The 60,948-nt window shown below is 44.7% G+C and overlaps 2 protein-coding genes across 2 annotated transcripts; one reads left to right on the plus strand and one right to left on the minus strand.

The window, feature by feature from the left end:
* The first annotated feature begins 27,279 nt into the window (after positions 1–27,279).
* Positions 27,280–29,022, plus strand: LOC120446799 (serine protease inhibitor 42Dd). Its single transcript, XM_039627956.2, has 4 exons — positions 27,280–27,411; positions 27,484–28,385; positions 28,440–28,584; positions 28,644–29,022. Exons 1-4 carry the CDS (start codon positions 27,396–27,398, stop codon positions 28,766–28,768), a joined length of 1,188 nt encoding a protein of 395 aa, XP_039483890.1. The 5' UTR covers positions 27,280–27,395; the 3' UTR covers positions 28,769–29,022.
* Positions 29,023–59,716: 30,694 nt separating this feature from the next.
* Positions 59,717–60,274, minus strand: LOC120446351 (general odorant-binding protein 56a). The gene is made up of 2 exons (XM_039627277.1): positions 60,221–60,274; positions 59,717–60,160 (listed from the first exon to the last, which is right to left on the minus strand). Exons 1-2 carry the CDS (start codon positions 60,272–60,274, stop codon positions 59,717–59,719), a joined length of 498 nt encoding a protein of 165 aa, XP_039483211.1.
* Positions 60,275–60,948: the final 674 nt, after the last annotated feature.

Consider the following 60,948-nt stretch of genomic DNA (forward strand, 5'->3'; position numbering starts at 1 on the left):
CGCCAGCCACCCGGGGAGTGAACAAATGCAATTTCTTTCGTTTTAGACGCCACAAAATTGCCACCAAATCAATATTATTAGACACGACAAGCAAAAGCAGCGGAAAACGTGTGGGAAAAACTGTGAAAAGTGTGTGGGAAACTGAAAAGACAAATTCCGGCGATGGGATGACAAGCTCGAGAAACATGTGATGTTCACATACGCAAATGGGGGCGTACATGGCTGCAGTGGGCGGCAGGCTTCCAAGGAGGCGTGCCCTTTCCAACTGTAGCAACACGAAAATTATGATTACAAGCAAAGACTGTCATTTGCCATAATATTTGCAGCATACCGATTATGGAGCGCTTTAGCCACGACTCCCACCGAAAATGGATAATAATAAAGAGCTGGGCGATGGCTGGTTTGGGTGGTTTGGTGTTTCGTCCTTTGAATGTCTGGCCCCCAAGATAACACACATCCAGCGAGTGCCAATGACAATGACATCAACTGCAGACAAGCCCACAGAATGGCACACAGAATGGCCAAGAGGGGGTGGTGGGTGGCGATGGGAATATGGGAATAGGGTGGCTCCCAAATAGGGCGAATAAAACGGGGCTCGAACTACAGAGATCCACGGACCGATAGGGCCAGGCTAACAAGCCAGCCCAGCCCAAATGCAAACCACGGCAGTCGAGGGCGTTGTTAGCCTTCCAAAGCACTTGGATCCCAAAGTCTGGCGAAATCTGCTGGCTGCTCAGAGCTCATATTCTTTTGTCTTAAGTATAAGCATTTATTTAAAGACAAAATTACTATGATGCATTTGTTTTAGTATTATATTAAATTACAAATATAATGCCTAGACTATTAGATACTACCGGGTAGTACTACCGGTACATATCCCTGCATAATACATAATTTTTAAACGTACATAACTAATTTCTTCAACTTGGAGGAACCTAATTCCTTGTCCAGCCTCTGCCGCTAAAAATCAGTTTATCTATGACCAACTTTTGGCGTCTTTAAGCCAAACTCGCTTTTTATAAGTCCTCTTCAGGCATTCCGATGGGGGATTAGCGGCTCTCGCAGCGGAGGCATCTGCCGATTGCCACAAAAGTTGCCACCCACGGCTGCAGTTGCAGTAGCCGACTGGCTGGCTAAACAGCTTAGAGGTGCTAATCCAGAGGCGCGGCAAAATCGCAAAATCAGATTGCCAAGTTGGCCTGAAAGGGGCGCAAAGAGGGGTGTGGCTGGGTGGTCCTTTGTGTGATGTCATGCAAATGTGGCACGTTTAAATGCTTCGGCTTGGCAGCTGCCCCAAACCAAAGGGACTCCTCTGGTATCGCTTACCAGACTTGTCTGATTTCGATGCCGAAATTGCCTGCTCACTGCCAATGGCATCAGGCAGTGCACTGCAATGTGAAACTTTTGGAAGTGGACTAAATGGAATTACTAAGTCAGCTTGTACTTGAAGCATAAATCTATAGAGTTTCGGAAGGAGTCTGAAAGTGTGTTCAGTTATAAAGAAAGTAATAGTGAAAGTTAAGTATCATCGAAGCACTCTTTCAGTCAGCTTGCGGAAATAAATAGCTCAACCAGTTTGGCCAATCAAAAACAAATGAGCTCTTAACCTTTTTTCGGCAAGTCCATGGGGAGAAGCAATATTTCTCTCGGTGTAGAACAGCGACAACGACCGCAGGTGCAAGCGCAGCCATCTCCATCTCCATTTCCTTCCGCTACCGCCATCTCGCTCTTTTTGCCACGGTATAGAATAACTTCCCCTTCACACTCACTTTTCTCCTTTTTTTGGCAACTGGCGGCAAGTGCACTTGAAGTGTATCGAATTTGTATGGATTTCGCTTGCAGCCAATAATTTGACACTTGCACTGCGCGCAAGTGGAACGAAAGGCGAAAGGCGAAAGAGACGGCAGGAGAGTGGCAGAAAGAGACAGGGCGATAAGACAGAGGGACTCTTAAACCAAAAAGAGCGGATTCTTGAATAAAAGTTGGCATCGCCAGCACGCGAGGGCGCCATAAACAAGGAAGCTCGCTCGAGATTGTGTTACTCAGTGTGTTTGTGTGGGCATAAATGCATGTTGAGTAAGCAACAATAACACCCGCACACACACACATATACGTGTGTGTGCGCACTGCGCACCAACACAAGCGAACGCAAACGCAATTGTCATCACCATAAAAATAACATAAAACTTTTTTACGACTCCTGTGGCCTGCGTAAGTCTCTTACAGCAGGATTCCCCAGGCGAAGTGGGGATAGTGATACTCATGCGGGCTCTAAGGATTGTGGCCCGGCATGTCCTTGTGGCACCACTTCAAAAAGGGTCTGGCTAACCAGCCTTAACCCACCGAAAGCCCCAATTCGACATCGCTTATGTCACGACAGCCAGCTCATTAAAGTTGTAGCCGCTTCTTTTGTGCGAACGTGTGCTCGTCCACTTCCACTCCCATTTCCACTCGCAATCCCAATCCCACTCCAATTTCCATCCGAACCTCCAACTGCCACTCGAAGCTCCCCACTCCGCTTTAAATGCACCCAGCACCACCGCCACCACCACCATCGACCAGCAATTTATCTCAGTGCACCCACCCACTCATAATTCTCCGTCTAAATGCCTGTTTGGCGAAGCGTAATTGATAATGCATTCAATTGGCCAGCCAATTTGCTAAAGTGCCTAAGTGAAGTCGCCCCCGCCAGAAGTTAACAGTGGGTGGAAGCTCGAACTCCCCGATAGTTTTTACCTTTCCTTAAATACTCATGGAATGGTGTCTTATGCGAAGATGGGTCAGCCAATAAAACATATTATGGGTAATATTGTGAAGCTGGGGTTGAATTTGTTGTGCGAAATTCACTTCTTCAGGGTTTTTTATTGATCTGAGATACTTATGCGTTAAATAAAAGTGTTGTATTCAAAGATGTCGTTTGCAGTTAATCCCCGTGCAGAATAGAGCCAACATATACGAAACCTTTATTGAAAGCAGTTGCGTAGTGGCCTCAAATTCCCGCAGGTCCTTGTGGTTTCAGGACACTGTGCGATACTGCAGGCTCCTGAGCTCCGCAGTTTCTGTTATTGGCCGTTGTCAGTGCACAGATTTAAAATCAACAACGGGCGAGCGACAAGCAACAGCGACAGCAACAACAACAATGTCTGACCGAACTCAGGCGTACACTCATTTGCACTAAAAGCGGCATAAATATAAACAGGCAGAAGGCGCAGACCGAAAATGCAAAAAATAGAAGCGGAAAAGCGGAGGAAAAGGGGGAAAATGGTGAAAAACAGGGACGAAGACTCCGCTCAAAGAGCAAGTGCAATGAGGAGCAAAGTGGGGACAAAGGTAGACTGCGTATCGAGAGGAGGCTGCAAATGAATGGCAGTGCAGCCAAACGTGTGCCCGAGCTAACGTTAATTTAAATGTTAATGCACAGCCATCAGCTCGTTGCCAGACCTCCACTACCCGATACCCGATACCCGATACCCCTTACCCATACCCGATACCCCTTACCCCAAATCCATTCCCTATACTTCCAACCCGTCGGCTGTTTGCCCGCCGCTTCCGCTCTTAAATGCTGTTGACAACATTGTTGTTTGCTCTCTTCTTCTGCCAAATGACCACTGCCAACGGCCGCCATTTGGTCAATGCGCTTGTTAGCACCGCCGATGTGCCACTTCCGGTTCGATCATCTGGCTCTGATTGCACATGGTACGCTCCAAAACTCGGAAAACATTCTGAGAGGCTTTGAAAGGACGAGAACGTTCAGGATAATCTATTTCTGGGCACTGGCACTATTTCCAGGAACTGATATTGCTCAGCGTGAAAGTTATTGAAATGGGTGTAGTGCTGGTATCGAATATGCCGACTATAAACCTAAAAACTTAATTTAATGCAGACAGAACGATCAGGATATTGTATATAGCTTACTCTTACTATCTCTTTTCTATACACATAACTACGCTAATATTTCAACCTATATCACAACGTCACAATCATGGCATCACTCATATTAGATGAGCCAATTTCCATGTCATGCTCCACATTAGCCCCAAAGAAGCTCCTCCTTTCCAGTGCACGGCTACGTGAATCACTTAGTTTAGTGTTAATTAAATCGCTTTTTATTCCACAACCGCCTACAATTAGCCTTCATTTAAATAATGCTCGGGTGGCCAGGTGATGAGCTATAAGGGACGTTGCCAGGACAATTAGCCGGAAGCATGACTCTTCCACTTTTCCAAACCGCGGGTTTAATGAGCCGTACGGGTTCCCCAGTCGGTGACGTTTTCGGTTCGAAATAAAAAAGGAAGCGCGGACCAACCCAAAAAAAGGATAACATATCCAAGTATACCAAGTATAGCTCCTCACCCCCACTCTCACCCACTTGCCAGTGTAATAGGGGTCACAGCTCTGTGGACACGGCGGACATTAATTTCGCTCCAAAGTGGAAATACACACGCATCGAGGTTAGCTTTCCGTGAAAATGTCACACATGCGGATACGTGGATATGAGACGGGTATAATTTTTCATGCATATTTCAGGAGGCGTGTGCCTAATTAATTGCAAACATCTATGCGATGACATTGGCATAAATTGTCTTTTAATTTGCGCTCGGGACGGGACCCCTGCACTTGATTGATGCCTTCGCATGGGTGCGGTGTGACCCACTTAACTGCCTGACTGCCTGACTGCCTGATTCATCTCGATTCGCCCGATACTGGCATTTACAGAACGCTGCCGTTGACATTTGATGTCGGTCAGGATGGCAAACAACAGGAACCCGACCACTCGCATGTCCTTGAGCCCGACGGCTACATAATCGTGCCAAGTGTGCGAATTCGTTGGCTGAAAATCCCCCGGAACGCCAGAGCAGGGATTTTAGCCACCGTTATGCATGTGGAATTAGCGTCTGCGGCTTCGCCTGCATAGTCGATGAACCGCCAGCAATTCGCACGCTTCCAAATGTTAATTTCGCCCGCACCGATATACACAGTATGTACACAGGTACTCACATTGCCATTCCCATTCGCAGTCCCATTTCCATTCCCATCCCCCAACTTCACCATCCGCTGGTTAGCTGACTAATTGACCCAGACACGGCCCGTGAATGCCCATCGTGCTCCAGTAATCACGCATTCCACGTCCATTTCAGATTCAGAGGGCAGAAATAGGTCCGCGTCAGCGAACCTGCAAACCAGTGCCTATGGTCAGGGTCATCAATTGGGCATGCCGACCCACACTGCCGTGATTTTCATGGCTTCGCGGCATTCACGGGCACTGAATCAAGTGCAGTCGGTGAATAATTATGCCTGCACTCAGCTGGAGTTCAAGGGTAAATGACAGTTGTCGCCATCGGGATCACTCACGTGTAATTTTAACTTTATGGTTACCTTCGGTTCCAAAAAATGAATCAATCCTCTTTATAGATTAGTAAAATATGTAATATTAAACACGGTATTAAATAACTACACAAATGTAGTGAACAACATCTAACGGATGCCTATACGTTGAAGCTGATTACTTAGTATGCAATGAAACCCAACGCGTGTAAGTCGCAGTCCGCGGAATCCAGCTCATCAAGGACTGAAGACAGAAATTAACTTCTCAGCTTCGTATTTCATAAGCCAGCCACAATGCACGCCAACCGCTTGGTAAACCACTTGCCTCACAATGCCTCACAATGGCTTACAATTAACCCAGACGGTCAGTCTGCGTCCTTCTCCGGGGTTGGTTTCGCCTTAACTTTATTGTTCCGATAGGAGAATATAGTGGCGAGGGAGAGAGATGGAGGGAGGGGCTGGGGGAATGGCGGCAAACTTCCTTATAAGACATTTACCGACCGCACCTTAACCAAGCAGGATCAACATGGCATCCATGTATTATTTAAGCGCTGCGCATCCTTTTGCCGTGCCCTGCATAAAATTTCCTCCAGCGGAAGTTTGTCTGCAGGACGCAGATCCTGGCTTCCCAGTGTTGCCAACCTTCTCCACCATCGCAGCCTTCCCACTGCTCCTTGGCGTGCTTTATGTGTTTCCGCTCGCATTTCTTTTGCCATTTAAGTACACACCTAGTTTGGATTTTCCTCCTCCCGGCCGCTGTCGTTCCTTTGTTCTTTTCGCTTCGACTGCCGGACGCTTGTTTATGTCTCTTCTTACGTCTTTGGTTGCCCAGCCCCCCCCCGCTCCCATTTCATTCCCCCATTTTTTGTCTGTTTCCCTTTTCGTTTTTTATTTTGTTTATGGCTTGTTTTGAACCTTGTTTGAACTGGTTTAAAATTTCTTGGCACAGCGTTCTCCAAAACGCTCCTTTTTGGCAGGCTCAACCGCAATGGACTGATGGCGAGGAGGGGCGGTGGCAGAGCTGAGCTCATAACTTTGTTACACACAATTAACAATTTGATGCCTTGCCAAAAAGCCTACGGCACCGAACAAAAAATATATACTTTTCATACTTATTTGAAGTGCTTTAAGTACACATATTTTTCCAAAACCTAACTTACAATTCATTGGAATCACTCAACTTGATTTCATTTATTTGCCCTAAATATCCCCAATTCTTTGATTGCATGGTCACACTGTGCCGTTTCTGGTTGCATGGGCACACTAGAACCTCTTTGCGCTTATTCATTTTTTTTAATTCAAAGGATTAAATGTTTCTTTCTGTGTATGCACCAGCTCGTCCCCTCCTTTTCCACGCTACCTTTGACTGGAGTTGGGCAAACAAACCCAGAACTGGCAGTTACATTGTTCCTGCGGTTGCCAAACACCGACGACACACGAGCCTTTAAGTGGGCGTCTCTAATTGAAAAGCGCAGCCAAAAATAAAACACACGCATTCCCCATGTGGCCAACTGGGTGAGTGTGTGAGTCCCGGGCTCTCCTGCGCCGGAAGACTCCTTCTTACCTCCGACTTCCTTTCGGGGACAGGTGCGCCTCGAGTGCACTGCAATTGCTACGTAAATTTTATGCGCTGCTGAAACTTTGCTGGCAACGGGGTTGTAAAGCCGAGCTGAGATGACGCCCTTGCCCGAGCTTAGCCCGCAAAACTTTAAGGTCAACTTGTTACTTAAAGTTGCCTCCCGTGGCGTACAACTACCTAGAGATGGGATAACAGTGTGTTACATGTTTATCTTGCTCCTTATGTTATTTAAGTGGGACCAGCCTTTGATTTATTGCATCATAAACGAAAGTATTGTGCGGTGTGACCATGCATCTGTAAATTTGCGTAAAAATTAGGTAATTATCCAAGGTACGTTCTGCTTCCTTTGATAGTAGTCGTGTTTAAGAGTTGTTAATAACATTTTAAATACGAAACTTTTTATGAATTTCAATATTTTGTCTTGACCATCGCTAGGCAGGCAAATGCAGCAGATGCTTTAGCATGGTAACTCGGAGTGGGTACTGCTGGAAAATTAGCCAAATGGCCACTAAGTGTTCGCTCTGCGCCTAAGCGGCATAAAAATGTGCAACTTTCCATGCAGATGCGCCCGTCGCACTCTCATTTCTTTTTCTTCTGCGACAGATGGCGGTGGAGGAATGCAGCTTGACCTTCACCTGGAAAGCCAGTGGACAAGGAAAGCTGGCTGGTGGAAGGGCAGGGGCAGGGGCAGGAATGACGATGTGAAGATGGCTTTGCAAGCGATTTGAAAAATTTATTCGAAAATATTTTTGCCAGTCAACGATGTAACGACAGAACTTCAGCTTTGGGTCCTGCCCTGCCCTGCCATTCAGGCAACCAGCCATCCTTCCTGTCGTCCTGCATGAGAAATAGCTATGCTCACTAACAGGATATGCTGCCAAAAACATTTTTAATAATTTAGCACACATATTTTCACATCTTTGGTGAAATTCACTTTGAAGACCTTGCGCAAAGTATGCGCCTGATGTTGTCGAAAGGGGGTGTGGCTGGTTGGGGCCGCACCATACATACACATATAGAATATATGGGATATATATGTATGTATATAAGGAGCAGCAGGACCAGCTGTCGATGCGCCGGCATCGCTTGGGAGCCGTGTCGACATCAACGTTAGTGTTGAGTAATGCGAAACCAATTTTCGAGGCAGCATTATTTAAAATCCCAAACATGAGACAGCTTTGATGTCAAAAGTCGTGAGGTTGCAGCAGCAGCAGCAGCAGCAGCAACAGCATCAGCCGACTTATGAAATATGAGCCCGAGCATCGTTGGAATCGCTGGCGGTAAAGACTCTCAAGGTACACACACAAATTAGTGGCCGGCGCAGCGGGGCGGGAACGGGATGGAAGGTTGGGTTTGGCTCGGTTTGGTTGGGATGGTTGGTTGGGCTTGGGTTGGGTTGAGTTGAGTTCAGGTTGGCAAAAACTGTTTAACTATGCCTTTGATGTTCTCCAAATGCCGCCGGCGAACTCCGCACAAGTCCCTTGTATTGCAAAACTCCAAGTTGAACTCATTATGCTTAGTGCAGCTGTGCCTTGCTGTCGCTTTAATCCAATTCGCAGCGCTGCGCAGCGCGCACAGCCGCATCGCCTTATTATGTGCTCCACGTGGCGGATGAGCAATATGCGCCGGCATTGGCCGCAGCGTCAACATTTGCCAGCACATACGAGCACCGCCAAATTGATTTCGTCCTGTCGGAGTCAGAGCAGTTATGCACGAAAAGAAATGCATTTCGAATGATGCCAGAGTTCTTTGTTTCATTCAACCATTTTTGGAAATTATTCATCTTCAACGAACTGTAAGGTAATGGTTAAAACATTGAGTGTAGTAAAACATATAAACATATAAAAAACTTTATTTTTTTTAAAAAGGTTTTAGCCTCATTTTAAAATTAGTCACTTACATACATTTAAATTGTATACTTTGTTTTGTACAGTGCAAGGCTGAAAGTCTCTGAAAGTAACCGATTTCCAAACGAGTCTTGAGCTGGACAGCAGATTACCGCGTATCCCTTTCGATGTAGGGTATTCAGGATGTGTATTGCAGGGCATTCAGCAACTCACCCACGCTCCACCCTCAGCAAGTTGGTTAGTTGCATTGACTAGTTCGTTGGCAGCGCAAACATAAACACGCCTTTACGTCATGCGTCGTTTGAAAATTGAATTTTAATACACAAAAGCAGTCGCTGCTGCTTGTAGGGACCGTGAGTTGAAAGTTGGGATGTCGGTGGTGGTGGTGGTAGCTTTTGTCGAGGGATTGTCCTTGTGGGCCCTCGTACATGGAAATTACGCCTAGACAATTGGGCTGGCCTTTCTTTGGCTCAGACTCGGCCTCATTTGGCTTAGTGCATTACCTCAGTTTCGGGCCTGGGCAGGACCTTTTATGAGCCGCCATTAACGAAAAGGAAGTGCACTCGATCCGGGCAGAATATTTGATATTTCCCTGGCAGTTGTCGAAGTAATTTTGCTGATTCGGTTTGCCTGCAGAGTTCTGCCTATTCGATTACCTCCACCTCCTCAGCTGACTCTTGATTCAAATTATGGCCGTGTGTCTTTGGACGTAATGACATTCCGGACCCAAAGTTGTCGACGCAGACAACTTCATGGCTTGCTCATTGATTTCCTAAATAAATTTGCCAACTGCAGCTGACTTTCTATCTCATTTGGCCCGTGTGTTATTTATTTACCAAAAAGTGCATTTGCCATTTTGGCCCTTTCAAAATCAACCGAGTGCTGAGCGAGCGAAGGACTCGAAGGCGAAATGCTTTGGCAGCGGGTAGCAAAAATCTTGAAATTAAATTTTCAAGCAACTTTCACTCGAGCGCAATGCAAACTAAATAATTCATGGCAGCAGCGGGGCAAAGTGGGTTGTGCGGGACCTGGGGGGATGGGGGGCTTGGAAATGGGAAATGGGGCTGCAGGGGAGCAGCTGGCCCCAAGGTGCGCATGTGTGTGTATGTGTAAGGGCATACATTTAAATAAACAGCAGTCGCCGTCGCAGCGAGTTAACTTTTTGCCAAGGACCTTTGCAGACAGACCGCTGTGGGCGGGCTGATACCGTGGCCTTAAAGCACTCAATCACTAAGAGAAATAGTCCCACCTGCAACGATCCAGTTCAAACTTATTATTTTCTAGAAATTTAAATTATTGAAAAGGCATATCAAATCTAGTATTTGGAAATTCACTTGTCAATAGCTTTCCAAGGGATAAAAATCCATTAAATTGATAAGCAATCAATAAGTACATGTATGCATAGTTTGTTTTCAGTGCAGCCACTGACTGCGTGCTGGTATTGGTGGGGGAACCCTTTCTGTGCCGAGTGCTTTTGTGTCCTAGCTGCCATCGTATCGTCATGCCAAAATAGGCAAGTTCACTCAGGCAGAGCAATTGCACAAATGGCCAATTCTGCTCGTAAGTAGACTTTCCTACGTTTCGTCAGGGGTGCGCATTCACATTCACATTCACATTCGCATTCGCTCCGATTCGTTTCTTTTCGTTTCAGTTTAGTTTCGGTCCTGCTCAACTCAGCTTAGTTCAGTTCAGTTTAGTTCAGTTCACTTTGGCTCAGAGCGCCCGAACTCTGGCTAAAACAGTGCAATTCTGTAAACATCTAAGTGGGCGGGCTGTGTGTACGTGTGCGGGTGTGCGAGTGTGCGGGTGTGCGAGTGTGCGAGTTTGAGCTGGTGTGTAACGAAGCATAGATAAAATAAACAAAACACAAATAAATATGTACGCTGCATGGCCAAAGTTTAAAGTGCCAAGAAAAAATCAAAATAGAAACTTTTTCCTTCGCCATGCTGATTGCATTTAACTTCGTACTGGTCATTTCAATGTGTGATGTGTGTGTGCCTTGTGGGGCGAGTGGGGAATGGAAATGGAACGGAAATTGGTACGAAATGGAATGGAACGGAAGCTTGCTAAGCAGCACGCAATCTTACGTATTGCCGGGGATGCTGGGATGCTGCATTTCCGCAAATGTACTTCAGCCATTGACCTGAATAAGTGATATTGAGCATCAATTGCCAACATGTCTCGCATTTCCCAATTCTTCTCACACTATTAATTACATATAAGTACTATTCTGTTTACACTAAAACGTTCAAGCTGGCAATTAACATAATCTACTCGTGTTTCTCTCCATTTGGGTAACTGATGGATGTGCTTGTTTAAGGCCAGAGCCTTGTTGACTCGTAATCGCTTGGAATCTTGTCAAGAATCGTTCAGTTAAAAGGAAGCGAAATCGATATCCAATTTAAAAGTGCATATTTAATTAAAGAAAAAACCCGTTAAATACTCTCTAACTAGTTTTTATTTTTTTGTAGAAAATCATTGATATTAATATAAATAATGGATGAAGAAATAAATAATATATATTACTGTTTTTTTCAGATTTTAATTTATTATAACAGCTTTTTGAACAATTTTTTCTTTTCTTTGAGACGTTTAATCAGGTATTAAATTAAATTCATTTAAATAAAAAGTGGGAGTCCAATTATTTCCATTTTTGTTCCTTTTTTAATTTTTATGCGCTTTTTGCTCGATCTGTTTGGATACAAATAGTATTAATGCTGGAAGGTAAGTAAGTTTGCAGCCCTGGAAGTACTCGCATTACCTACACTTAGCAAACCGACTTACAAATTTTCAGGGTTAAAAAGGGATATTTGCCTACTTCTTGGCCCAGAATGAGGTCAAGCGATTGTTGCCATAACGCTGATTGTATTTTTATGCACTGCCATCGATGCAGTAAATTCAATTTAACGAAGTCGCCGCCCAACGTAATTAAATCCACGTCTACTTTCGTCCAGCTGGATGTGGATGTTGTTGCTGGCTCATTCGATTAACTTCAGCCGGGACTTGGCCATATGGGGAGTGGGACCGGAGCTGGACAGGAGCTGGACCGGAGGAGGAGCAATGGCAGCGGAAAACCAGTAACTGGCAACTGAAAACCGGCAAGTTGAAACTGAGAAACCGAGACGAGGACGAGGACGAGGACGAGACGGAGCGTATTTGCTCGTGACACTTAAACACATGCGGACCAAACTGCTTTATGCTTAATTAAGTATTATCCCTGTTGCACATGGAGAGCGATGGAATGGGTTTATGGGACGCAGGCGGATCGGGAAGATGCAGCATGTCTGCAAACAGCAGCTCTGTTTGCTTAATAGCATGGTCAGTAAATTTAATTAACTTCCCTTAAGGATACATGAAACATATAATAAAAGCAGTGCAGCACCAGTAGCAACTCAAAAGGACAAAACAAAGGCGACTCGCAAAAAACAACGGAAATATCAGGCTAAACTGCAGCAAGCCGAATCTTATATGTCCCTATTACTGGTAACAGAAAGACTGACTAGCATTAAGATCACAAATAATTAGTAAATAATTTAAATCACTTATAACAGTGTGCAAAAGCATGCAACAATATGTTTAGAACTAGGAGGTTTAATGGCATAATTGTTCAAGAAAGTGATATTTTCATTGCCAACTTTCGGCCACCTTTACCATACTACTTATAATTCTTATATATTTTATATATATGTAGACTACAAGATATAGAGTTAAAGCTAACATACCCTCGGCAAGAGTATCAAAAAAAGAACGGAAAAGAAACAGAGGCGAAGGAGACAAGCTCCAATGGCAGCCTGTCCCCATCTTTGGCTCAAGTTGCATTGGGATTACACACACACACATTCGGAGATATATATATATAAATACATTTATATACAGAGAAGGCTGAGATGGAGAGCGTGGGAGAAGGGGAGAAGAGGAGAAGGGGAAGCACAAGACTTGACTGGCTCCTGGCTGATTGTTGGCTTGCCGTTGTCCTTTGAGATGTTGTGCAAACAAGCAGCTTAATGTCAGTCGACACAAGACAAACACAAGCACAGAGCAACACACATGCACACACAGGAAGAGAGAGAGAGAGAGAGAGAGAGAGAGAGAAAGAACAGCACGCACACACGGACAAGGGAACACAGACATTAACTTCTTTTTGATGAGCATATGTTGCACAGACGAACAAGGAACAACGAACCCAAAAAGCTGACTGCCGGGAATAAAACACGCCCGCAGCTATCATTGCCGCAAATTATAGTGCGCTGGCCTCCACGTTTATTGGCAGCAGATGTGGCTAAAACCGCCTCTTAGCCCCACTTAACCGACGATCCCCGTAGCCCAGCATCCCAGACGGAATGCATTCCGGCTCAAAAACTGATTCACATTCCGACTTCGATTCATAATTCATAGGCATCTACTTTGCATGCCCCACGGCGGTGACGCGTCACGTTCTCCTGGTTAGGCACTCGCTTCCTCGGCTCCAGAATCAGTTATATATATCTATATATATGCCTGGATATGGAATAGCTACATACATATATGTGCTGCATTGTCTTGTCTGGCCACGTTTGGGCCATAACAAATGATGCTCTCGACGGCGGCACGGCCAAAAGTTCGCTCAAGGTGAATTGAATGTTGAATTGTGGCTGCTCCCTGGACTTTGGACTCTAGATTTTGATTCGGGATCCGCGGATGCCGGCTGCTGGCTGCTGGCTGCTGGCTGCCACTTGAATGGATGATTATCCTCCCAGCAGACAAATGTTCAAACGTAAAATGCAGATCCATTCAACCGAAAGTTCAGTTTAAGCACAGCTCGGCTTGCGGAGCTTGAAAAATTGTTTTAGATTTATTGGTGACACACATTTTTAATGATCTATAGAACAAAAGAACCACTTAACATTAACTAAGTTAGTCAATAGAATTTGCTTTGCGTTACCAGTTAATTTTTTGTTTGAAATCGAGATTCTTTATCATGCAACTCAATCTGCGAGAACAGTTTCACAAATACATTGTAATCATAAGAAACTTTCATTTGCAGCTGACACTTGGCACCCACTTCTTCGACTTCTTCTGCTGACCAGTTCATATACTTCACATCACTCATACGCAGCGTGGTCCGTTTGAAGGCCTTTATTTGTGGCCGAGTGGAGGAGTCGGAAATCACGGCGCAACTCTGATGAGGCGTGCAATCAAAGTCAAGCAGCTGTATCCCCAGACACACCCTCTTGCGGTAGGGCTGCCATGGGTTAAGGGCCCGGGACTGGGTGCCTCAAAAAAGGTGCCATTAATATGGCCGTTAACATTGCGGTTAGTGGCGTTGCCTTCGCACTTGCCGCATCGCCTGCGGGCAGCGGCGTCTCATATTGCCACTTGCCACTTACCCCGTGTGTGTGTGTGTGTGGTTGTGTCTGCGTGTGTGTGTGGCAGCTGCATTTAACACTGCCATCGACAGCGTTTCCGGACGTCCAACCAGAAGGACGGGCGGATGGACGGACAGACTGTCACCGGCAGTCGGCTAATGCCGGGTACCGCGCAAAAGTTTAAGTTGACTGCCGCCAGTAAAAGCCATTTAAAATTACGTGCCTGGATTTCTCGGCCTGGCTGCCTAGATGCCTGGCTGCCTGGCTGCCTGGCTGGTTATTGAGAGCTTGAGGACGTGGACAGAGGGCCACCAGGCGACCAGGTTTGTCACTTGAAATGTTGCAGTTTCCCCAGCTGCACCCTCGTATGTTGCACATAATTTTCACATAAACGAGAGAGGGCCTAATATAAAAAATTCCCTCAAATCGTGACCGGCAAACGCAAGTGACTCCAAGGTAGACACATTGACTTAAAGATCCTTCGCGTGGTCGAAACCCAACCCAAAACCATCCGAAAATGCAATCGTCCCGGGGGGCAAAAGACTCTCCGCCCCATTCTCGTGGTCGTTGAGCGCCCCCGATGTAATAAATAAATCAACTGCAAAAAATGTTGCGCCCGCATCGACATTTTAAGTGTTGCCCATTGACTTTTGATTGCTTTTGGCCGGGGCCAAAGGCTCCGGGGATTCCCGCTGGCCGATGGCAACATTTTGTTGCACACAACGCAGCCAAAGCAGAGCTCAAAAAATGGAATGGCAAATTTAATGAGCTAGCCAAAGTCCCGAGTGGAACAGAATGTTTGCGGAGTCAACTTTTGTTTTCCTCATCTATTTTTGTTCTTTTTTTTTTGTTTTATTTTCCTTTGGTCAGGTTTTTTTTCTTCAGCTTGGCTCGTTCTTTCGTTTGCTCGAAACTATTTTCAGCAAATTTGTCAAATTAAATTGCATGTACAAGAGGCCGCCATCGCATCCCTTGAAGGGCCCAAGTTCGGCTGCTTGAGAGGATTGAATTAAAAAGTTGGTGTGGTTGGCGGTGGCAGCTCTGGAGCTCCAAGTAAAATGCCGCAAATTAATGTGCATAGTTTTTGTTTCGGTGCTCGGTGCTCGGTGCTGCGTACTCGGCTGCGGCCTGGCATTTAATTAAAATTGTTTACTAAATATGCTTAAATTTGTGCTCTGCCAGGCCGATCCCGATCCCGATCCCAATCACTATCCCATTCCCACACCCATTCTGCATTCCATTTTGCGAATCAGGTCAATGCACAATTTAATTTACGCGCCTGTGTGCAAAATCAGTCTCGGCGAACTCGGCTTTGTTACCGGAGTGACAAATGTTAATTAAGGCATCTCGCGCCTCGACCTTTTCCTTCACCCCCACATATCCATCCCCACTTCCCCCCGCTTTGTCCGCGGTTCGGATTCCGGCTTTGATGGGTTTTAATAAGGTCCAGAACGTTAGTTGTCCGCCCTTTGCCGGCCTGTTGAGTGCTCGCGAATGCATAAAAGTCAAGTCAGAGCTAAGCAAAATGCATTACAATGATAATGCTGTACTGCTTACGGGCCGACTTTATGCGCTTACACAGGGAGAAATGATTGTGGCAATTGGAGTAACTCTCGGGATCCCACAGGCAAATGAGAACTGCTCATGCTATCTAAAAAAAATTCTATTATCTATGATTGCTTCTATTACCTGCACTAACTTCCTTAGCCGTCTGTAGTGAAGTTGTAGTATATTCATTAAAATGTACCCCTGAAATGTACCCATATTTTTCTATCTGTGCTTCGGTGATGTTGCTGCTGTTACTGTTGCTCTTGCCGCGCTACATAATTCAGCAGGACATGAACTGACAATAAAATTTAGTGCTGAGCTCGCATAATAAAGTCGGCCGTGGATGAGAGAAGTGGCAAGGAGCTTGTCCAGCTCGGGATTTCTGTGTTGCTGTTGCTGCTGCTGCTGCTGCTGCTGCTTCTGCTGCTGCTGTTGCTGTTGCCGTTTCTGCCCCTGTTGCGCCCCGGCAGCAACTAAAAAGGGCTAAGAACTAAAAGCAAAGTCATGCGGCCAGCAGCAGTAATGAAAAAGATGAAGAAGAAGCTGCCAGGCTGTAAAACTGTAAGTTGGCATTAAGTTGCAAGCATAATGAAATTATTTCTCAGGCCGCCCCGACGACAACAGGATGATGGCAACGCATCGCTGCCACTTGCTGTTGCTGCTGCTGATGTTGCTGCTGCTGCTGCTGCTGCCACGGTTCCTCAGCTGGCGAGGCGTCGGCACATAAATACTTCATGCTTAATTGTCCTTTTGGGTGTAATTTCAAACGCTGCCACGCACACAGCAGGCAACACACGAGATGACAGCTCTTAAAGCCGAGCTAAAAGCCAACCCTCTGCCCCATTCTACACCCCTTAACTGCCGCTTCTTTCGCTTTGTTGCCTCTGCGTCATTCTTTGCGCTGTAATTTTAGCGCTTGACACAAAAGTTGCAATTTTCGCCGGCTACGAGCTGCAGAGCGAGTGAGTGAGAGGGGTTTTCGCGGGGAAAAACTTGCTGATTGAAGTAGAAGGAGAACTCAACCGGAGAACTCTACTGACCAGAAGAGAGGAATGAAAGCTAGATTTAAGGCAACTCCCAACTTTTGCTCGTTAGCGTTGCCTTAACCCAAAAGCAAACTGGCTGCAAAGGCAACTGCAACACTTGCTGCAATCGCAGCGGTGGTCACACTCATGGGGCGCCGGCCCTTAGCAATTCGCTCAACCGTGCTCTGGCCACACTCGAGCCTCATTCAAACATTTTACATTTGCACAACCATCCTGCGGTCTTCCAGATGGAAGGCCTTCGTTTGTCAATGGCATGAATACACCGAGGTCCTGAAAGAGCGGCCAGCAGACTTTTGTGAGTGTTTATTGAGAGCTCAATGAGTTCCGGGAAAAGTTAATGAAGAAAAATTGCAATAATCGGGCTGGCCAGCAGCTGAATGAAATGAATGGACTTAACACAGTAAATGCAGAAGGTAAATAAAAACCCAAAGCATCTTCATCTCAAATTTCAGTTATATTGAGGAAATATTGAACATATTATATCTTAAGTAGACGATATTAAGTGTGGATCTAGCACAGCAAATATTTTTAAAATTAATTCCGTTTATTCATGCCAAAAATGGTTGAATAAGCAAGAGATTATTGCATCGCAGAGATTCAACTTTCTAGTGCTATTTCCTAGGTATAAATTCATAAACTGATTGCTTGACTAAACGGAAGTTATAAATTAAATCGGTTTTTTCATTGGCCAGTTAAAACAGCATGGCAGACACTTTGTTTAGAGTTTGGAAGCATTTCCAGCTGTGTTAATAAATTTCAATAAATGTTTTCAATGCCGTTCGGTGCGCTTTGCCTGAATGTTATGATGCTTGCACGCGTGAAACGTCAACAATCAACGCACAACCGAATAAGTGAATGCACTCGTGCAGCTGCTGCAGCTCACATGCCGAATTTTGGCCAGAACCAAAGCAGGGCCGAAATCAGAAAGCCCTAAACCCAAAACCGAAATCGAAATCGAAATCGAAACAACAGCCAGAAACTCGCGGGGGCGAAACGATTCTGGCAACGCAATCCTCACGAACAATCCTCACAGACAGAGAATACTCGTACTCATCCATTTTTAAATTTTATGGCACAAACAGCAGCGCCAAAATCGCACATCCAGATGCTTGGGGGCGTGGCACTTATCCGCACAATTCTCTTTGGGAAATTAAACGCTACGTGATTGAAAGTTTGCTCACCCAAATGGCACATGACCAGCTTCATTTTGGGCTTCGGTTTCAGCTTTATCTTCGGTTTTCAGCTTCAACTTTGCCTGCAGTTTGTTGGCCTCATCACCGGAGTGGGCGTGGCACGCAAGTGGGCGTGTGCGTGTGGCGATTTAGTGTTCCGTGGGGAAGGCGCGTTTAATTAACCAGCTTAAAGCAATTCCATTCATTCCGAAATTCAACTCAGGTGCACAGCTGCTCTTCCCCCTGCACAAAGTGACTCTTACTTTTCACCCCCTCATCGATGCCCATAGCAATGCTTCCTTCATTACTAATTACTACTAATTACTTCTAAATGCGCATAAAATTATAACAAAAGCCTGGTGAATGGCAGCTTCCGTTTCAGTTCATACCCCATTTTTCTCGCAGTGTTCCCACTCCGCCCATGATTTGTGACTCATGAGTGCTGGACATTAGCTGCATTTGCATGACACACAGGTCGCCCGCCACGCCCCTTTCTGCCTGCATAATTGGCGCCAATCAAATGCACTAACACGAAGGGAACGGAGCAGATAACAAGGAAAGAGACAGCTAGACGGGGAGCGAAAGAGAGAGGGCACGAGGCTTTCTGGGCTTCCTTGGCTTCGTGCAACTTCCGCTGCCTTCTGGTAAGTTGCCTGTTTTCTACTTTCCGTTTTTATCCGCTGACCAAAATAGAAATGAAATAAGTATCTGCATGGCCAGCCGGTCATTAGCGGCGACATTTCAGCCACGCCCCCTGAACCTGCGCCCCCTAGTTTTTTTCCTATAGCCAGCTTACTCATTTCCGCCCGTGGCGAAAGTTTTATGAGATTCATAACTTTGCCTTGGCTTCGGTTTATTCCCCCGTAGAATTTTGTACTTCCTTTTTTTGCATTTTGTGCAGCTCGTCGTGCCACGTCTCGTCTCATTTTTATTGCTTTCTTAATTATGGAGTCACTTTACATTGACACGCTCCGGAGTTTCTGCCACTGACCCGTGCGCACTCCATGAAAACGATTCAAAATAAATAGCAAATAATTCGGCGCAAGCCGCTTAAAAGTTGGCAAACTATGGCTGGCTGGCCAGCTACGAAAGTTTAACTTTGTCATAACCTCTTTTTGTGCGAAATACTTCAGCAGCGCCTCCCGTCCCTTTATGGTTAATTAGCAGCAGCTCAAATTTCCCTTTAAATATTTACGGAAAAGCGAACGGACGGTTGACAAGTTCGTCCTCTTTATTGTGTTTATTTTTTCCACATCAATATTGTTGGGCAGCTAAAACCAATAACATGGGAGTTATTTAGCAAGTTCTATCTGAATTTTAAACAACTGAATGGTTTGGTGTTCTTAAAGTTTTTGGTGTTATAATATTAAACTCAGACAAACAAAATGTTGCTGAAATCATGTCCTTGTGACACATTGTAGAACATCTCACGGTTAGCTTTGAATTAAGATGCCTTTTAGCGTATATATATTTTAAAACCTCGTTTAAGCATTGCAACAAACATAAATAAGACACTTGCCACTAAGAAAGCATAAGAGCTCCTCATCACAAGCTTTATTACCTGTAATTACTCACTCTTAATCAGTTGCGCTCGAGGACAAGGATTTTGAAAAAAAAGAAAACAAAGTAAAGAAATTAAGCGCAATAGTAGGGAAGGAAAGCGGGTGAAAAACTTGCTGTAATTTCTATGCTAATTGCTGGCAGTCACCTTGCTGCTTGGGTTCATCAACAGCAATTAAATAAACACAAAAATCCCCCGTGCAGCGTGAGGAGCGTTAAGTATACGCCGCGTTGGCCGCAAGTGGCGGTGGTTTTGGCTGAAAGCGCGAAAACTTGCAGCCTGCCAGCAGCTCAGCAGCTCAGCAGCTCAGCACGATTCGGTGTCTCTCGCCGCCTGTCGGCAAAAACAGGCCACAATGGACCATTAACTGGTTGACAACAACATCGAAAGCCCTCTTCCCCACAACCCAGGCCCTCCAGGCGGGAATCCCAGGTTTTAGGGCTGGGTGGGAAATGGGAATCTGACGGAATCCAGCATCAAGTCAAACGACACTTCCGCCCTGCAACAAGCACCCGCTCTCCCCTCTGCCCCGCATTTCTGCACTTGGTGTCGCGTCCAGCATTTACAGTTAACCACATTTCCGGATTTTGCATCCTGGTGACTTCCGTCCTGGCATTTTGCGCACAGCATGCAGCTGGCAGAGTCTAAACAAACCGAACGAAAAGGTGCCACAGAAAAGAAGTTCCACTTGTCATATGCACTGCTCGAGTCTCGAGTTTTGTTTAAATAATTGAAGCAAAACACTAGCGGATCGCTCATACGCCGCATGGCCTCCGTCAATTTGGGACTGGGCAAGAAGTCAGCTTACTAATGAATAAATCAGCATGCACTGTACACGGCAAGAGAACAAAGCAAAGGATACAGTTCCTGTCGGCACTAATGAAGTCCTGCAGAGAGAAAAATGAGTTTCCAAGCTGACCATCTCTTAGCTGAACTTCTCCTTATTAAGAATGGCCCCATCCTAACATTATTGCCAAAACTACATTGGGCATCCGAAAGCAGCAAATTATGAAAAGGATCTCCAAAAAAATGATTAAAAATCTAAGCTTTAGTGAATACTCGACGCCTTCTGTATAATGAACTTGTTTAAAGGCTTTGAAGGCGCCTCTAGCCAAATTGGATTATTTTTTCCTCTGTACAGCTGTGCGCACGTGCGTTGTCATTTGGTTTGAAGCTGCAAACACACAAAACACGAAATCCTTTGCCTTTTCGGACAAATCAATTAGTTGGCAAATGGCCAAGGAGACGGGCGGACTGGGTGGGCTCTTAATTATGCGCCAATGTTGCCATTGCAGTTGCCATGACAATCCAAACTTATTTAATGGCCACCGAGCGGATCACACACATACACACACACACATACAGCGCCAGTCAAGTGCGGGGTTAAAAACTTTGCCCGTTGGAAGATTTAAAAAAGGGAACAAGATTCTCTATGCACATAAACAGTTTACAGTTGAAAAGTTAAAAGCATGCCAACACCTGCTTGGCACACACACGCACACGCACACGCACGGAGATTTTCTCGGCAAAATTTGTGGCATTCACCTGATTTGCCCTCACTCGGAAAATACACACACACACACACTCATCCTTCAGAGACACTCGAAATTTTGACAGTTAACAAATTTCGGTGCAAAAGTTTGGCACATGTTTGCCATTGACAGAGAATTATGCAGGGCCCGAAAGCAGGACATGTTTTCCCGGGAAAAGGGAAAACCAGCCGAGGAATGGGCCACAAAATTAAGTGAAGCATTCGTGCGTGCCCGACAAAGGTGAGAAACGGCAAACTGTAAACTGCAAACTGCAAACTGAAAACTGCAAACAACTTCATTCTGCAACCAGATTTCCATTTTTTGTCTCCGGCTGCTGAAACTGCTGTTGACATTCCGGCTGCTAAGTAAATTAATTAAAAGCATTTTACCACTGCCAGCCAAGCCGACGGCTCTTACCGGCAATCGGATTGGCCGCAGGAACTCAATGTCAGTACTTCTCCGGCACTTTGGTCAAGGCAACTGCATTAATAACTGCAATCGATCGCATCACAAGTTGGTTTTTGGCCATATGACTTCTTTGCAAAAATGTACATCGTAGGCTTTGGAGATTGTCATACAAGCCAAAATCAAGACGCCTGGTTAATCAAATGCGGCTAATGTTTGATTTTGAGACTAAGCCACGCTTCGTTGTTGATATTTTTAGGATTTAATAACATTTTTATCTTCTAAAGACTTAAATATGGTTCTACGTCAATAAGGTAATATTCTTGTCTCGGGAACTGTAAAAGCTAGAACGTTGAGACATCTGTAAAATATAAAGATATTATTATTATATTATTAAAGTACACTTTAAATGTGAATGACAAACAACAGAGCTTGTGTTTCCCCAAGCCTTTAAATTCCTCCTGAATAATCGTTCTCCTTGCCACATGCTCTGATCACATCTTTAAGAATCCTTGAGACAATCCGGCTAGGATTTACGGTTCCAGCCCCGTCAGTTGCTTCTGGGACGCAGCTGCTGAGGACGTGGTTGTCGGCGGATAGTTATTGAACCGGTATATATAGCCGGAGAGTATGGAAAGAGGGGGTATCTTGGGGTGGCCTGTTTCGAGGTTGCTTTTGGCCGCACAACTGTGGCCATGTCGCAAATCGTCCTGCGTTGTCACTGGCCAAGGCGCAGAAAGCGCCCAAATCGGTTGTGTCTTTTCATTTCTTGGGGCTGCGGGGCATTTAAAATCGTCCTGCGGCACACACATGCATAACAAGGGAAAACTACGGGGGAGTCTAAGTCCTGGAGGGAAGGAAATTAAGTGCTGACCATTTTTCGACATGGCATCCCCACGCCGCCGATCCTTCGCCCCCTGCTTCCTCATGCATTCATTTCACTTTGCACTATTTTCGGATTAAGTCCTGCGCCTGTCATGTTGATTTGTACGCCTTTGTGTGTGTGTGTGTGTTTGTGTTTGTGTTTGTGTGAGTGTGAGTGTCCGTAAGGATGAGTGAGTGCGTCTGTGAGTGGGCGTGTGGGTGTGAGTGTTCGGGCCACGTCTGCGGTTGCAGCGCTTTTGGCATTTTGCGTTGGTGTCGCAAAAGTTGAATGATGGCGTTTGCCTTAACTCAACCTTTCTCCCTCCTTCCCCTCCGTTTCCCCCTTCCCCGCTTTGTGTGTGTGCGTGCGTTTGAGACCCAAATATTGTTAATCCCATTGATTTGTGTTAATGATTGTCATTGACACTGTTGACAGAACTGTTTGTGGAACCCATGTCCATGGGCCTCCTCTCTCCGCCCCTCACCTCACCGCCGTTTCGCCCACCCATTCGGGAGCCGTTTCCGGATCCGGTCACTGCGGTCACTGGTCTTTGGCCTTTGGTCAACGGTTCCCGTCCCGCCCCTGGTCGCTGGGAGCCGAATTTTATGAAAGACCACAGCAGCTGCCAGCTGAGGTGCTAAATTCAGTTTGGGCTTTGTTTAAATTTCCTGCTGGCCACAAAAGCTGGACCCTCGCATTTCCGCCACAGTGCAGAAAATTATAGGTGTCGTTTTGAAAATAGCTGACCACAAAGCAAACGGGACTTAACCGCTAATAATAATAATAATTTTAATTGTATCACTTTGCTCGTGTTTGGTTTGAATAATTATTAAAAACAAAGCATACTTTTTATTTAACTTAAGCAATAAATGAAACAGTTACTCTATTGGTATTTCCGTCACAAAAAATCCGTAATTGATTGGGGTATGGAAAAGCATTGGAACTCAACCACATCACGCTGAAGGTGATTTTTTCTCTCTGCCAGGAGCCGGGAGCCAAGGACAATTCTCGCCGACTCACTTGAGCAGCTGCAACTTGGAAATCTCAAGTGGACGAAGTCCGGTCCCCCACCTTCCCCTGCAGCTCTACGTACTATATAGCACACATAGCTGAAACGGGTCTGTTTGCTTTGCTGCTTGGCTTGTATTGATATTTCACGAGAAATCAACACAACATACCAATAGTCAAGCACAGGCTTCTTCGCCACCTTTTTCCCCGGCCCACTCACCTTTGAGAGATTTCCAACTTTGTCACCATTTGCAGCGGAAATGAAAAATCAAATCGAAGAAAGGCACAGGAAATGTAGCTCTTCGCTTTTCACTTCAACAATGTCCGTGTGTGTGTGTGTGTGTGTGTGTATTTGTGAGTGTGTGTGCTTGTGCTGTTTAAATTTAGCCAATGTCTATAGAAGTGACTGCTGGAGAGCCTCTCCACTGTCTATTACAAAACTCTCTCCGTGCGGATCTGTAAATGTATTTGTAAATGTCCTTGCCGCTCCACGTGGCACCTCATATGTGCTGGGTTGCACTAACACACATGTCAGTGTGTCGCTCGTAATACCTATAGCTATAGCTATAGCTAGGTAGATCCCACTCCAAGTCGGAGTCAAGCTTTGACATCAAATTGTGTTTTCAATGTTTTGCCAACGTGCCATTCGATACTCTTTTAAGACGTCGGTAAGATTTTAAAAATGCAAGCACCTATATACTTAGAGCTTTATTGTTTTTTCATCAAATTCTCTATTAAAGGACAAACCTTAAGGAGTAAGCGAGTTTAAATAAACGATATCGAATTAAACAAAGTCGTCGTTATTAAAATCAAAATGCAAAGGCATTTCTCTTGAGCCTCAGCTCTGAGCTTTAGATCATTATCCCTGAAATGCGTAGCTAAAATCTCAGTCTTTTAGTAAAATTCTTCCGCCTAACAATAGCTCCTTAGGATTGAACTCGATTTTGTTTCGTTTTCTGAAGAGTAACCGAACTTCGATTGCGCCAAGTCAGCGTCATTCACTTGTTTTATCTGGGCATTTGTCTGCGCTTGAGACGTTTTTATCGTCTTGGCCATAAGCCTAAACAAATACAAACAATTTTGCCTCAACAGAAATAAAAAAGGGAACTCACGAGAGGAGCGGAAACACTAGTAGAGCCAACAAGAGCAAAGCAATGCTGAAAAACAAATTGTGAAAATGTCGAAAAAATATAAACAAAAATCAGCAGTCCAATGGGGAAAAAACCACGGGAATAGAATGAGCAAACTCTGTGAAAATAGAGGAAAATCAATTGAATTCAGCTCAGACAGCTCCGAACCCAAACCAAAAACCAATCGCAAGCCCCACACACAACCCCAGTAGGAAAAGGCACAAAACTGTTGCTCTTGATTTATAGAAATCATATACCACAAATCAGACAATTCACGCACAAACCGTACAACTAATTAAATGATGAAGGCCTGGGACAATAGCTCAGAGACTTAAACTCACCTCAACGACTGAGCTCAACAAATAGAATTCCCAGAAGTTTGATTGCACAATGAATGATTTAATTAATAAATAAATAGATGTGTGCACAGGTGTCTCAGTATCGGTGTTCGAAGCGAAATTTCAATTGCAGCACAAGTGTGGCACAACAATTAATTATTGAGCCCAATGTGCGTCTTGTTCTCAAACCTTCCTCTCCCTCCACTGGTGCAACTGTGCAACTGTGCAACGGTGCGTATGCGTGACAACGTGTTGCAACACATTTGTCGATTGCCGATTGTCGATGGCAGTTTGCATTTGGCAGATGCAGTTTGCTGTTGAAGCTTACAGCTTTCGACCCACTCTGCCGTTTACTCGGTTGTTTACTGTTTTCCAGATTCCGCCTGATGTTTGATTTCAACTGCAAAATGGACCACAAATCAAATCGACAAAGCTGCAAAGTCACACATCGGATTGCCAGATCGATTGAGAATTGGGCAAATAGAATACGGTAGTCGCCGGCAAAGTGAATGAGACCCAGTTTCTGTATCAGTTACATTTGCCTTGCAACATTGACTTGGCCATCAAATCGAATTACCATATTGCCATATGCTAAAAACCGGGCTTAAAAAGGTTAATTCCCAACATAGTCGAGCCAATCAACTCTCCATTGTCGGTTTTCGCTGCTGCTGCTGCTCAATATTCTAGCGAACATTTCGTATTTATTGCGGTCCGCTCTAAGGAACTCGAAAGAGGTTTTTGGGACGGGTCGAGTGGGATTTTCTGAGCCGCAAACTAGTTGGCTGAGTACTTCTCGATGCGCGGCAACCGCAACACAGCACATAGAAACTTTCGCAATCGAAAATGATAGCCTGAAGGGGGCAGCCGAGAAAATTTGTGTGAGTTTCCAATGCAGCAACTGCTGTTGCTGCGAAAAACCCCCACCCAGCTTCCGGGAAAATCATCCCACCGCCTGGTTGCCTATTGCCTCTTGCCTCTTGCCTCTTACCTCTTGCCTCTTGCCACTTGCCTCTTGCCGTTTGGCGAATTGTTTCATTTCGCTGGCAATGCCTAAGCCATCAAAGCCGCATAATACAGAAAATTTCGAAGCCATGTCGAATATGTTGCCTACCTTGGGGCGCTTTGGGTACTTGCCACTTGGTACTTGCTACTTGATGAAAATGCAATTAGTGCGCGATTTGAATGTGATACCCAGCGAATTCGCACTTGAACAGAGCGCTCTCTCTGGCAGGAAGAAGTTGCCTTGCTTCGCCAAAGACAAAAGAATTCAATTATAATTGCATTATGGCTAAAAGTTTCGGCTCATCATAATGCGATCAAAATATTGCAAATTAAACGCATTTGAAAATCCATTGAATTTGCTCGCTATTGGGGAAATGGGAAATGGGAAGAGGAATATGGAAATGCAAATTGGGGAGTGGGAAATGGGAAATGGCAAATGGGTAATGGGTAATGGGGGTCGATTAGTCAGGCGAGTCGTCGCACTTAAATGGCCCAATCAGACGTGAAATTTGTTCATTTGCGCCAGCCGAGTGCATGAACAAATGCATGATTGAATGAAATGCACACACATACTTACACAAGGACAGCCGTGTCACACAGATACACACACACACACACACACACACACACACACACACACACAAGGAAATCAGGTGCCTAGACATGTAGAAAGCGTGACGTCAAAAGGTGAACGAAATGAAATTGAAATATAAATACAAAACGCATCAGGCGCATAAGCAGAGCAATCAAGCGCGAAATCTGTGCACAGCAATGCATAACTGCAGTCTCTTCATGAGAAAGAGACGGGTAGAACAATGCCGAGAGAGATGGGTAGAGTGGGCACAAAAGGGAGGGCGCCATTCGCATTCGCATTCACAATCACAATCACATTCACTGTCAACTAGGAATGTGTAGACATCATTTAAGTCACTCCAGCATCAACACAGGCACAGGCACCCACTCACACATGAGCAGACAAAGGCGGGGATAGAGTTGGGTTATTAGGAAGAGAGGGAGAGAGGGTTAAGCACACACAGCTGCCAATAGAAAGAGATGGCCGGTGGGTGAACCGCCAAGCCAACTGCCAATACATTGACATTATTGACTTGCTGTCGTGGCATGCAAATAACAATGCCAAGCCCCACTGCATTTCCCTCTATTTCCCTCTATTTCCCGCCGATTTTCCACCGTCCAATTCTACTCTCTCATCTCGAGGGCTGCGAAAATATTTGTTAGTCGAGATAAAAAATTGGCAGCGATGCGAATCGGCAAAACAAAACTAGCTAAACAATAACGAAATAACAAAAGCTATTGACATCAATGACAGCGTCCACAACCAACAATAAACAATTCCATAACCGTATTACTGATATCCAAAACAAACTGTTTCATTCCACCAGCAGAGAGCTTAAATAAAAGTTTAGCACAATTTCTCTACAGAAAATGTACAATTAAAAGCCCTAAAGAAATTAAAATAAACTTAATAGCATATTCACTTTTATTTGTTAACGATTCATGAACAAAGTATGATTCTGAAGGGCTTCCCTAATGTGAATAACTGCTGACCTTAGGCAACCGGTTTGGATGCGACTGAATCTCTGGAGATAATCTCGAACAAGTTGGTGACTCAGCTCCAACAACCCATTGTTCAGTTCTTTACAGAGCATCGATGAGCTTTAGTTGGATCGCAACATGCCAAGCGAATGGGGTAAGTTATTTCGAAGTCCCGAGTTTGTAGTATTTCTTTAAAATTACAAGTGCCTTTGCCTGCTTTACCCAGTATTTCTCATCATCTGGCTGATCCCGATGGCCTCCGGGGGCACTACGGCACCATCGCTGAGTGCCAGTCCCATTGTCTTTGCCCGGAATCTGTTCCGTGCCCTCAACGATGAAGTGCCGCCCGTGAACATGATGGTATCTCCGGCTGCTGCCCGTGCCATGACCTTGGTTTTCATGGGGGCCGGCGGAAAGAGTGCAGATGAGCTGCGCTCCAAATTGATCCTGGGTGTGTCAAATAAGTCCGAAGTCGCCAAACAACATGCGGAGTCCTGGAGCGACGAGTGCTCCTGTGCGAAAAGAGGAGTAGCCATGCGATTGGTCACCCGTTTGTACGTCAATGAAGAGGAGAAAATACGGACTGACTTTAATAGCATGGCCTTGGAGTTCTTCAATGCAGAGGCCGATTCTCTTAACTACTTGAATCCGGAAGATTCTGTCAAAAAAGTTAACAAGTGGCTGGAGAAACAAACGTTTTACACTGTAAGAAATCTGTTTACGCCCGAAGTTTTCAATCCCGATGCCAGTGTAATCCTTGTGAACTCCCTGTTCTTTCGAGCCAAATGGGACAAGATATTCCCCCTGCAACTTACCAAGGTCGAAGACTTCTGGATCAATCCTCGCCAGCGGATGGAACTCCCTATGATGAGGCAGATTGGACAGTTCCGCTATGGCGAGTCCAAGAAACTAAAGTCACAGATCCTGCAGTTGCCCTTTGAGATGTCCAACATGACCATGATGTTTATTTTGCCGACGGCCATCGATGGCTTGGCCAAATTGGAGGAAAGACTTGGTCAACTGGACATGAACGAGGTGGCCGCCAGAAGTCTGATGAAGGAAGTGGATGTCACCATTCCGAAATTCAGGATCGAGAGCTCTGTTGATCTTAAGGTTCCATTACAAAAGGTGGGTCACTTTGTAATTATCTGGAAGTACAACTCTAACTATTCTACATTTAAGATGGGCATTAATAGTGTTTTTGAGGCTGGACAAGCAAATTTGAGTGGCGTTTTTGAAAAGAAATCACCACAAAGGATTTCGGAAGCCAGACACAAAGTTTTTCTGAATGTTACAGAGTTTGGGTGCGAGGTAGCACCAGAATCAGGTGAGCAAACTGAAATGCCGTCTTCTATTTTACATCTGATATATTTCAATTGCAATCAGATGTGCAGCCCGAAGTCCTCAAGAAGAATCACGATCGCAAGGTCTTCAAGGCCGACCGCCCCTTCGTTTTTGCCATCCGCGACAAGAAAAACGTTTACTTCGTTGGCCATTTCATTAAGCCCTAATTGCGGGAGGGCTCTAGGAGGACTGCACGTATATTGATGGTGATGGCCCGCAGGCAATCACGCCATAATGGACAGTATCCCAATGAACATCAAATTGTTGCCAAACAAATGTTCACAACGAACTCGAAATACAAGATAGAACACTGTAGTCGACTTTCTGGACTACCAGATACCCGTCAATGGGAGTTCTTTGATGATACTTCCAAATTTATATAGAAATGGGCCAAAAAAAACATTTAACTAAAAACTTGAAATAATCTAAGCATTCTCATAATTGTGGGCGCGTTATTTTCTTGCCATTTTCTTCGGCAGCCCGGCAACCAGAACAAGCGGACAGCGCGGACACAACGGACACTGGCTCTCTTTGGGTTGCCACAATTGAATTTGACGCCGTTTCTTTTATCTTGAAGGGACGGGGAGGCGTTGAGATCTTCGCATTGACTTTAAATGCCGGCGCTTTTGGTTTGCCCTTTGCCCTTTGCTCTTAGATTTCTGTTCTCGCTCTTAGTCGCTGTCAGCCACTTGTTTAACTACACATGTCTCTGCCATCAAGCGTTTGATACGATATGTGCTCTGTGGCAGCCTTTTCTCTGCTTCTATGCCTCTGGAATCGGCTAGCTTTATCTAAACTTTCTAACTATTATAGTTTCTGAGATCGAGGCGTGCATACGGACATGGCCCGATCGTTTCGACGAGAGAATATAATCAAGAATATACCTTCATTCTTTGTGTTACATACTTTTCAACAAATCTAGTATACCCTATTTCCCTTCAAATAACGGGTATTAAAACAGCAGGCGCATGCAAACATTTGTGCGATGGGGAGATTTTGGGGTGCAAAATAAATGGCAACATGGCCGTCGCGGACAGATCATTGCGAAAATTCGCAATTGGGAGTGGGAGGGTTGGTTGAATGGGTGGGGGTGGAGCAGAAGGAATAGGGAAAGTGGGGAAAAGGCAACAAAGAAACGGCGGCTGCCCAAAACCAAATGAAAAGTAGCTTGGGAAATGTGAGCAGCTGAGCCTGGTTTTAAATACTCTTTCACGTGTTGATATTTAATAATATAGCGTATAGAACATCGGAAAAATAACAATTAGTTGCATAGCATTGTTGCAATTATTAAACCCATCGATAGAAAAATATATCACTTTTAAAATGAACTGTTAGTTCAACTAGGCGCAACAAAAAAGAAAACCATATTTGACAAGGAAAATATCTGTTAAGTGCAATCCGAGCTTAAAGCGGTCCAGCAGGACTAAAAAGGACAACAGAAATATGTTTGCCCCCCGCGAGAGTAGAGAAAAGCGGCAGCAAACGAGCATCGCCGGGATTCTTTTGCCGGCCAGGGAAGCCAACTTGTTAGCCAATTTTAAATACAACTGCTGCCACTGACAGTAATCAAGATTGCACGGCAATGCCGGCGCGGCTACAACAATGCCAAATGCCATTCCGGCCAGAAGAGGGCCAACAATTGAAAAATAAGTAATTTCTCAACTGTAGTGAACTTCGCCGAAGAATCGGAGGAGCATCAGGAGCAGGAGGAGCAGGAGGAGCAGGAGGAGCAGTGGGTGGAACAGCAGCTGAAACAAGCAGCCAAAGTCCGAGCTGGAGCATCGGAATAGGAACAGGAATCGGAATCGGAATCGGAATCGGAATCGGATTCTGAATCGCAGGAGATGGAGTCGCTCGTCCGGTTGGGAAACGAAAACTTTGCCCGTCCAATTCATCGATGATTGTCGTGCAACGCGATGCGATTCTGGTTGTGAATCTGTTTCTGATTCTGATTCTGATGCCGATGCTGATTCTGGTTCTGAGTACGGCACCGTCGCCTGCCATTGATGACCATTGCGGGAGCAACAACAGCGGCAGCCGGTGTGGCACAAATGTTTACTTTCCCCCGACTTTTGCCCCAATGGAACCGAAGTTGGAGCTGGAGCTGGAGCTCTTCCGTCAGCGCAGCGGAAGTGCAGCTGCACAAACTTTGGCGAAACCCTGGGGAAAGTGCTGGTAGTATCGAGCTGTTTCTGGCAGTGTCATCTCCGTCAAATGCTAATGCAAAATGTCACAGTCACCATAATCACATTACCAAAACTGGGCACAACGAAATTAATTCGATTGCAGGCCAGGGCCATGAATAATTGCAAATAAATGTGGAATTTCATATCGAATCGCCAGTAGTTGGTCAGTGCATACACACACCCACATATATAAACCAATTAATTTAATTGCTATGCATACGCTCGTGTTTGATTTACTCGAAATGCCAATATCTAATGGCCACAAATGCGCAGATACATAATCTATGGGAAAAAACTGACCTCGCTTTTTCTGCGCATAATTAATTTGAACATGAATATTGCAGGGCATTGCAATGGGTCCCTTGCAATAATTTCGTAGCTAGGATCGCTTTCGGAATGTAATTTAAAACCAATCAAACGCATCCACATGCAACAACAAGCGGCAAGTGCCGGAGGTCACAAAATGTATTAAGCATCCTTGTTGAATGATGAGTGGTGTAGGTGGTAGGTGGTGGGTGGTGGGTGGTGTGTGGTGGGTGGTCCATTGGGGCACTACTATCATCCAAACAAGCCCCGTATCGCATGTAGGTGGAGGCAATTGCTTTACAATGGGGCATGCAATCCATTTAATAGTTGCAACAATAGGGGTAAGCGGATCTCCATTATGAATCAATCACTTGACCATGTGCAAGATTGGGTTAACTCAAGTTATAAGGCCGAACAATGGGGCCAATATCTTCCACTGTTCCAATTCTAAAGGATATTGTCCGTTAATAAGCTAGAAGTAGGTCTGGAATATCCAGGGCTTATGCCTGTTATCGAAATGGCACACCAGCTGCTCCTTAAATCGGTTCCTTTAATTGCTTATAACGAAGGCCTAGTTTGACATTGTTTAATAGTTGCTTACATATTTTGAACTTTATATTATTTAATATTCCGCCCTTTTACGATGACGGCCCTTTTAGGAAAGCCACCTAGATCAATATGCATGACGTCTTTGGAACATCCTTTGCCATCGACTCCGGCGAAGTTAATCAACTAACTGTTCTGCGAGCCACGCCCTCTGACCGCCCTTGCGAAATAGGGAAATTGGGAGCATCCCTTCGGGGGCTAAAACTAACTTATTTATGGGTATCCCTGACTTTGACTTACGTGCCTGCCATTCGAATGTAGTTTTACTCCTTCGCGAATCATATTCACATGAGCTGTGTCCTGTAGGTTCGTGATAGTATTACCATATTCCAGCACCCGAGTCCTTCGACCTGCGTCCTGAGTCCTGAGTCGTCAGTGTCTATTGCCGCCCGTGCCACATGCTGCAGGAAATTACATTTCAATTTTAAAACGACTCTCATTGCCAGCTTCCGTTACAGTTGCTCACCTCCATTTGCCCATCGCGGCAGGTGGCCGTGTAGCAAGTGTGGCAGGTGTGGCAGGTGCGGCAGGTGCGGCAGGTGCGGCAGGTGCGGCAGGTGCGGCAGATGCGGCAGGCGTGCCATTTCGGGGCAGGTGATTCGGAAAGGGAGCGGCATCACACAAAATGGCCTGCCATGAGCGGCACTTATCGCTCGACTGCAGCTTAAGCGCCGGTTAATCCATCACAAAAGTGCATGCATTCCTCTGGCCAACACCGCATCCTCCCCACTCCACCTCACCTCTCCTCTACTGTACAGTCCACTTCACTCCACTCCACTCCACTTGACTTCACCCCGCATCCCCCACAATTTCCATGTGCTGCGGGCCGTGCAAAGTGCTGCCGTTGCTGATAATAAGCCGTCATCCAGGCAAAACTCCTGATGAGCTGCAACTGCGGCCAAACTAAAGCGGCACCGAAAAAAAAACTCTCAATAATATATGCACCTTAATATGTAACGATCAATTAGGGTAATGGTAATGTAGTTTTCTATTCACATATCAAATAATATTGTATTTCCCTAATCAAAGTTTCAAAAAGCAAGTCAAGCATGCTATATGCATTATCCTTTCGAGTAATCTCATCTGGTCGAAAAGCCTAAGAATGACAACCAAATATTCAGTGACTCCCCTTGTTTGTATTTTTTCCTGTGTACATTTCATAGTTGGATACAGCGCACGGCCTTTCTTTGCGGTTACGCATACGCCGCGTTGTCCCGCTGGCAGACGTGCGTGCCATAAATAGCGAATGGCGTGAGCGGTGAGGGGAGCGGGTCTGAAGTGAAGTGGAAATGGCAGGGCTCATCCATTCCACTTGCAACGAATTGCAAGTCAACGCCAAGTGTCTTAAGTATGCAAAAAGAAAATCTGCAGAGCGCGGGCAGCGAATGGAACGCTGAACGCTGAACTCTTAACTCAAGTCTGGACAGGTGATTTAAAAGCCATTTGTCAGCCGCGCATGGAGGGAGGCATGCTCTAGGGCTGGGGTGGGTCTTGGTCTTGGTCTGGGTCTGGGTGATTGGCTGGGGTCAGTGAAATTATTCAAATTATCCCTGAGAAGATTTCGCTGTCAGGATCTGGCAGACGACTGCAGTTGTTTGGGGGCGGCAATCAAATGGCCTTAGTGGCATTCTTTTATCGCCCATCCGCATCCGCGTCTGCACTCCACGCAATCCTCCAGTTGACAGTTGACAACAGCCAGGAACCCATAGCCAGTATCCAGCATTCAGCATTCAGCATTCAGAATCCGTGAGCCGTGGTCCGTGGGTCCCATTTGTTGTCGCCGCTGGTAACCGACTGGATATCCCATCTATTATAAGTGCTTACCACTCGCCGACGAACATTGACATTTGGCTAATGGCGAAAATGTCACCGAAATGCAGACCCAGACGCAGACGAGCAAATAAACAGCTTTCCAGAAGGGGCGAGGGCTCTTACAAAACTCGAAATATGGAAAAGAAAAGGGAAACGTAACAGAAATAATTCAGCAACCTTGACCCATCACAATTTTCAATCAGCTCCTAATTCCGCTCATCCAGGCAATCAATCATTTCTTACTTATCATTTCATGATTTGATGCTCATTCGCCGCCAGGCGTTTGTTTAAATTAATGTTTTGCAACAAAGTCACACATTTTCACCGAAAGTTATAGAAAATGTTTTAAGTTAGTCATAAATTAAAATTTGTTTCATGTTTCCATTGGTTAAATTGTTTAATCTCACTTCTTGTTTGTACAGTTTATAAATAAAAAGTCTACCCTCTCTAGCCTTTAATTTATGGTTATATTAAAGCCAAGTTGATTTGTTTTCTGTGTAGTTTAAAGTGTATATGATTGGCACTGCGTGGGCCCAACTATTTATCAAAATCTTATCATTAACCCAAGGAGGCCACATTTCTTATCCGCAGTTACGCACATAACTCATTTAGCAGCGGGAAGTTGTGGTTGTGAGTGGAGCAAATCAAAAGCAATCATAAATCAAATCATTTGATTCATTGATTACATAACACATGCAATGCTCTGCGTTTGTGTGCGTATGTGCGTATGTGCGTGTGTGTGTGTGTGTGTGTGTGTGACAGCCGTTCTAACGCGCCTATTTAATCAACCCAAACCCATGTTGGTGTATTCCCCAAGAGCCACCCAATTTGCAGACCCCGTGAAGGGACCCCACCTAGCCAAGGAGCCTGCCTATTGATTAATAACAATGCCCAGCATGGAGTAGCGAAAGAAAATTGCCTGGCTGGATTCTGATTGTGGGGCACAGCTCCCTACCCCGCTCCATCCCTGCGTCGATTGGAGGCCCTCAACTTAAAGCTGTTGCAAAAATATGGCAACAATTAAAATTGCTGTGGCCCATTGTCTGAGCACACACAAAAGCAATTAACTGTCCGATTTGATAACAATGACAAATATAAATATACGTGTGCGCACTGAGCGAAATACTAAGCTGCTTTTACAAAAGTTCAATGGACACAGTGCCCAACTATTATTTATATTTCCATAACTTACTCACTCTCGATTTGAAAGTAATAATATTGAGCCGATTTCTTGAGCCTTTGCTGAAGTTCCATTTTTCTCAGTGTGCCTGCACGCTTTGGTGGTAATTGAAAAGGACTCGATGCAGCTCGGCTCTGGTAAATGACTAAAAACATACAGAATATACAAAACACAAGGAGCTGCTGGGGATGGGGATGGGGATGGGGATGGGGCTGGAGATCTGGATGCGGATGGCGATGGCGATGGCGATGGCGATGGAGGTGGCGATGGAGGTGGAGGTGGAGGTGGCACGTCCGGGTCGCAAATGTTATGACAAGTGATGTCGCCTCTTGTTTGCTTTGCCAGCATGCTGGCAAATTCTCAAAATTGTTTTTTCATTACACACTGTCGGTTGCGGGGAAAAATCGGGCGACTGTGGGGTAAGGAAACTGACTGTTCGGCCTGCAGAAGCAGTAAGCAACTGCAGCTTGCTGCACTTTGCCACTTGGAGACAATAACTCATTAACATAACATTCCGAAAGTCACTCGCTGGCATTCAAGTTGCAACACATGCGCCAACATTTCGCGCTGTCAATCAGCAGACAAGTTTCGCCGACAACTGAACACAAAACACTTTGACATTTGGCAAACGTCAGCGGCCCTGATGATGAATGCTCCCCAGGACCAGGATGCCACGACCAGGATGTCAGGACTAGGATACCAGGATCAGCGTCCTCAAAAAAAGAACTAACGAAACGCACCTTTTTGCGTCTGGCAATTTAACTGACGAAACTCACGAACAACAGACAAATGACCACAGAATCTATTTTGTTCTCCGAAACACTATGTGTGGAGTTAGGAAATTCAGGGAAATATTAAATTACATTATGTGCGAAGTCCTGCAGTAGAATACTTTTACAATTCGTTTTCAGATAGTAAGCTTGATTCCATATTCTTGTAATTAAAATTGCAATTAATTTAGGTTCAAAAAGGTTTAGAGAAGCATCAGTTTAAGTGTTAGCGCAACTTAAATATTTTTTAGAAACTGGTACCTGTACCTAACCTACTTAAAGACACCGCAATGAATAATCTGAAATCAGCAGACATTTATGAATATTTTCCAGAGTATCTCAGTGGTCATTCCGCAAAACCATAAAGTTTCCACTCGCTTTCTGTTTCTGTTTTTTGTTTTATGTCTCTAAGCACTCGCGGCGAAGATGAACGACAACAAAAACAATGGCCAAGAATAATTGCATGAAATAAAAAGCGGATTTGCATTTTAGATTCGCAGCGTCCACCTTTTGCAATACTCGTACTGTTGATTTTTGTGTTGTCATTAGAGGTGGGTGGGGTGGGTGGCCAGGAGCGTAGACTGTGCCACAACGAGCAGCAAAATACCTCAGCTGTATCCCGCTGACAGTCGAGCTGGGGGACCGAAAGTGGAAGCGGCTTGGTCCTTCCGATAAGAAGTGCTGCCACTGGGGGAAAGGCGGGGGAAAGGGCGGGGGAAAGGAGCAAGCCACTCTGAGCAAATGTCACACAAAACTAATACTCAGGGCCATTTTTTATGACAGCCTGTGTCCAGACCCCGTAAACCTGAGCAGGGCAGATAGAACAAAGGAATATACACTGTTACAACCTATTAAATTGGTGAATGTATTCAATTATTGGTTGAACCTACATTTCGTGTTTATCTGAAATGAAATTTGCGTTCACAGCAGTGGGAATAAGTGCAATATCTAACTCGTAGCCTTTGTGATATTTGGTCCTAGTCTTTTCTTACTGTGCACGACTTAAAGTTTTTGTAGTCCCTGTAATTTGACATTTTGTGCGTCCTGTGCCCACGGCTCAGTTTTCCTGATTTCGGTGTTTAGTTACATGTTTGTCTTTTAAAGGACCGAATCTGCGTTGATGAAGTGCCGGCTAGCTTTAAAGTGGGTAATATATTTTTATGATTTACCCGCCTCTCCGGAAATTTTGATGAGATTTGCGTGGACGAACTTTTTCGTTTTCTTTGTTTTTTTGCTTTTTGTTTACACTCATTTCACATAATGCGGGAAGTTTGATGTGTTGTGATTTGCTTTTGATTGTTGGCATATTTCTACAGGCTGTGGGGGGGATGTGGGGCGTCCAGAGATTGCAATTAGTTGAAAAAGAAAGCGCGCGAGCAGAGGAAATGCGAAAAGTGAGTGTGAATATTTTAGCTAAATTTTGCAGAACGAAACCGCTGCTCTGCGCAGGCCAGCGCAAATAAATGCGAAAATCCACCCACTCCCCTCGGGCTTTTCCGACTTTCCGCATTTGCCACTTTTTCGCCTTGTATGGGACAATGTAACATGCAAATTTTGTGGTGAAGACTGCACAAAAAGCGGAGCAAGAAGCAGCGGCAACTATTTGCGCAAACAGAACAAGCGAACGAACAGCTTGTCTAATTGTAATCCGAGTTGTAAGTCGTTTAAAACAGACAACGAACGTTGCTGGAAGTGGGTGGTGGGCGGTGGTCGGTGGTCGGTGGGCGGTAGGTGGCACGGACGGTTAGGGGGGCGTGGCTGGAGCTGGACGAACGCTGGAGTACTCGAATTAATTACCCTCGGAAGTTGCTTGGTTAACAACGCGCAGCGAAATGGAACGGCACACGGAAATGCCCAGAGCAGCGAGGACAGAGAGCAAAATGCACTGGGAGAAACAAGCTACTGGACATTGGTAACCATCCTAACCTAGTTCTTATTCGTATAGGTCACAGATATTTTATTTATTGCTTTTCCTATCCTTACTGAAAGAATGTAACTGAAATGAAAAGATAAATTCCTTAGACTCCGCTTTATATGAATTCTATGAATCTCGCCAAATTTTAAGTTGTTTGTACTTGAATAGAGATGTCCTGTTACAGCGATGGCATGTTTCTCCCAGTGCACCTTCCAAATCGGACACTCGCTGCTATGTGGACTTTGCGTTCGGGAATGTCATCATCAACGCTCAAGTTCGCGTGCACAATGTGGCAGTCGCAGTGGCACAGGATCCGGGAACGGGCATGGGAAGGGGAACGGGAATGGTCCTTATACTGGCTCGGTTTCTGGCCAGGACTTGTGGCCGCAATGCAATGAAATGGCGACCGCGCAATCCTCCCACTTGGAATCTCTTTCGCACGTCGTGCAAATGAATGCAGCGGAAATGAAATGAATTCGTTAGAGCCGCAAAAACGCAGCCAACGAGCTGCAATGAGAGCTGTGAACATTTCACAAACGGTTTGCAATTAATGAGTGCGGACGTTCAGAAAAAGTATGGCAGTATCTACGGCAGTATCAACGGCAGTATCTACGGTACGGCAGTTCCAGGAAAAATCTATAAAGCTATGCGTAAAGTGCAGGCGGTGATGGACACGCCCACTGTCGACGTGGCTTTCCAGCTGTCAGAAGCATCAATCGGCAACTTATCGCTTCAACATCATGGCAGTGGTGTGGCATGTGAAGGCCGGGATTTTCTATTTCACAGATGTGTATACGGAATAGTTGAGTGCCCGCAGTCAGGTCCAAGTTTCCTCTCTTTGAACAGAGCTTAACATAATGAGCTCAAATTAAAATCTTGTTAAAAGTGCAAAAGGCGCAGACACCGAAGACAAAAAAAAGGAGCTTTTGAAGCGGGCAAAAAAATTTATAGAAATTATTCACGACATTTGCACGGCGCTGAGACACTGGAACTGAGACTAAGACTGAGACTGAGACTGAGACTCTCCACTCGGCTGCCTGCACTTGACTTCCAGTTAATCCCGGCAAGCTACTTAAAAGTCATTGCAGCAACAAAAGCAGCAACAGGAAAAGCACAAAATGGGGAAGTGAAGATGCAGCTGCAAAGGAAAACTTAATTAGAAAATTATGCGCGCAAGTCGAAAGAGCAGCATTAGAAATGCGGACGAGCGACACTAAGCCGTCCCCAACCCATCTTCCCATCTTCATCCGCATCACTGTACGCTGATTTGCATATTAAATGTCGGGAAGTGATTTTCTAATGAATCAAAACCCATCAAATTCGGCTGCATCACTCCCAACTTCACGGTGAGCGAGTATCTCCTGCAGTTTTAATGATGGCTTCGCATTAATGGCTGTCAAAATTGTAGCTCCTTACCCTGCACTTAGACACCAGCACACACACACACTCTTCTACGACTTGAGATGATGCAAAAGTTGTGTGGATCTACTTATGGAAGTTGTTGGCTTAAGCTTTTTGGCCCCTTTGGCTCCGTAGTGCTCTTGTGTCTGTGCGCAAGTTTATATCCTGCGACATCTACCACGTTTTTTCCGACTTTGTCAAAGCCAAATCCATGCGAATATGACTAATAAGCATACACATGTACAGTGTCACACAGCGTAATATGGCGACTCAATTGGGCAACGTTCCCAAACTAATTTAGCCAAAAGCCTATTAGATTGAATACTCTGAAGTAAATTTTCCATATAAATATTCAAAATGGCGGAGATGGTGGAGTCATGTCACGCCATTTTTTTTAATGGCGCCCAACGTGGGACCTTGCGTTTAAATTATAGTTTGCGAACTTCCGGATGATTATGCTAAAATATGTAAAAATATGCATTTAATATTCATCCTAATCGATTTAGGATTTCGAAACTGACTGTTGCTGTAGATATACTTTTGTGACTAATGCGAATTTGGCAAGACAAACTTTTCTAGCAGTTGGGCTACGGGAAACGATAATTTCACACACGACAACAACGAATCATAATTTTCTCGCATTGATGTTGATTAAGTTGTGCTTAAAGTTTGCCATCGAGCAACCCTCCTTTCATCCGCTTTTCACGTGAAAGACAGTTGGCGCGTCAAGCTGACTGACGACATCCTCACGTGCCACAAAAAGGAGGTGAAAACTTTACCAGGAGGGGATGGAGATTTTTCGTGAGACACGGGGGGACCAGGAGACAGTCGCATCAGAAGCCAATAAGAGCAAACATTAAAATTCATTTAATGGTCAATGCACTCGCACAGGGCGGCAAATCGGAGCTGGTTGCACCATAGTCATCGCTATCGCCATCGCCATCGCCATCACCATCGTCATCGTCGGGATCAAAACCAGACGAGCAGCTGACTAAGTTTTAATTGAACTTTAGTGAGTTCCAAAGCGCCAACTTCGCAACAGCAAAGCCACAAAAGCAATGAACAAGCTCAGAGACAGAAAGCGGAACCGAAAGAACGAGACCGGGCAGCGCTAAAAAATGGAAATGAAAAGGGATGCAGCCAGGTAGCGAGCAATATTACTTTAATGGAATAATTAAGCATGTTTGCCCAGCACAATGGCCAAGTTTGCTTTCTATGTCTTTGTGCCAAGGCTATTGTTAGGGTTATCCACGAGCCAAGAAGTTGGGGGAGCGGCAAAAGGCCCGCAGCTGAAATTCCTGCCATCCTTCTTAGCCATATTCAATATGCAAGCCGCAACGCAATTCGCAATCGCAGTCAGCGCCAGATTCTCGGCCATAATCATATTGAATGACAAATAATTGAGGTTAGTTTAGCCATTGACCTGTGGGATCTGGGATCTGCGAGCACAAAGAGCCGTCTCCAAAAGAGTGGGAACTGCTCGGCGATGTCAAACACGTTTCAGGGCTCATGAGCAGGCCAAGTGTTGATGGGCGGCGGTCCAGTGGGTGGAACCACCACAAACCACACGTGCTGACATCGCCGACGACGCTGGTGTTACCAGCACACTTGGAGAAATATTTAGCTGGATTGCTTTCATTAAATTTAGACATGCATATTGGATGGGAAAGCAAAGCTACATTAAATAACTCAGGCTTTCATTTAGACCTTTCCCACATTTGTGCAGATTTCAAAGTGGAAAGTTGGGTCAACACACCATTCAATTTATAAAACCAAATTTAAGAGCTTTGAAAACTATGTGCATTTTATTGATTAAAGTGAAGTCGCATGAAACACAGCTATGGATTTTTTCGCAGTGCACTTTTCCCACCGCAGCTGCTATCGCCTCTGCTTCTTCTTCCACTGCCGCTGATCCAATACAAAGGCGAACAATTTTCTAAAGAAAAACTTTTTGTAACGGAAAAAGCAAAAGTTTTGCCTTCGACACCGCAACGAGGATTGTGTTTAGCAGGCCATACAAAAGTGTGAAGCAGACAGCCCGCCCGCCCAGAGAGACGGAGAGGGACGGAGAGATGGGCTGCGAAAGAGACGGGCATAGACGTAGAGTGCATCGCACTTCCTGCTCCTCATCCTGCTCCTTCTCCTGCTGCCGACTACTAATCCATAGTCATAGTCACACTTGGCTAGTGATAGTTTTAGGCGTACGTGTGGAACGTTTCAATTTAGTCCGTCGGAGTCGCGTGCGCAGCAAAAATTGAATTTATTATCATTGGAATTGATTGTAAGGAGCCGCATCAGCATCGGCGTACATTTTCTATTTCTATTTCTGTTTCTGTGCCAGTGCCACAGAGCCAAAGAGCCACAGAGCCATAGAGCCACTTTTGCCACAAAAGCAGGTCTAATAAGTGCGAGAACAGCGGTCACAGAGTGTCAAATTTACAACTGACTTTGATTTATTCGCCTGATGAAGGGGTGGCGTAATTGAAATATCTTTGATTTAGCTGCCACTTTTGCAGTGTGCGTGTGCAGTGGGATAAGCGAGAAAGTTTCCCGAATGGAAACTTGCATTTTCCATTCAAATGGCTGCTGTTGACAAAACGAATTTTCGGCTTGAATACGGTTTGTGTGACCAAAGCATTAGGAACTTATTATTAAGTTATAAATCACATTAAGCAATTAAAACAATATTTGTTAAGGGGCAGACAATGGAAAAGGTGCCAAGTAAATCTACAGATTCTTTCAAATTTAAACTATTTAATACAAGCTTTCACTTAAGTCCAGTAATTATAGGCATAGCAGGGATTGATGACCCCAGTTCGATTGCTTTAAGCAAATTTATTTCTAGACGAGATCTCGCCACCGTTTTGCGGACTTTCGCTGATTACACTGGAAACAGACGGGGCTTGCCAGCGGAAGTTGTGTTCACTTTGGCAGCCCGGCCAAAGTCGTTAAAGCTTCATTTCCGGTCCAGTCATGCATGTAACCGAGAATTGACCGGAGGGTGGAGTGGGCCAGTGGCCAGGAATTGGGGGCTAGACAGAGGATCTGTACTGATGAGCATCCATTGTCTTTTGGCCAACTGCGGGGACTGCTCTTTGGCAGCCCACTGTCTCCTTCCCGCGTTCGAGCTTAAAGTGCTTAAATTATGCAATTTAAATTAATTAAAAGACTCGTCAATCCGACACGTGCGCATTAGCAGCTTCAGTTGCAGCGCCAATTTCCACATTTCCACATTTCCACATTTCCACGCACCAACTTGCGGGCTGGCCGGAAAATGGGAGCCGGGAAAGTCGCGCACAGTGTGCGATTACTGCCAACACTTTCATTAAAGTTATTACGGTACAAAATGCTTTTTGCTGTTTGCAATTGTTGCCACTCGTTTCGCGCTGAACCTGAAGTTGCACCCATACCAGTTGCCCCATCCTGCGCCCTGCCCCAACATTTACATTTGGCTCACTGCGTTGCCTGCATTGTTGCCGCTTGTTGTTACTGTCGGCCGAAGGCGGCAAACTGAATATACATCGGCACACTGGACTAAAAAATAGAGACCCCGATTCAGAAGCATATCTCTAATCTAATCTTTTGTTTATCTCTAATTAAAATTTATATTTGTAATGAGCTTTGTAGTACATTTTGTCATTTTACCTTATTGTACCTACCTTATTGTGAAGCGAATCAGCTTAATGGGCTATTTGATTGCATTTGTAAATGGGATGTAAGCACACTTAATTGTATGAAATTATACAAGTCATAAATTATGAATTAAAACAATTATTAAAATAACAAAACATAAATAATTGCAAGTAATTTCTTAAGTACAATTTAAGGTAAATTTGTTCTACTTATTGTGCGTACTTTACCATCAAAGCGTTACAAATTATAATTTAAACAAAAGGCACTCATCTCTACAGGTGACTAGTTTATTTCGCAGTTTTTCCCAGTGTAGATGCTGGTAGCTGCTGGGATTCAAGGGAAATGAGGGGCTCTCCAGGTTGTGTGTGTGTGTGTGTGCGGCTGAGGTGTTTGTCTGCGGTGCTGCGTGTGCTGATTGCTTGGCTCCTGCCAATGCCAACGGCGGTTGGAAAGGGTGTTGGCCAAAAGGAAAAGGGAGCGGGACGGGGGCGGAACATGAAAATGCAATGTGCTCGAAATGAAAACATTAAAAATTTAATTGCGATAATACAAGCGCATAAAATGTTAATGGAGTGTATGTAATCTGACACAGCAGACGACGAGGAAACTCCAAGGACTCCGGCGACTGCGATGACGGCAGGACTCGTCGGGGTAGCGAAGTGGAACGCAATGAAATAGCCAAAAGGAAGCAGCTGTAATGAAGGATAAAAGAAATTAAAATGCTTTGTATGTTTGCTGGTTGCCAACAAGGATCTGTGCAGGAGCTGCAGCTCCCGTGGAAGCTCCATCAGAAGCTGCCAGTCGGACTGTCAGTTTGGTTTGGCCTTAGCTCGCCGGCTGAACGGGTTTCGCCAACTGGACACTGGACACTGTACACTGTACACTGGTCTTGGACTTGGACTTGGACCTGGAAATCCTGGATCCTTGGCTCAGACCGATGTGCCGCTTTCAGCGCCAAAAACCAACGAAATGCCGGCAATGCGCATTAAAGTCGCTGCCAAGCGAGAAAGGAGCCGAGCGGAATAAGTCGGTCCAAGACGCCTGCATAAAGAAATACAACTGCACGCCAAAGGAGAAATGCTAAAAACAAGCTGCACAAAAAACAGCGGACCCCCGGGAAATGGGAAACGTCTTGGGGATACCCTGGAACAGTGGGAAAACTTTTCAATTTGCTTAAGTAAATTATGCCAGGTTTTGGCAGGGCAGATCACCACCTAACTTTACTAGTGGTTAATGGATGTTGGGGTGTGATGAAATTCCTAAGAAAAGTTTGTATTGCAAACTTTGAAAGATAACCAATTTAGTCTATCAAGGATTTATATCCTTGATGTTAAAAACTATTTGATGTCGAAGCTTTTTCCGCGTATTAAAATAATATTAAAACCATGTTGGTTAGCTTCAAATACAAGTCATAATTTTTCTGATGACTGACCACCCATTAGATATAGTCGTCACCTGAGTTTTTCTCACAGACCCAATATACCCCCCAAAATGACGTTCAATGGGTTCGCCGACAAGTTGAAGCGTTGCAAATTCAACTCGACAGGGTAGTCGAAGGTGCTTCGTCGCTTCTTGTATTGGCAAAACAAAAACAGGAAGTGCTCTGCGTTGCGCTTAAGTACTTCCGCTGCCTCATTGTTGCGAACGAGAGCGCTGGCAAGTGAAGCTCGCAGGTGGAAATTCCAACTCCGCAGAGAGTGCAAATAGTTCTCGAATTCGCCATAATTGCCGCAAGCTGTTTTCCCTCCACCTGTCGGGCAGAAGCGGCAAAACAGCAGCAACAATCAAGAAGTTATAAAGCACGAGCACTCACTGGATGGATACTATATATGGATGCTTTTGCATATCGAAGGATTTTTGCCCCGCGGTGTGGCAAACAAATTGCAGAATTGCGGAAGAGTAGAGCAATCGTTCCGGGTTCTATAATCAGAAATGCCCGAACCAGATTCATTCATACATACATACAGATGTTCGAGTGTGTATATGCTGCGGAGCCAAACTCTGTGGCAACTTCATTTTAGCCATATGCAGGGCCACCTTTTTAAAATGCAAAACAAAACTTTCGGTTAACAATACTAATCCGGCAATTTATGCAAGGGATTTCGACAGCTGGACCACAGCTGCTTAAACAAACTTAGTGGCTCGGGGCAAACTACGAACACACCCCCAGCAGATAGAGATAGAGGTATGGAATGCGACAAATACAAAGCACCCAGCCCGGGTGGCCATCATAAATAAGTGGCCTGGGTTTCCCGGCTGGCCAACTGGCTAACTGGCTGGCTGGGTGATTGGGTGGGGTGGAAAATCCGTGATGGCCATGGTTGGCGTGGCCGAACGGTCGAAAGATGCCCCAAATTATGCCAGCAGCAGCAGTAGCAGCAGTAGCGCTAAGAGGGAAAATGTAAAAAACAAAAAAATATCGAAAAAAGAAGAAAGCCGAAAACAAAGCAGCAGAATTATATGAGGCGCTTACGGAACTTTGCATCGCCCATTTTCCCACCAACGCCCCCAAAAGTCTGGCGGTGATGCATGGCGTATACGCAACTTTTGATGCCGCTCAATGTAAATTTCCCTCGTTAGCTAACGCCCCCCTCCCCGCGCGGGCAAAAACAATTCATTATAGAATTAGAAAGTAATTCGAACGGAAATTTTACTTGTGGACCGTTGCACAGCAAAGTTGCCCCGTCGAGGGGCCCAAAGGAATATCGTTATCTGTGTGGCCAAAACGGAGAGCGGGTGCGCAGTGCGCACCTCAACATAAAATTTAAGGCGATTAAAATGTCAAACACGACAAAGCGTGCGGTATTAAAAATGCCAACAACGTGGCAACAGCCAGTACGGGCAACTGGATGGGAGCGGGGGTGAGGCGCTCATGGGGGGGTGGCGCTCATGATACCCTGTCATAATACCCTGGAACATCGGGATATGCAGAGCTGGGTCGCAAGCGCGGCAGTTTGCGGAAAATGCATTTTTAATATGCAAAACTCTTCAACAATAATAATTATGTAATATAATATATTATAGTTTTTCTTATTCGAAGTCGTACGAAATTTGGCTATAGCTTGTTATTTGTGCTTGTGGATAGAGGATGTCAGAGGAACTGAAAAGATGGCCCAAATTCCGAAATTCAAGTACTTAGGTAGGGTGTTTTTAGTTTCGAATACACTCGAATGGACACTCCACAATTTCCCAGCTGCCTTGCTTTTTTATTTGCGACGGATGTGTGCGGCGGCCAGTGGCCACTGGTCCTTTGCGTTTGCATAAAATTCCCCTACTGGTGTGCACCCCCCTTCTCGCCGCCACTGCTGCTGTTCTCTGTTTTTGGGTGGCTGTTGTTTCCGCTGGCTGTTGCCTGTTTTCGATGCTCGAAGCTGGATGTGGATGTTCGCTGTTTGCGCTCAGTGTTAAGTGCTTAACGGCATGTCAGCGCTGCTGGTCAGACAAAGTCGGAGGGTCTTAAAAATCGAAAGCTCGCTTTCGGTTTTTGCCTGTCAATTAGTTTTCCAGCAAGTGGCGGCGAGGCAACTTCAAGTCGCGTTTTCCGCTCGCTCTCACACACACACCCACACACACCACACACAGCAGATACGGCAAATGGCACTTTAAGTCCGCTGGCGATTCGCGGTTTTGTTTTCCGCCCGCTAGATGGCGCGAGGGAAAATTGCGCAAATTGTGTGACAGCGTGTAAAGTTGGCACTTTCACACATAACTCATAACTTTGGTGGCGAAACTTTCGCTTTGGCTGGCAGAAGAAGAGGAGCATTCGCTGGGAGCCAAAACATTGGCGACTATTTGGACGCTCATGTTCGACTATTTATCTCGACAAGTGTATGTGGGATTGTGAGCGGCTAAATTCTGTCTGGCTAGCCTTCTCTTTCGCTCCAAAATGCCTCCCATCCTCCGCCTCTCTCACTCCACCACACCGCCACCAGCATCTTTCTCTGTCTTTCTCCTATGTGGTAGAGTTTTGACAGCGCATATAAAAGACCATAAAACAAAAGTTTTTGCTCAACTTTCAGCGCTGCAACGCTCAACTTTAACGCCTACAAAGCGCCGCTATAGCCACTGCACTGGCTGGAATGAAAGAGACGGGTATTGGGCAAAGAAAGAGACGGGTGGTCTAAACTATAAACTCTTTGCGGTATTAGAAACGCAGAGCGCAGCGCAGATTTTTTTGCTCCTGCTTTTTGCTTTTCCTATTTTTGTGACTCCACCTTGAGTGTGTATGTGTGTGTGTGTGTGTGAGTGTGGGCCAAACAAACGCCAAAAGTAGAAGAAGAAGGAAAGGGACTAAAAGAAAGAGAGAGGTAGAGTGAGAAGGAGATGGAAGGAGCCATGAATTATGAAAATTTAAAACGTTGCCAGCATCAACGCTATGAAACTTTTTTGCCCTCTTCGCCTTTTTACAGCTTAACCGCTTTTTAGCCGTTGTTTTTCTTTACGCTTGAAATTAACTGGTAAATTCTGAGTTTCAATTGCCAAGCACACAAGGCATAAGTGCACTACCCACCCACCCAACCACCCACTCAACCACCAACCGTTGACATCAATCTTTGCCTATTTATGGGAGTCTGGGTTTTCCAAAAGAGCAGTGACTTAAACCCCAAATGAATGAATTACCATTGCAGTATTATATTCTTATTGAGAAACTCTATCGAAAACATAAACATTTTTTGTAAATCCCTAAGATAAGCATAATAATAGTTAAGGGCATGCGAGTTAAATTTGTTTGATAATCAGTTTGAATCTTTTACAAAGATATGAAAATGAAATAGAGTACCTCAAAGAGTGTCTCTGTAACCATTGACTTGAACGCTCACAATAAATTCCTGTGAAAAGTGAAGATGTATGCATAAAATAAAAGAGAAAGCAGGATAGTCGAGCTGCAACTGCATTTCGTGCCGCCTCCTGTAATGAAGTAATAGAAAATGCAAAGTGCTGCATAAAAAATGATGCGCATTTCTCAAAACGCAATTATGTCGGTTGTCTAACAGCAATGGCCATGGAGTAAGATGGTGGGAAAAGCGAGGGAAATGCGGGGCGAAAGAGAGGAAAATAGCGAGTGGCGGAGAAAATGCCATCATCATCCTGGGGTGCTGCAGCTAATAATAATAACAGCTCATGAGCACTGACATTTGACAAATGGCGAAAAACAAACGAGGAGCGCCCCAGACACAGCCACGCCCATCCATTTAGCATGCAAAAGCAGTAGTGCAGCTGCACCCACCCCTCCCTTTAGTTGGCCAAGGGGGAATGGGGAATGGAAAAGCCGAAGGAGCAGCCATTGGAAGTGGACAAAAGGCTCAAGTTGATCGGCCATATTGACAATGCCTTGTCGCACAAATTGTTTATTACCGGAAATGTCCAGGCAATGTCTGCCAGTTAAACCTTACGACTTGGGAGCCAACCCAAAGACCCAGTCTCCAGTCCCCAGTATCCAGTCTCCTGCCCCCATCGCCATCAGCGCCCAGCCAGTCTCAGTTTCAAATCAAAATGACAACGAAGCTTCTTTTCATTGTTGTCGCTGTCGATGACACAACACAAACAGAAAACAAACAAAAAAGCAAAAGGAAAATATAAAAGCTGGCAAACAACTGAAAAGCGTGGAGAACTTCCATCCGCAGTGTTGATTTTTCTCTTTGGCTCCCACCGCTCTGGTTGTGTATTTATTAAAAAACTTTTGTAATTATAGCAATGCGTCTTCTGCCATCGGACACCTGAGTGCTGGACATTTGTCTGTTCTCCTTTTGAAGTTAAGTACATTGCTGTAGCAATACTCTTTGAGTCTTTCAGTATTTTACATAGAGCAAAAAACGATTCATCGACGGGGATCATTGGGATCTCGGCTTACAGATCAATCTATGAATGTTTTAATAGCTGGAAAATGCGAATCTAATATGCATCCCCACTCTGTGAACAACAATTAACTAACCACTCACCGATTCTTATACTGCACTTAGTTCTTTGCTCTTTGATGGGATTTACTTGAATTTTAGTTTAACCCCTAAATGCTGTAATAGTTGCGATAATATCGAACACAATTTGTTTCCATTTTACAAATAGTCATTTACTTATTACTATCCCCTTTTTAACAGATCAATATATAAATGTTGAAATAGACTCGGAAAAGCATAGAATGGAGGCAAAAGCATGAGTGAAATGAAATAATAACATTCAAATAAATGTAGTATTCTATCTACCAATTACCCATTATAGCTGTATCCTTTAGACGGCAACTTGAAAACACTTTAGAGCACCTTTCATTTCTGATATTTCGAAAGTTTCCAAATGAATGGTACTATGAAAACATCAAAAACTACGAGAAAAATAACCAGTTAAATAGCTGGCAACATGAAGTGCAATATACACAGCTACAGAGCAGCAACATCCAGCGCAACTTGCACTCATCGCCCATCAAGGCAGCAACTTTCGACACTACATGAATTTAATTTTTAGCATTTTTTCTCCCGGCTCCCCCAGCTTGGTACTGGGGCGAAACTATTGTAATTATTTTGAACAGCCAATAAGGGCAATGAAGCCGCACCAAGAGCAACAGCAACATCGACTAATGGTCCAACAACAGAGCCTTGTTTGTCCTTGTTGCAAGGAATTTCCCAAACTTGTGCAGCACCACGTCTATATAGGGAGTGTCCAATAGTCTCCCCTTGACATTACATTCTTTGCTCCATCCTAAGCCGCTCCTCCTCACCCCGTCGCAGAGGAACTTGTTTGTTTATTCCCATTCTGTGGAGCGTTTTGTGCAACATTTTTGGCCAAATTACTTAAACAAACTTTAAGAAGGGGTGTATTCGGTGTATTCGGTATATGTCGGGCTGATGGCTCACACTCTCCTTATCGCACGGCAAACATTCCGGCAGGCAAAAGTTTAGCTGTAGGTCGGCCAGAAATGTAGTTTGATTTTGGGGCCTCATTCGGGGTAAATGTTTTGTTCAAATATTAAATATTCATCGGCTTTTAAGTGCCTTAAATGCCTACCTCTTACGAGTAAATGCCAATTTGTGGCGAGAAGAAGAAAAACCCTTTTGTATATTTTAATTTGATCATTATTTTATCGTCACATTAAATTCTCTGCTTTTCAAAACATTTATAATTGGCAAGATGGGTTAATTAATTATTATTTTATGATCTGGTCTAATTCAAAGAGCTTAAATATAAATATAAAATATATTTAACTAGAATTTTATACACATAACACATACTACATTTTTGCAAATATGAAAAAGGGACTTAAAGGAAGGCATTAATATGAAAATGCTTCTTGGAGTAATAGCACTTGTAAACCATCTTGGGTAAACATGTGCATTTGTGGCTTCTGGCTCTCTGAAAGACTTCCTTTGGCAAATATTTGAAATTTGCTCAATTTCGGCATCTCATTAACTCTAACTGGCGGCTATGGGAAATCGCACACATGCACATGCATAGATGTATAGCAGCTAATTAATTTTAATAAATTGGCCGCAGACTTTGCCGCAAGATATACAGATGTATATATACATATGTATATACCAACTCGATTGTCTCAAGGACTTGTATTATTTTTTGAGCAGAGCCTCCACGCAAAACCGAAAATTAAATAAATCCTGTGCCGTCAAATTAGCGCACGCAGGCTGAAGCAGTATCTATGTGTGTGTGTGTGTGTGTGTGTGTGGTTGAGGGCCTAAGTGTGTGTGCTAGCCAAGTACTACTTCCTCTGATTCAGCAATTTCCCCGACACGCGCCCCAAAAATCCCAGCAACTGACAAAGTGGCGCATATGAATATTTATGTTGGCGAAATTGATGCCGCTACAATTACCGTTACCGCTAACTACACACACTCGCGCACACCGAACATGGCTAACACATACTAGCACACACACGCAAGCTCTCACTCTCACACACACACATAGAACCACAAAGGCAACTGCGAGCTGCCAATTTACGGCACTTTGGCAGTAAAGTTTTTGCCTCAGCGCCTATAAATTATTGACAGCTTGTAAATTTCACTAAAGTCACTTGCGGTTCGTACACCCGCTCCATGTCGGCCATTAAATGTGGAAGATACAAAGATACATATTCGCATGTGAGCACGAATAGTAAATACATGCCTTGCCGAAGATTTATCTCCATCGAGAACTTTAATGTCCAGTTCCAGCCCATTTTTCCACACCCTTTGTCTAATGCACCGAAATTTGCATAGAACAGAGTGCGCAGAGATCCAAAAACGGGGCGGAAATAAAAAAGTAAAATGGCTGGCGTAACATTGTAATGGAAGTCGGAAAAATCCCAGAGCGTTAATTTCTTTCGCTTCCGCTCGCTTTTAGTGGACTTAATTCCATTTAGGGCGACGAGGAGGATGGCACTCACATGAGGAGCGGATGATGTCGCTATTAAGGACACATTAGCTGGACACTTTTCTGGAATTATGTGGCCGGCGGACGTGCATGCTAATGTCCTGTGAGCGAGAGAGATTGCATTAAATGCAAACGAATTCGCACAATGCATGTGCACACTATGCACACTATGCGAACATTCATCCCTCTATATGGCTATATGGATTGTGCAGCCACCATCTCTCGCTTTCTAGCCATGACGACGTCGCCGGGAACTGGGTTAAGTTTTTAGGCACTTCGAGCGTCATCGATGGGGCCATCTGCTCCTGAACGCCTGTTCCATTGGCAGCCAAGACAACATGGCGTCGATTGGCGCGTGGAAGAGGAAAATGCAGCCGGGAGAGAGGGAAAACCGAAGCGTTCTCTTCGCATCTAATTGAAATAATACTGTCGAGCAAATTGCAGAACTGATTTCGTTTTATGTCGCCTTTAGCCGGCATATTTAGGCGAAATTAATGGACTTTCCGGGCTGGCGACACGAAGCGGAAAATCGGAAATCGGAAAACGGAATTTCCGTATAAGAGAATGCCGAAGAGAGCGCCGCTAAATGCTAAGAGAGCCGCGGAAGAGCTCTTGATTCCGTGCTATAAAGTGCGAGGACACTTACGGTATTCCAAGGATTCAAAGGATATAACAGTTTTGCCCAGCTAACATTGCTGCCCACTGCTAACAGCCGGGAAATTTTCGGTTCCGCGTCGAGGAAACCTGTCGCCAAGAAAACATTTTCAATTTGTTTGCTTGCCTGTCTTCCGACATGTCCCTGATGGCAAATTTGCATACTTAACGTTAATTAAAAACCACAAACATGCCCAAATCAGATTCGATATTCTTTCGTTGCGTTTCGTTCCGTTTCGTTTTTCCCGCCCAGCAACTTTAATTTACAACTTGGCAAATGAGCGTGCCAAGTGGCAGGGAAGTTGGCTCCTTTTTCCCTTACGCTCGGCTGCAAAACTTGAAGAAGGCAACGCAATGCTAACGCACAAACCGGAAATAATAATCAACAACAAACATCCACTTGGAGAGTTTGAGATGTCTATGAACTGCCACGACAATGTTTTCATTATATATGAGCGTGCGAGTGGATGTGTTGGCGTGGCAAACAAACGAATATTGTTGATGAATACTCGACATCACGTACGCCCGAGAAATGTACGTGTTCCCATTGTAAGGAAAGCAGGCAAGACAAGTCAAGCCCCTTTCCCTTCTCCTCTTCCCTCCCCCTTATTTTTCCGCCTTTTCCGAATTTTCCCCACAACCCCTTTCGAGGAATGAGCTACCAGGGAGGCAGACAAAAGCGTAGCATAAATTTGAGCGTCTACGAATGCGAACTAAAAATGGGGCTTGAGCCAGCCAAAAATGAAAAATAACCAAAAAGTAAAGACGCTCGCGGTTATGCGGATCCAAGTGCCAACAAGCCGAAGAGACAATTTCGTGGTACACAACAAAAAAAAGATCTATTGTATTAAGTGATGGAAGTGCTTGTAGCATTAAAATCATTTGTATAGATGCCAAACAGTTGGCTTCAAAAAAAGGCATTTCGTCTTCGGATAAAAAAAGTTATTGTGACTATTTTTACACACATTTCTAATCAATTTCAGGGCTGTACAGCTTTTCACCTATATAAACAAATATAATTTAAATTATTTAAAATGTTGAACATAACATAAGTTAAGGCATTATATTTATTTATTTAGTTTCATTATAAAAGCAAGACACAAAAAACTATAGGGAATAATTGCGAAATTGACTATCCACTACCAGCATTTTTTCCCGGTGCACCGTTGTATGTGTGGGCACAAGTGTGGGCAATACGAAATACCATTTATCATATTCGTACGGGTTTTCGCTTCCCCAGTTTCCCAGTTTCTGGATCATGAGTGTTTTATTGCAATTAATCATTGAGCGCACGCACGCACACAGAGCCACTCAGACTGACACACACCCAGATACAGATACGCTCACGCACACATTTACAACTCGTTACAAGTCCGCATTTCCCCGAAAAACTCCACTCCCTTCGCCGCTTCTTCCCCGCCAACATGTTAAGTTGATAAACTGCGCTTCCCTCTATTAACTGCTCCTGATGGCTGTTGTTCTCGCTGCTGTTGTTGTTGTTGTTGGTGGCTGGCTGCCCTTGTTGCTGCTTTTATTATTTGTTGTGCACAACATGTCGCAGTTGCCACAACCACCAAGCAACTACCCAAGATCCTTGGCGCAGCGACAGCTTTATCACAATTAAAGGAGCTCAGTCAGGAAGTCGTGAGGGGAGAAGGCCAGGTGTCTACTGCCGACTCTCTCCCGCATCATAGTGCCGTCTCTTTCCAAGTGTACTCTTGCTTATTACCCGATTTGTTAAGTTTTCCCCAGCATATGGAATCTGGAGTCAATATTTGTATGGGGTAGCATAGTGGAACTATTATTTTAGTGATATGTTATAGAACTTAGTTGTAACTTAATAAAAACCATCCTAAGGGATTGACAATCAGTTGAGACTTACGGTGATTTTGTGCATATTTAAATGCTCTAATAAGGCAAAGCCTAAGTTAATTAGAAACATAATTCAATTATTTCTCACCCACAAAAATAAACTTGCACTCAGGCCGAATAAGGAAACTCAACCTCAGGTAACTTTAATTAAAATCATATTAGACAAACCTCAATGGCAGCACTTTATGCTCATTCCTGGCATAATTAACCAAGTAAATTCATCTTTTGTTTTGCGAACTGGTCAGGGACAAGTGGCAGCCAACAATAACATTTCATTAAACTCATTAGCAAAGCCAAATATTTGCGCAATTAATTAGTTTTAATTACAATTGTCGGTACTTAGGCCGGCGGCAGTGGCACTGCATACACGGCGTATGCGCAATATATTTTAAGCTCCTCTACGCCGCCAATGTGGAACAAATCAGCATAATTAAATTGAAGCCCTCGAAAAGAATCATCCAAGCGGTCCGGGCATTAAATTCAACTTTAAATGGATTTGCGAGAAGCAAATTAAATCCAAGGGGAGCCGGCAAAGAAGTAAGACAAATGAGAGCGCTGGAGGGGCGAAAGTTGAAGCGAAAAATAGCAAATAATAGTGACATGACGAAATACAATCATAATCATGGCACAATACGACCGCACAACAACAAACTACCCGAGAATAAAAAGCAAAATGGAGGAAAACTTTTGCCATAAACAACCAGCCGAGCGAGATGGCAAGCTGCTGCCAGAGGGAGAGGGCGAATAACAAGGAGCATAATGGAGCATGGCTGCCAGCCAGCTGAAGCTGAATGAAAAACTAAGATACCATGGCCAGAAGATGATGAAGAGTCAGCAGAGGCAGCAGGAGGAGCAGAAGGAGCTTCAGCAGCAGGACGACCACAACACAAATAATAATGGCATATAAATGAAGTAACAAACATTGTTTTCCTTTGACATAACTCATTAACCATCGGAGACGAAAGGAAACGGCACTGGGAATGCAGCTCTTCCCAAGGAGCAAGGAATAAGGACTCTCGCATTCCGGAATGCTGCACATTCCTGTCTGGCCGCCGCTGCATCACGTGCCTGCCTCAAATTAATGGCAACTGGTGGCCAACTCATTTTAATAGACCTCAAATCCACCAGCCCGAATTCCCAACTAAAATTTCTTAATTAATACAATAAGCAGGAATAAATGCTGGAATACTGGCATACTGGGATGCTGGGATGCTGGGATGTTGCCCTCTGCCGGACCACAAATGTCTGCAATTATTTTTGCATGGCATGCAAGGGGGCACAACAGCAGCTGGCAAAAATCTAAAACCCAACATCGCGACCACAACCGCAACAAGCCGTCAAGCGGCTACACCCCCCCTCCCCCCTCCTCCTCCTGGGCCACCCCTTCGTCACTGCCCCTGCCACCCCATTCGCCATCTCGCTCACCGTCTCTTTTGGCCCTGTTGTCTTTGCCATGTCAGCAACTTTCACCACAAACCGTCTCCTGTAAATGAAGAAATTCCTCGTGTCGCCCTGTTGTCTTCAGCTGTCTCGAATTCAGACTAGAACTCAGACCCTCAGCTGGCGCTTCAAGCTGATTGAGGTTTTCCTTGAGTGCACTGAGAGAAAAGTATCCTACAACCAAGGCGTCAAACGTGTCTGGTCGAAATTCTGAATTAAAGTGGCTACAAACTATTTTAACAGAACATAACAACTTAAGTTGCTTAAGCTGCGTGATTTATCTTGTCAAACTGAGTTTCTTCATTTAAAATGCGTTTTTCTCCGTGCACCTTTCGTATGACAAATGAAACTTGAAGATGGGTCGCTGGAGCTGCAGTTCCGTTGATTTGACTGCCATGAAATGGCAGAAACCGAACCGTTCTCTAGGGGCCACCTAATTAGGCCTTAAGCTTTCGGACTCAATCAGCGTGTAAGCAATTGCCAATACGTGATTTGCCAAAAAACAAAACGAAGCCAGACCAACCCAAATAAAAAGACTTTCACACACGGCCCAACATAAGGGCGTTGGAGCTCCTATATAGCAGAGGGGAGGCGTGTCAGATCACAGCTGCGTAATCGATTTTCAAGTGTGAAAAGCGGCCCTACTTTCTGGCCCAAAGCTATTTGCGGCCATTTTTTAATCTACACTCGAACGCCAGGCTGGCATGCGGCCGTATTTTGCCGTATTTTGCCGTATTTGGCCGTATTTGCACAACGTGATGAGATTTTGTGGTCTATACCCACTCCACTGGCCAGTTGCGAGCAGCGTCACTTCTGCCCCTGGCCAAAGAACTCTATTTACATTTTTTTCGCTGGCATATCGATCTTTGGCCAAATCTTTGACTCCCTTCTCGGTTTAGGCTGGTTGCTCTCTTTTAGCGCCCGAAAGCAGACAACAGTTACTGCCTCTAAGCTCGAGTAATATTTTGTTGGCCCGGTGGTTCGTGCGTCCTTGTCTTCCTCCTTACTTTCTGGGATGGGATATGATGGTGATGCGAATGGAGCCAAAACACGCAACAGCTGCCAGCAGCCGGCGGAAGGCGGAAAACTTTTCTCTCAGCCAGCCAACAAACAGCAGGCGGCTGGAAATTGAAACAAAAAAAAATAACAAAAAAGTGAAATAAGTATAACCAGTCCGACGAAAAAAGAGTGAAAGAGCTGGAAAGTTGGGTATTATTATCAATATCAGATGGCCTGCTAGTGGAAAGTTAGGCAAGGTTTTTGCACGACTCTTAGGACTGTTAATTATGTGATTATTACTACAAGTTTTTATAACTAAATTATGAAACTTGCCTTTGTGTCAACTGTTCTTGAAATATATTAGCAAGAACTGTATACTATGTACTATGTAAGTTTAGTATGCAAAATTCAATGTTAAAGAGACTTTTTCTTCTTTTCGGTAGTCATGAAAACAAATACATATTCTGGTGGCGCCTTTGCCTATTTACTCCATTATAAAAGAGTGTTTGGTTTGACTGGTATATGCTCAGCAATCCCCTTACGTTTTTGCCCTGTCACATGCTAACCCAGCATCATAGCCATATTTTTTGGAGGATTTTCTATTAGGACATCGCATATACGTACATACTTATATCAGGGCAAAGGCAAAGTTTAGTCTAATGCTCTTAACGCTCATGTCTAACCTCTTCCCCCCTCCTGCACTCTGCTGCAGCTGCGGTGAGGATTTGTCGCCTGTCTGTTTGCCTTCATCTTAGCCCACTGCCACTGCCACTGCCACTCCCACTGCCAGTGCCAGTGCCAGTTCCAGCGCCACGCCCCCGATCCCGCCCACCTTCTCAGAATTCTCTACTTAACACATCTACTAACGACAGACGTCGCGCAACTTTCGACATGTCTTCCGAGTTGTAAGGCGCTGAGAGTAGTTCCATGTCCGAGAGCGATTGCCTAGCTGTCCTCACACCCCTTCCAGCACACTGAAAGAAAAGATGAAACTACAAGTTTACCTAGTTTAAGTATTTGAACTAGGGCTTAAAGGTTTCCAAAGGGTAGTAGATCAGCTTATAGTGCTCATTACTGCAATACCATACCATACAAGTAACTTATTTGATCCTATTTGAGCTAAATTACCAATGAAATATGAAACAGGAAACGATGAAAGAGGAAAACGAACTTCAGGATACAAGATACAAGAACATTTGCTTCCTAAGCAGTCAAGTTTTTTATTGTATGTAACCAACTGCCAATATTTGTTTGGTCCATTAAGAATATAAGCTTTTTTCCGCTGTGCACTTTTGCAGTTCTCTGACAGATGATACATAATTTGATATAAATGCATTTTAATATGCAACTGCTGCTCATTGCGACTCCCACTGCCGACTGCGGTGGATTTATGTTTTTGCCGTAAATCAAATGAATAATTTAAGCTCTCTGCATGGCCAGTGTCTGTCACTTAAAAATGTCAGGGCTGCCATCAAAAATTGCCGCCGTCCGCTTCATTTTTTCCCTATCTGATTTATACTGGCCGCTGCGGGGGAAATGCCGGAAAATGGGCAATGTAAGCTTTGCGTAATTGCATTAAATGGCATGGAACCGAATCCATCACACAGCAGAACAAGAAACGTTCTTATAGAGGGAGTAGGGGAAGTAGGGGGAGTTCCAGGGCAGGACGGCAAGAATGGGTAAACAAAAACAAGACAGCTCGTGGTTTTCAATGACCGAACTGTAACTACCCTCGTAAAGTCATCGACATTGTGCAAATATTGTGAGGCTCTGTAAAAAGATAATAAACATTTAAATATATATCATAGTTAAGTGTGCATATTTGTTTTGAATTCATAACTTCACTGTTAGTTAGTATGGGTATTAAAGCCAACTCGCCCGTTGATGGGGCATAAATATGCTCTTCTTGTTCAACATCAGCGCACAAAATTCCAATTTATTTTAATTGATTTATTAATGATTGCCATGTTACATAAATGTAGCAATATAAATGTATTTTTCGGCAACCGCCATCTCATCTACGCTTTTTGTACTTCTGTTTGTCTGATGAGCGAAATCAATTTTCAAGATGAATTAAAACCGCACGAATTACCAATGACCAAAAAAAATCCCGCATTTCCCCAAAGTGAACCTATTGAGAATGCATTTGGGGAATATAAAGTCATGCAACTTTTACAAAACTGCATGCATAGTTTTGAGTGTGTTTCCTGGAAAAAATACCTTGTTCCATCAATTAAAGGAAGAAGAAATGGAAAGGATAGGAAATGTTAGCCTAGGAAAAAAGCTCGAGGGGTTTCAGAGTCTAGGGGAAAGAAGTATGCAGTTCCTTCATTTCCCCAAAGCCCTTTTGTGTTATTTCTTAGATTGCACATTTGCGGATTGCCCCCAAGATCGGGCATAATTATGCAATTTCCCCTTTAACGCTTAGCCAGACAGACACAAAAAGAGTTAAATTCAATAAAATTTACATTTAACCACAAAAACAGCGACTCCGCCAAGTCGAGAAGTCGAGATGCCAGTGGGAAATGAAAGTAGGCAAAAGTTGAGATGAAAGTCGAACAAAGAGATGGAAAAGCAGAGACTTATGTAAATTGAAATTCAAGAGCAGAAAAACCAAGAACAACAAAAGCATTCGGGGGAAAAGCGGGAAAAGCAGGAGCATCAACAGCTGAAAAACCGACCGAAAAGACAAAAGGAAATTTTCATTCATTTCGAATTACGCTGTATGAGTGTCAAAATGGCGCTGGTATGCCCCTCCGTCCCGCCGGCATAATTCAGGGCCTCAGGGGGCATGGGGGGGGTGGCAATAGTTGGCAGTGGGTGGTAGGTGCTGGGTGGTGTGTGTTTTTATTTTTTGGGAGCATGGGCGCTGGAGGTCACCCGACAATTGGCCGGGCTTTTGTCACTTGTCGCTTCTGCTGGCGGTGCAGACCGAAAATTCAATTTCATGCCGCGTGACACAAAGACAAAGACAGAGCCACCAAAGACGGACGCTTTCTCGCTTTCCCGCTCGCCCACTTTTCTGGGTGAAAATGAGGGCGGAAAAAAGTGGGGGGGAATGTGCACTGCATTGGGGAAGACGCCGGGAAGTTGACATTCAAAAATGTGCGCACTTCGCTCAAAAGAATTTCAAATTAGCCACTTTTGCTTAACAATTGGCGCAGGCAACAAATTAAAAGGCAGCCAAGTGGGCGTGGCACCGCAAAATAAATGGAAATGGAAAATCGAGTCAAGTCGAGCTGTGTCGAGCTGAGTCCAGAGTTCAGGTGGTCACAGAGCATCTGGCGACAATTTAAAGTCAAGTGGCGCGTTTGCCGAGTATTGAGCAAAAAATAATTGCCGCACCAAATGCACTCGAAATCGCAGACAAGTGGGCAAAAATGGTGGGTGGTTGGTTGCCCTTTGGCTTGGGTTTTGGGTCTGGGTCTGGGTCTGGGTTTGGGATCGGGTTTGGGTGGTCTTAAGTGGAGTCTGAGGCCAACTCCCAACTTCGATCTGGCATTAGCGTCATTTACACATCTGTGTGTGCACCACGAACTGCGCTTAGCTAACAATGCTGCCGCCTTCGTCTGCGGCACTAAGTGGCAAAATTTCCATAGAAAAGCGAAGTAACCGCAGGAGCTGCCGGGAAAATCCCCAATCCACGGCGCACCCAACGCTAATGGTCGCCGTCGAGTCAAGTGTCCGACTCTGGCCATATGGAAATATCAAACGCCGCATTGGATCAGGGATCAGGAGCTGTCCAAGATGTTCAATTTGCTAAGTGGAGTCGTGCCAAGCAGGACCTCTAATTACACTGTAACCAACCTATTGTAGGAATGCTTTAACTTACCATTACCAAGAAGTTTGCTGCTAAGAACTTGCTCAATTCTGGGGTTATAAGAGACGAAAAAGTTTGGATAAATCATTTATAATCCATTTTATTTATATGCAGTGAAATGGGTAAAGTACTTCAGAGTCTTGACCTAAAACAGGAGTTGTGTAAGATTCTAAGGCTTCGGTTCATCGGATTCGACTGGTATGGTGGTGACCTCCACCTCCTTGGTGGCCAAAGAGCTCCGCTGCTGCTGTTTCAGCTGCTGACGGCATTGGTGAATCTTGAAGGCGGTCTCACATTTGTTGCTGCCCCGAATCGCGTGGCACTGGCGTTCTGGCCAGATATCGGGATTACTGGCATCCGAAAGAAGGCCAAAGAAGTCGCGTTCCACAAAGACGCCATCGTGCATGAGACCCATTTGCTCGTAGAGGCAATGGGTGAAACACTGGACCGATTCCGAGGGCTCCGAAAAGTCCTCCCTCTGCAGCTTGTGCAACTCCCTAAGGGAAATATCCGTTTGATCCCCGCACATGCGAATCATGTCCTCGGTGATCGTCTTGGGTGATTCGTCGGCGACAGTTAGTGCCAGATTGATGTTTATTTTGGCGAACCGCGACTGTCAGAAGAGGGCCTATTACATATAAGCAAGTCCTGTTTAATTATATCTTCTACTAACCTCGCTTAAAGCGAACATTTTAAGCACTACCAGCAACACTAGAACTCGCTTCATTTTGCCAATTCGAATACAGCTGTCTGGTTAGAAGCGCCGCTTTTATAGACTCATCTTTTGATCATTAGTGGCAGCTTGGGAGTCATTTTAATTGCGAATATCAACTCAATGAGGCGAGCAAATTCGCGGTTTCCGTGGCCAAAAGCCTGAACAAGTTTGAACAACGAAGAGTAGCAAGCCAAGGCAGGCAGAAGCCAAATCGATACCGAATGCCAATTGGCATACCAAAAGTATCTTAAGAGCTGCTTCAACAAATCCCGAGTGCCAGCAAGTTTTCCTCTCACCCAAAAAGGAAAAAATACACAAGTTGCAAAACAAAATTTTGAAACAAAACAAGAAGAAATCGGCTGGGAAAGCACAGATTTCAACTGCCGAAGAGCAAATACTGTAGATGTATCAATAAGTTAATGCCCACTGGGTTTCAATGATTTCGCTATGCTAATACAATTTAATATTTTAATCATAAAACAGCGGCACAGTGTTGTTGGATAAATTTAATTTTAATTGTCTTCTTTTAAATTAAATTGAATCAAGCAAAAGTTTTAATACTACCCCACGATCTTAAGCTGCAAATCGGCATACTCTTTCGAAAACTAAAATACTAATAACAACTTTGGGTATTCATGCTCAAGTGTGTGTGTGTTTGTGGGTGTGTGTGTGGGTGTGTGGGTGTG

The sequence above is a fragment of the Drosophila santomea genome, chromosome 2R, assembly GCF_016746245.2.
Source record: "Drosophila santomea strain STO CAGO 1482 chromosome 2R, Prin_Dsan_1.1, whole genome shotgun sequence".
NCBI classification, from domain to species: domain Eukaryota; kingdom Metazoa; phylum Arthropoda; class Insecta; order Diptera; family Drosophilidae; genus Drosophila; species Drosophila santomea.

Coding starts and splice junctions, on each gene's coding strand:
- LOC120446799 (XM_039627956.2), top strand. Junction 28,386..28,439: donor TTAAGGTTCCATTACAAAAG/GTGGGTCACTTT, acceptor TCTACATTTAAG/ATGGGCATTAATAGTGTTTT. Junction 28,585..28,643: donor CGAGGTAGCACCAGAATCAG/GTGAGCAAACTG, acceptor AATTGCAATCAG/ATGTGCAGCCCGAAGTCCTC.
- LOC120446351 (XM_039627277.1), bottom strand. CDS start 60,274: ATGAAGCGAGTTCTAGTGTTGCTGGTAGTGCTTAAAATGTTCGCTTTA. Junction 60,161..60,220: donor AAATGTTCGCTTTAAGCGAG/GTTAGTAGAAGA, acceptor CTCTTCTGACAG/TCGCGGTTCGCCAAAATAAA.